The sequence below is a fragment of the Pituophis catenifer genome, unplaced genomic scaffold (assembly GCF_029215685.1).
Source record: "Pituophis catenifer annectens isolate HBS135680 unplaced genomic scaffold, rPitCat1.0.hap2 SCAF_2, whole genome shotgun sequence".
NCBI lineage: Eukaryota > Metazoa > Chordata > Lepidosauria > Squamata > Colubridae > Pituophis > Pituophis catenifer.
The window spans coordinates 289,217,439-289,289,527 of NW_027256882.1; the positions used below are offsets into that span (position 1 = coordinate 289,217,439).

General features: G+C 44.4%; 1 protein-coding gene across 1 annotated transcript; it reads left to right on the plus strand.

Moving 5' to 3' along the window:
• The first annotated feature begins 33,166 nt into the window (after positions 1–33,166).
• Positions 33,167–53,732, plus strand: SYT4 (synaptotagmin 4). Its single transcript, XM_070936006.1, has 4 exons — positions 33,167–33,200; positions 36,297–37,111; positions 49,341–49,461; positions 53,425–53,732. Exons 1-4 carry the CDS (start codon positions 33,167–33,169, stop codon positions 53,730–53,732), a joined length of 1,278 nt encoding a protein of 425 aa, XP_070792107.1.
• Positions 53,733–72,089: the final 18,357 nt, after the last annotated feature.

Sequence of the window (72,089 nt, forward strand, 5' to 3'; positions counted from 1 at the left end):
TGAGGACCCAGATTCTTGGGGGTAATAGGCTGACTCTGTAAACCGCTTAGAGAGGCCTGTAAAGCACTGTAAAGTGATCTATAAGTCTAAGTGCTATTGCTATTAAACATTGCCATCTTGTAGGATCTGAGACGTATGACTTCTTGGTTATTATCTCCACCGTATGGAACAGCATCTTCCCATCTCAGATAAGGATGGTGTCATTTCTCCTAGGCTTTTGGAAAGCTTTGAAAACCTGGTTTTGGTCCTGAGTTGGACGGCTCATACCTTTTCAGATTATTCTGGTGGGTGGGTGGGGGGTGTTAGTCTGTTGTTGTTTTTTAGTGTTCCTCTGTGCTCAACACCAATTGCAAGTAAAACATTGGGATATGTATAGTCTGATGAAAAGAAGGACTAGGAATGACATGGTAGTAGTGTTCCGATATCCCCAAAGAAGTGGGGGGGGGGTCAACCTATTTCCAAAACACCAGAAGGCCCTCCCCCTGGGGGTCACCAGCCTACATTGTTTGGCTGATGGCACCCCGAGGAGGCCCTCTCTGTGGGAGCGCACAGGTCGATGGGAGGTGGTCGGTAGCAGCAGGCTGTCTTGAAGATAACTAGGTCCTATGCCATGGTATAGGGCGATGATGCCGAACCTATGGCACCTCTCTGCGGGCACACAAGCCATCGCCCACCTCAGCTCCACTGTGCATGTGCATGCACCTTCTGCTGGCCAGCTGATTTTTGGGTCTCTGGGGCGGGGGCGGGGCGCATGTGGGAGACGTGTGCTCATGCATGGTGGTCTCGCATGCATGCGCAGGGGCAGGAGGGGGTCTCATGCGCATGCACAGGGGTGGGTGAGCATGGGGGAATGGTGCACCCCCCGCACCAAAATGGGCCATGGGGGGGTATGGCGCTCCCCCCGTCAGCCCATTTTTGTTCCCAGGAGGCTTCAGGGAGGCTTCCCAGGCCCAAAACGGGCCACAGGAGGTCACACGCGCATGCACGGGAGGGCGGGGGTCGCATAGGGCCTTGGTAGTACAGTGGTCTAAGGCACCCTGTTATTAAGCTGGTTATTAAGACCAGGTGCCTGCAATTACTGCAGGTTCGAATCTCGCCAAGGCTCAAGGTTGACTCAGCCTTCCATCCTTTCTAAGGTAGGTAAATTGAGGACCCAGTTTGTGGGGGCAATAAGCTAACTTTGTATAAATATACAAAAGGATGAAGGCTATTTCTTAGCACATTGTAAGCCGCCCTGAGTCTCTGGAGAAGGGCGGCATATAAATCAAATAAAAAAAAAATAGGGGGGTTGCATGGGGGGCATTGCATTATGGGTATGGGCACACATGTGCACGACCCCCCCTTTCCCCCCCCTTTTGGCACACAATGGCAAAAAGGATAGCCATCACTGGTATAGGGGCTCCTGCTTGGGCAAGGGGCTGAAGTAGAAGACCTCCAGATCCCTTACAACTCTGTTATTCTGTTATTCTCATGTATTTCCTTTCTATCAACTGTAAAGTCAAACTGTGTCAACTGTATGCCGATGACACGCAGTTGTACATTTCAACCCCAGGCCACCCCAATGATGCCCTTGACGTGATGTCCCGCTGCCTGGAGGCCATGCGGATCTGGATGGGGAGGAACAGGCTCAGACTCAACCCCTCCAAGACTGAGTGGCTGTGGCTCCCAACAACCCAATATAGCCAGCTAACACCATCGCTGGCTATTGGGGATGAGATCTTACCCCCTTCAGAGAGGGCTCGCAACTTGGGCATCCTCCTGGATTCACGGCTGTCCTTGGAGGATCATATGATGGCCGTGGCCAGGGGGGCCTTTTATCAGGTTCGCCTGATCTCCCAGTTGCATCCCTTTCTGGATCGGGATGCCCTGCGCACAGTCACTCACACCCTCATCACTTCCCGGCTGGACTATTGTAATGCTCTCTACACGGGGCTCCCCTTGAGGAGCACCCGGAGGCTCCAGCTGGTCTAGAATGCGGCCGTGCGAGTAATAATGGAGCGTCTCATCGCTCCCATGTAACATCCTTCTTGTACAAGGTGCACTGGCTCCCAGTGGTCTTCTGGGTGCGCGTCAAGGTGTTGGTTACCACCTTTAAAGCGCTCCATGGCTTAGGACCTGGTTATCTACAGGACTGCATTCTGCCACCGATTGCCTCCCACTGACCAATACGCTTCCACAGAAAGGGCCTCCTCAGGGTGCCGTCGGCCAAACAATGTAGGCTGGTGACCCCCAGGGGGAGAGCCTTCTCTGTGGGGGCCCCGGCCCTATGGAATGAACTGCCCCCGGACATACGAAGGATCCCCGACCTCCGCGCTTTCCATCGTGCTTTGAAGACCCTATTATTCCAGCAAGCTGGTCTGACGGGATAAAGGTTTTTAAATTGGGTTTTGATAGGGGTTTTAAAATGACTTTAGTTGGGTGTTTTAAATTCGGCCAATGATTGAATTATTTTAATTAAGTTTTTAAATTTTTGTCATATATTGTTTTTACCATGTACCAGTTCACCGGCCTGAGTCCTTCGGGAGAAGGGCAGTATATAAATATAATAAACTAAACTAAACTAAACTATGGGAAAAGACCAAATTTAGGCATGAAAACCTACTAGGTGAGTTTGGGCTAATCACCAGGATCCTGAGAATTCTAGTCCCATCTTAGTTATGAAAGCTAGCTGGGTGACTTTGGGCTAATCATCAGGAACCTGAGAGTTCTAGTTCCATCTTAGGTATGAAAGCTGGTTGGATGACTTTTGGCCAATCTCCAGGAGACCGTGAATTCTAGTTCCATCTTAGGTATGAAAGCTGGCTGGGTGACTTTGGGCTAATCACCAGGAACCTGAGAGTTCTAGTTCCATCTTAGGTATGAAAGCTGGTTGGATGACTTTAGGCCAATCTCCAGGAGACTGTGAGTTCTAGTTCCATCTTAGTTATGAAAGCTGGTTGGGTGAGTTTGGGCTAATCACCAGGAACCTGAGAGTTCTAGTTCCATCTTAGTTATGAAAGCTGGTTGGGTGAGTTTGGGCTAATCATCAGGAACCTGAGAGTTCTAGTTCCATCTTAGGTATGAAAGCTGGTTAGATGACTTTTGGCCAATCTCCAGGAGACTGTGAGTTCTAGTCCCATCTTAGGTATGAAAGGTTAGGTATGAAAGGTTTGATGACTTTGGGTCAATCTCCAGGAGACTGTGAATTCTAGTCCTCTCTTAGGCCTGAGAGTCAACTCGGTGACTTTGGGCCAATCACTTTCTCTCATCCCAATCTCTTCACAAGGCTGGAGGAAGGAATGTTAGGTATGTTCATCACTTTGAGTTACTTGTAACAATAAAAGTGGGATATAAATAACTCAATAATAAAATAACAAGAATTGCTTTTCAGGAAGGCTCATCCCCCCCATGAGCATTGTGGGATGTCACCACTCCTGGTTGCTCATAGGACTGAATAAAAAGAATAATAATCATAATCATTAAAAAAAAAAAACCCCATCCGTAACAGTCTTTCTCTTGTGGAGATTGGAAAAAAGCAGGTCATTTTTGCCGGAAGTCTCCGTTACACAGAGAATCTGTCGATTGCCAATATTAAAGTGCATTCCCATCTATCAGGCTGAGCGTCTTTCTCTCCCAGAAACTGATACTCATGCAAGCCGCTGAGAAGCAATGCTGAGTCACACCGCAAATCAAATTCAGCAGAAATCTCTCCCTTTCGCTTATCATTCCTCTTTCCCCTTCTTCTCCTGCCGAAAAAAGAAAGAAAGAAAGCAAAACAAGGAAAATCCAGGTCTAGGGGAAGGAGAGAGAGACAGAGACAGAGAGACAGAGACAGAGACAGAGACAGAGAGACAGGACAGAGAGATAGAGAAAGACAGAGAGAGAAAGAGAGAGAGAGAGACAGAGAGACAGAGAGACAGAGACATACAGAGAGACAGAGAGACAAGAGAGAGAGAGAGAGAGAGAGAGAGAGAGAGAGAGAGAACAGAGGCAGAGGCAGAGAAAGACAGAGAGAGACAAAGAGAGACAGAGACAGAGAGACAGAGAAAGACACACAGAGAGAGACAGAGAAAGAGACAGAGAAAGACAGAGAGAGAGAGAGAGAAACAGAGGCAGAGAAAGACACACACAGAGAGAGAGACAGAGAAAGAGACAGAGAAAGACAGAGAGAGAGAGAGAGAGAGAGAGAGAGAGAGAGAGAAAGACGCACACAGAGAGACAGGACAGAGAGATAGAGACAGACAGACAGAGACAGACAGAGAGACAGAGACAGAAAGAGAGACAGAGAAAGACACACACACACAGGACAGAGAGAGAGAGAGAGAAACACAGACACACACACAGAGAGAGACAGAGACAGAGAGACAGAGAGAGAGACAGAAAGACAAAGAGAGAGAGAGAGAGAGGAAAGCTTTTACGCACATTATCCAGCATGAGGTCCATCTGAGATGCACTCAGGTGCCTTTAGAAAAGGACAGGGAGAAAAAAGGTCTTACAGCAAACCTTCTTGTTTGTTTGTTCCTGAAGGTCACCTCTCCAGCTCCCCTTTTCGGACCCTAATTGTCCATTCTCATTACAGAGCCATCATTTCTGATTTCGAAACCGTGGGGGACCTTCAACCCCTTCATAAGATAAGTGTAAAGTAGGCGTCGGGTTTTTGAAGAACGTTTGATTCACTCTGATGGGGCCATTTGGAGTGTGAAGGCAACTGAGTTCCCATCAAGGGGACGTGCCTTGCTTCAACAAGCAACTTGGATCACCTTGTACTTCTGATTGGACTTTGCAATCACCAGAGGAGACTTCAATGTTGCATGTGTTGCAGTTTCTGACTGTTACAGAGATTGCTCAAGTCTATTGAAGAGGGCAGACTAAGTGGCTCAGTGGCTAAGTGAGCTCAGTGGCTCACTTAGGTGGCTCAGTGGTTAAGACTGAGACTAAGAGTCTCTAGCCACTAAGAGTCTGACTAAGACACTGAGCTTGTTGATTAGAAAGGTTGGCGGTTCGGCGGTTCGAATCCCTAATACAGGTCACCTGTGCCAACTCAGAAAGCTCAAACTGCCCAAGGAGCTGCTGATCCAGTTCTACAGAGGAATTATTGAGTCTGTCATCTGCACTTCCATAAGTGTCTGGTTTGGCTCTGCAACCCAACAAGACAGACACAGACTTCAGAGGATAATTAGAACTGCGGAAAAAACAATGGCTACCAACCTGCCTTCCATGGAGGACCTGTATATTGCACGAGTCAAAAAGAGGGCTGGGAAAATATTTACACATCCCTCGCATCCTGGACATAAATTGTTTCAACTCCTACCCTCAAAACGACGCTATAGAGCACTGTACACCAGAACATCTAGACACAAGAACAGTTTTTTACCGAATGCCATCACTCTGCTAAACAAATAATTCCCTCAACACTGTCAAACTATTCACTAAGTCTGCATTACTATTAATCTTCTCATCGTTCCCACCACCCATCTCCTCCCACTTATGACTGTATGACTGTAACTTTGTTGCTTGTATCCTTACGACTTATTATCCTTCCTCTTCCCCGCAGGCTGTTTCTTCTGGCTCCCCCCTGGGGCTTGCTCTCCCCTTCTCCCCAGGAATTCCAAAAGACTCACGGTTTCTTCTGCTTTCCTCTACATCACGGATAAGCTGCAAGGCTTGGTCTATCATGAGACGTTCCTTTTGTTCTTGCATCCACACTGCCTCCTTTTTTCGGGGTCTGGAAGTTGTCACTCCCTGGGGTTCCTCTCCCCAGTCCGGCAGTCTCCCAACTCCCTTCGACCATCTAGCCTCCTCCGTCTCCAAACGGAGTTTTTCCAACCATTCTGCAGTTTCCTTTTCCGACTGGAGGACGGTTGAACTGGCTGCCCCCATCTTCTGTTCTCCATCACTCCCTCGATCTGACATATTTTGGATTTACAGTCCCCTCGGTTTTGTCCAGGATGATTGGTTGTGACTTCCAGCTTAATGTCAGGTATGCTTCCTTCAGTATCCAGGAAAGAAAACCCCAAACTCAAGCATTTTGAAGAATTTAGTACTTTTACTGAATATGAAATGATAGCAACCCAGGTAAAGCTGGAAGTGAGCAAAACGCGCAAAATGCATCTACTAAGCTTCTCCCCCCCCCCTCGTGTTCATAAATCATCAGCCAATCCAAAGGTCTTCCAAAGGTCAGGTGGCAACACGTCTGGCAGCGTCATTCATCAGGAATGTAGGGCAGTTGGTCAGCCGTCCCCTTTTGAAGATCCACTTTCGTTTCTCATGAAGACACATCCTACAAGGAAAAAAAACACCTCTGCTTCTTCCCCCCCTTTGCTCCATAACTAATCCCTCCCCCGTTTCTTATGGCAGCTGAAGCAGGCAAAGCTGAGGCTGACACTTATATTGATATTGTTTTCTGATTGCTTATTTGTACCCTATGACTATCATGAAGTGTTGTACCTTATGATTCTTGACGAACATATCTTTTCTTTTATGTACACTGAGAGCATATGCACCAAAGACAAATTCCTTGTGTGTCCAATCACACTTGGCCAATAAAGAATTCTATTCTATTCTATTCTATTCTATTCTATTCTATTCTATTCTATTCTATTCTATTCTATTCTATTCACACCTAGCAAAGCATACTGTGAAGACTGAGCTGTTCATAACAATTATTATGGCTGCTGTTTATATTATGGCTATGATTTTGTTTTTGTGTTTTATTGAGGTTTTCATTTTTGTAAATTCTTATTTATTTATTAAATTTCTATACCGCCTTCTATACTGCCATAAATACCTCCATTCTCACTAATACAGAGACTCTGGGTGGCTTTCAGTAGAACACAAAGTTAAAAAGTGCTAAAATACAATTAGAATAAAAAGTTTAAAAAATAAAAACCAAAATGATGGGCAGCATGGAGGTGAGAATCTCCCCAGGCTCAAGGTCGACTCAGCCTTCCATCCTTTCTAAGGTAGGTGAAATGAGGACCCAGTTTGTGGGGGCAATAAGCTGACTTTGTATAACTATACAAAAGGATGAAGGCTATTGCTTAGCGCATTGTAAGCCGCCCTGAGTCTCCGGAGAAGGGCGGCATATAAATCAATTTTTTAAAAAAATAATTACTTATCCTATCAGTTACCCAGAACATAGCAGGACCCTATAGGACAGTGGTGGCAACCTTTTCCTCACCAAGTGCTGAACAGGTATGTGCTTCGCTAGTGCGCGTGCCATCCATGCTAATCAGGGGTGGGTTCTACTTACCTTTACTACCGGTTTGCAATGGGATCGCACATGCGCTTACTTCGCTCGTGTGCGCGCCTTGCAGATCGCTGATGATGACATCAGGGGTGGTGGACAGGGCCCACCAGTTTTACTACCGGTTCTTGCTAATTGGTCTGAACCGGGGACAACCCACCACTGGTGTTAATGCGCGACTCCTCCCCATGCGCTGCGCGTGCAACCACACCACCTGCGCATGTGCACAACTTTTGTGTGTGCCTCCCATGCACTGCGCGTACAATCGCACCATCTGCACATGCACACGGCTTTCACATGCGCCCCCTGTGCGCTGCATGTGCAATCGCACCATCTGCGCATGCATGCAGGTTTTGTGTGGCTCCCCTGTGCACTGTGCACACAATCGCACCATCTGCGCATCCATGTGGTTTTCACGTGTAGCAATGCACACACACAAATGCCATCTGCGCAGGCACGCGCTGCGTGCAAGTACTCTTGCGCACATGTGCAAACGCGCCTGCATGTGCAGGAGAGGTTCGAAGAACAGCAGGGTCCCCTGAATTTTTTATTTTTTTTATTTTTTTTAATTTGATTTATATGCCGCCCTTCTCCGGAGACTCAAGGCGGCTTACAATGTGCTAAGCAATAGCCTTCGTACTTTTGTATATTTACAAAAATTGTAAATTTTTGTAAATGTAAATATACAATATTTGTATGAATATACAAATATACTTTGTATATTTATACAAAGTCAGCTTATTGCCCCCACAACTGGGTCCTCAATTTACCTACCTTAGAAAGGAACACAGGGAACTTTCTACCATGCTTTGTGGCTTTGCCCGGTCATTAAGAAATACTGGAACAAGGTAAGGATATGGATAAGAGAAATTACAGATTGTGAAATTGAATTAGAACCTGAGATTTTCCTATTGGGCATGATCAAAAAGAACATCCGAAATGACATAAAATACCTAATACTTCATATAATCATGGCGGCAAGATTAGCACTAGCACAATTCTGGAAAAGCGATTGATTGCCAACAGATCAGGAATTAATACAAAAAATATATACATGCGCAGAGGTGGATAGACTAACTTTAGAGTTACAGGATAAGGAGGACTCTAAATATTATGAAACATGGAATAGATGGTACCAATGGATAAACCAGAGGAAAGGAAATGGGTAGAGATGAAATTTAGAAGAAATCAATATAACAAAAAACAGCACTGTCAGAGGTATAGAATATGGAATACTTTATTGTATGTTTGTATATATGTACATATAATACATATAATATATTTATATAGAATAATGGAAATTAGCTAATAGGTGACGTTTATGTACTGTATATGTAAATTTGTTTCTCAATTGTGAGAAACTTGTATGTTTTTAAATGTTTTTTCTTTTAAACAATAAAGTTTAATAAAAAAAAAAAAGAAAGGATGGAAGGCTGAGTCAACCTGAATGGCGTACATATGCAGTGGAGGCCCAAATACCAGCTGGGGCGCATGCACACGTGCAGCTGCAGGTGAGTTGGGCAACAGCTTGTGTGCCCGGAAAGATGGCTCACACTTGCCATAAGTTCTCCGTCACGGCTATCGGAGCTCCAGGTCAAACAGCAGAGCCAAATTTTTGGGTCTTATCATGGACATTCTATTATATTACTGGGTTTTTAATGTCATTCCTATTTCTCGTGAACTGCTGAGAATCTGATTGGATTGACGAGGCATAGATCAAATCAGTCAAAGAAATTGAATCAGGATATTGAAAAATCAATATCCCTTGCTGTTTGACAGCAGTTCCCTAGAGCGGAGAAAGTGACTTTTTCTGCTTATAAGAACCAAAGTTTTTTCTCCCCCCAACTTCACACTGGGGCCCATTCAACATTTGGAAAAGACCTCGTAGGCCTGCTCAAAACAAGTTGCTGATGGAGTCTTATTTATTCAGAGACAAATTGATAACGCTGTTGTGAAGAGGACAAAAAAAGAGCATTGTCGGTAGATGAAACAGATTTTGAAAATGACCCCTGGTATTCCGTTGGGAACTACAGACAATCTTGAAAATAAATATGTTTATAGAGAGTGGAATTCTGTTATGCTTTATGACAATGGCTCTTACTCAGAGGTAATATTCAGCAGGCTCTGACCAGTTCTGGAGAACCGGTAGTGGAAATTTTGAGTAGTTCGGAGAACCAGTAAATACCACCTCTGACTGGCCCTGCCCCCATCTATTCTGCCTTCCAAGTCCCAGCTGATTGGGAAGAAGTGAGGATTTTGCAGTATCCTTCTCCTTCTATGCCCCAAGCCACGCCCACAGAACTGGTAGTAAAATTTTTTGAATCCCACCAGATGTTCTGTCCCCCTTCCCCACACAGGCAAACACACAACCAGGCATGCCTGCCAAGATTTTATTAAGCAATCAGACTAGAAACCCTTGCAGATAAGAGTTTTGGCAGTAAACTGTGAAATGCCTGCCAAGTCAGTTTTCACTGACAGTCAGCAAGAGAGAGTTTATCCTCAGTCCGATTCAGTAGCAAAAAGTAATCCATGAAGCAACAATTCGCCAAGGGCCAATCCAAATATGCACAAGCCAGGTTTCAGGTAATGCGATGTGACTCTTAGGTTTTTAACTTTGACCGTCACAAAGCCTGAAGAGCAATCACACCCACTTTTATTCCTTGTGGGGTGTGGCTCAGTGACTCAGCTCAATCTCTGGCCCTCCCACGCCTCTTTCGTTGCTGCGCACGCTTCTCCCTCCGACGCTGCCTGGGATCAAGCCAGGATTCATCATCCTCGCTCCCTATCTGTTCTTGTTCTGATATGCTTTCCTCCTGGCATATCCCAGGCTGTTCCTCTTGGCCTTCGGATGGAACCTGAGGCATTGCCAGAGAGGAGGAGAGGGAGGCCTTATCAGTTCCTCCCCATCACCTTCTGAGTCCTCTTCCTCTGTTAGGACAGGCTCAGGAGTCGGGGTCACAACACCACTGCTCTTACTTCTTTCCATTTTTCCACACTGTGGGAAATGTTTGAGAGCATGCTGCTTGGGGACAGAATAACCAAAGAGTTGGAAGGGACCTTGGAGGCAGGGGTGGGCTCCAAAAATTTAGCAAGGGGTTCTCTGCCTGGGTGCTGGGTGGGTGTGACCATGGTGGGCATGGCCTAGTTGACCTCCTGCACCATGGGGGGGGCGTTTTTGCCCTCTCTGGCCTCCGGAGGCTTTCCTTGAGCTTCCTGGAGGGCGAAAAGAAGGTGAAAATCTGGGTGCGTCTTATACTCCGAATGTAGCCCCGCCCAGCTTCTCAAACGGAGGTTTCAGAGGCTGAAAAAAGCATCAGAAATGAAGCTTCAGAAAAGAAGCCCCCAAACAGAGCTTCAGAAAAAAAGCCTCCAACAGAGCTTCAGAAAAAAAGCCTCCAACAGAGCTTCAGAAAAAAAGCCCCCAAACAGAGCTTCAGAGGCTTTTTTTCTGAAGCTGTTTCGGAGGCTTTCAGAGGCAGAAAAAAAAAAGCAAAAAAAAAAAAAAAAAAGCAAGGCACAGAGTTCAAAACTAAGGAACCTGTTGCTAAAATTCACCTCTGGGAACAGCTGATTGGGGGTATTCCAGGAGTCCAATCAGCCAATCAGCTGCCAATCAGCTTTTTTTCTTATTTTCCTACCCCAAAACTAAGGTGCGTCTTATACTCCAAAAATTACAGTAGTTCTCCAGAATTGGTCAGAACCTGCTGAAACCCACCTCTGACGTGGGGACTCCTGGGAGAGGTGGGGAAGGGTGGGCGGCACCAGCCAGGAGTGGGATTTGGGAGTTCTCCGAACTGCACAGAATCTTAGCTTGAGGTTCTTCCGAACCCCTGCGAACCCCCAGCAGCCCACCCCCACTTTCAACTCTGTTCGGATTGATTGACTAAGATCAACCCAACACAAAACCCAACAGAAATAATTTGTGGGCTCCATTCTTCTCTATACAAAAGGAAATTTTTTTTAGTGTCAAATTAATGGGGTGGCCTTGCCCTTGTTACGGAGAAAACTGGACTAAAAGCAGAATCACCTCTCTCTGCCATTCTTTATTATTAGGAGACATACTTTGTTCAGAAGCTGTTACTTGGCAACCTGTTTGTATGCTTCAATTCTATTTAGGGTAGCTAAAATACCATTCCTTCTGGCTGCGTGCAAAGAAGAGGTGAGAGAAGATTTCTTTGCAGGCCAAGTGTGGTTCAAATGACATTAGATCATTAGACATTAATGGTGAAATCCAATTTTTTTTACTGTCGGTTCTGTGGGCATGGCTTGCTGGGTGTGGTGTGGCTTGGTGGGCGTGGCAGGGGAAGGATACTGCAAAATCCCCATTCCCTCCCCACTCCAGGGGAAGGATATTGCAAAATCTCCATTCCCATCCCACTCCAGGGGAAGGATACTACAAAATCCCCATTCCCTCCTGAGGGAAGGATATTGCAAAATCTCCATTCCCATCCCACTCCAGGGGAAGGATACTACAAAATCCCCATTCCCTCCTGGGGGAAGGATATTGCAAAATCTCCATTCCCACCCCACTCCAGGGGAAGGATACTACAAAATCCCCATTCCCTCCCCACTCCTGGGGGAAGGATATTGCAAAATCTCCATTCCCTCCCCACTCCAGGGGAAGGATATTGCAAAATCTCCATTCTCATCCCACTCCAGGGGAAGGATACTACAAGATCCCCATTCCCTCCTGGGGGAAGGATATTGCAAAATCTCCATTCCCATCCCACTCCAGGGGAAGGATACTACAAAATCCCCATTCCCTCCTGGGGGAAGGATATTGCAAAATCTCCATTCCCACCCCACTCCAGGGAAAGGATACTACAAAATCCCCATTCCCTCCCCACTCCTGGGGGAAGAATATTGCAAAATCTCCATTCCCTCCCCACTCCAAGGGAAGTGGGTAGTAGAGCCTTGGTAGTACAGGGGTTTAAGGCACCCTGTTATTAAGCTGGTTATTAAGACCAGCTGCCTGCAATTACTGCAGGGTTCGAATCTCGCCAAGGCTCAAGGTTGACTCAGCCTTCCATCCTTTCTAAGGTAGGTAAATTGAGGACCCAGTTTGTGGGGGCAATAAGCTGACTTTGTATAAATATACAAAAGGATGAAGGCTATTGCTGAGCACATTGTAAGCCGCCCTGAGTCTTCGGAGAAGGGCGGCATATAAATCAAATTAAAAAAAAAAAAAGGATACTACAAAATCCCCATTCCCTCCCCACTCCTGGGGGAAGGATATTGCAAAATCTCCATTTCCACCCCACTCTGGAGCCAGCCAGAGGTAGTATTTGCTGTTTCTCCGAACTGCTCACAATTTCCGCTACCAGTTCTCCAGAACCTGTCAGAACCTGCTGGATTTCACCCCTGCATTAGATTATTACAGTTGTTTACCTCTCTTGGAAAAATGGCACACAGTAGATACCTACAACAGCTTACACGTATTCTTTTTGATTGCATTGCATTAAATGAATCCAGAAAAGACCTGTGAAAACAGATTAATAAACAGTTTCACAGTAATGCAATCCCAGTCTTGATAAACATATTAATGGAAAAAGGGGAACAGAGCTTGGGGCATTGTGCTGCAAAGAAAAGAGTTCCCCAAATGTCAGTTATATAGCTCACAGGTTTTCTTTTTTTCCCTTTCACTATGTCAGAGGTTGAAAAACTTCATGTCATTCTAATCAGCTATTTGGGGAAATCAGATAAAGTCTTATAGGGCTTAATGATGAATCTTTTAGCTTGAAAAATGTCTGAAAATTCTGCAAGTCTTTGTATTGTTAATCATGACATAGTGGAATGTAGTCTGGATTCCCAGAAGGGAGGGGCTGCATTCTAGAGGACCAAGAGACAGCAAAGTTTAGATTGTTTGGTTGGGAGGAAGAGAGTTAAGAACTATCCCTAGTTCCGACAGATGCCCTAATTAAATCATGAGCCTTGAGCCAAGCTTCAAAAGAAATCCAGTCATTTATTAGGAGCTTCATGTCGGCACATTCCAAGTGAAGCCAACTCTGACCCCATGTAATTTATGACCCAATCTTGACCCTCTTTCCCCCTCCCCCCCAGGATGCGTCATCAGTCACATTCGCCAATGGAGCAATTTCGCGGGTTGTAGAGATCACTCCCCACCAGTCACTGTAGGTAACCCTGGGAGACAGCCTTGAGAGAGATATGTCTGGAATGTGCTTTTTTTTTTTTTTGGCCGATGTGCTGCTTCTCTGTTTTCCCATCCCCCTTGCCTATGGCAACTCAAGAGCAGGCCAGGGATGCTTTGCGAGATTTGGCTCCCCTCCTAGCACTACTCAGAGTCTGTCTTTAATATTGCAAGTAATTTGGCAAGATTTCTGTTTATAGGCGAGGAACAATAAAGGAAATTATATACATTCAATTTTGCAGCTACTAAGACTGTTGGCTGAGCAGGTACAAAAACAACCAGGGAAATAATTTTAGCCTGTGAAACGGGACACTTGTCAGTCAACAGAGGTGTAGATTTATCACTAGCTTATCAAGTACTGAGGAGCAGAAGGCTTGGCACGGTGGTGAAATCCAAATTTTTTTACAACTGGTTCTGTGGGTGTGGCTTGGTGGGCATGGTGTAGCTTGGTGGGCATGGCTTGGTAGGCGTGGCAGGGGAAGGATACTGTAAAATCTCCATTCCCACCCCACTCCAAGGGAAGGATACTGCAAAATCTCCATTCCCACCCCACTCTGGGACCAGCCAGAGGTTGTATTTGCTGGTTCTCTGAACTAAAAATTTCCACTACTGGTTCTCCAAACTGCTCAAAATTTCCGCTACCGGTTCTCCAGAACCTGTCAGAACCTGCTGGATTTCACCCCTGGCTTGGCAGCACAAGTAAACAACAGCCAATCGCCAGCCATCAGCACACCAATCAACCAATAGGAAGGCGCCACATAAATACAACTTATACAATAGTCCAAAGCACATCGTCCAGTAGAGAGAAGTTCCCTGAAGATGGGCCAAGGCAAGAGTCTGAAAGCTCGGAAGAGTAAACCTCTGGTCTCGGTGACCGACCCAGATCGGATCTTGCAATAAAGGAACTTGCTTAGAAGTAACTCCACATGTCGTTCTTGGGTTTTGAAGCCTGATGTCATGTATTAAATGCATAGGCTGCTCAACATGCAGAGATATAAAATGTTTATACCTTCATCAATGTCAAAGAGTCCAAGATCAACATCTGCATCCTTGATTTAGAACAATAGATTCACACTCAGACAAACAATTATTTTTGCCAATCTCCCAAAAAGCAACATTAATAACGCCTAACACCTGAGCATGCTTTTGTCTCATCGTAGTGATTTTAGGACGATCCCCATTTTCATTCCACCCCCCAGGTTCTGCCATTCCTTCTCCTACAGGCAGAGGTGAAAAAAAATATATATCAGAACCGGATATATGACTTGGATGTATAAGGATTTTAACTTTCGTTGTGTGCCTCGTTGCTTGGCTAGGTGGCTCAGTGGCTAAGACACTGAGCTTGTCGATCAGAAAGGTTGGCAGTTCAGTGGTTCAAATCCCTAGCACAGGTCTGTGTGAGCAGGGGGGTTGGATTAGATGACCTCCAAGGTCCCTTCCAACTGTGTTACTGTTACGAGATCCAAATTCACAATGGCAAAGGGTACACTTCTTCTCACAATAGGGGAATGGTCAGAAGTAGTTTGAATGTGCTTTCCAGATGTATTCTTACTCAAACACTAAGTGGCATCCATTGATACTTTATACCAGAGGTGTCAAACTCAAAGCCCATGATGTGGTTGGATCCGGCCCATGGGGCTTTCCTGGTCTATCAAATGCAATGAGGAAAGATTGGGCCAGCATGGTTTTGGTCCAGTTTACCCAATGCGAAGAGGAAAGATCAGGTCAATGTAGCTTCATCCCAGTCTACCCAATGCGAGGAGGCGATCAGTCCAGCATGGCTTCGGCCCAGTCTACCCAATGCGAAGAGGAAAGATCAGGTCAACGTAGCTTCATCCCAGTCTACCCAATGCGAAGAGGAGATCAGGCCAGCATGGCTTCGGCCCAGTCTACCCAATGCGAAGAGGAAAGTTCAGGTCAATGTAGCTTCATCCCAGTCTACCCAATGCGAAGAGGAGATCAGGCCAGCGTGGCCTCGGCTCAGTCTACCCAATGCAAAGAGGAAAGATCAGGTCAACGTAGCTTCATCCCAGTCTACCCAATGCGAAGAGGAGATCAGGCCAGCGTGGCTTCGGCCCAGTCTACCCAATGCGAAGAGGAAAGATCAGGTCAACGTAGCTTCATCCCAGTCTACCCAATGCGAAGAGGAGATCAGGCCAGCATGGCTTCGGCCCAGTCTACCCAATGCGAAGAGGAAAGTTCAGGTCAACGTAGCTTCATCCCAGTCTACCCAATGCGAAGAGGAGATCAGGCCAGCGTGGCCTCGGCTCAGTCTACCCAATGCAAAGAGGAAAGATCAGGTCAACGTAGCTTCATCCCAGTCTACCCAATGCGAAGAGGAGATCAGGCCAGCATGGCTTCGGTCCAGTCTACCCAATGCAAAGAGGAAAAATCAGGTCAACGTAGCTTCATCCCAGTCTACCCAATGTGAAGAGGAGATCAGGCCAGCATGGCTTCGGTCCAGTCTACCCAATGCAAAGAGGAAAGATCAGGTCAACGTAGCTTCATCCCAGTCTACCCAATGCGAAGAGGCGATCAGTCCAGCATGGCTTCGGCCCAGTCTACCCAATGTGAAGAGGAAAAATCAGGTCAACATAGCTTCATCCCAGTCTACCCAATGCAAAGAGGCGATCAGTCCAGCATGGCTTCGGCCCAGTCTACCCAATGTGAAGAGGAAAAATCAGGTCAACATAGCTTCATCCCAGTCTACCCAATGCGAAGAGGCGATCAGTCCAGCATGGCTTCGGCCCAGTCTACCCAATGTGAAGAGGAAAAATCAGGTCAACGTAGCTTCATCCCAGTCTACCCAATGTGAAGAGGAGATCAGTCCAGCATGGCTTCGGCCCAGTCTACCCAATGTGAAGAGGAAAAATCAGGTCAACATAGCTTCATCCCGGTCTACCCAATGTGAAGAGGAGATCAGGCCAGCATGGCTTCGGCTCAGTCTACCCAATGCAAAGAGGAAACATGCCAGCAGTTTGAGGAGTGGCATCAAGCTAGCCAGCCCATCTAGTTGACCACACCTACCCAGTTGACCATGCCCTCCAAGGTCAACCTCGGCCCTGATACAGCCCTCAATGAAATTGAGTTTGACACCTCTGCTTTATACCATCCTATTGATGGATTCCTGATTGATTGAAGATGGGTTCATGCTTGCTCTCTGGATGGATACTGGTCCTGCTGGATAGTCACATCGAGAATGGCTAGACTGTTTCGCAAGTAGCTAAATCGTAAGGAGCGTCATGTTCAAAATGAGTTCATTTTAGCCAGTAATGTCCTCAGAATTGTTTGTCTAAACTTTTGGGTCAGCCATATTGTTCTGTCCAAAGATGCTTGGCAGAAGGTTCATACTGCCTATTGTCATTACAGAGATCCAGTTTTAGACCAGGCATTCGAAAGCTTAGCTACATCACAAGACTAGTCTTATCTCTGTTGCTATAAAGACGTAATAAAGATCTCTGGCAGGCTACCATAAATCTTAGGACAGACGCTCAGCTGACAAACACATAACGCAGTGAGAAGCATATTGACCGCAACAATCTGGGTCCCTCCTTCCCTCTCTCTCTCTCCTTCCATTCCTCCCTCCCTCCCTGTCTTCCTTCCTTCCTCCCTCCCTCCTTCCCTCCCTCCCTCCCTCCCTCCCTCCCTTCCTTTCTTCCTTCCTTCTTTCTGTTGGAAGAAATATTCTTCTGGGTTCAGTTCCAAGTGGGAAAAAAGACACTGGATTCATGGAAGTTGCTTGGAAAAAAAGGTTTATTGATGAACAGGATGAACACTGGTGTGGACGTCCATATACTCAACCCCTCCAACAGTTCAGCAGAGTGACACCATTTTCAATATCCTATAAACCTCAAAGCAATCTGTAAACTTGGTGATTTCCCTCGCCTCCCTCCCCTAATAAGGACAAAGTCTGATTGGTGAGAATTTGGACCGGTTTGATGAAAAAAAAAACCAATTACCCTAAAAGCAAAGGGAGATTAACCCCTTTTGGGGAAGGATTTCAGAACCGGCCTACATTTAGATTCCAATTTCTACGTGGGGAAGAGAGAAGATTTAAACCAAACGAAAGAAAGGGGGAAAAATGTTGTTGTTGTTTTTAACAGAAATAATCATTGAGGTGTTGGCTACTTTGGGGAATGTATGAATCGTCACCTAGCAACCACAGGCCCCTACCCCTCCCTTTCATCTGTCTGGTGCTTCTGCCTAGAAACTTGATAAGCTGCTTCTAAGAGACACCCAGGCACTTAAAGGGGAGCCGTTGCTGGCTCGGTTGTTTTCTCATTTACTTTGAAAAATGTTGCTTTAAACTAAGAGGCAGCTTTTAAGCAAGCACTGCTCGACAAAAGGGGTTTTAATAAGGACCTCGGTGGGTAGAGGCCGAGTCTTTTCTCTCCCTCCTGGGTTATAGAGAAATAAGGAAAATGGTACGGGCAATTTACAATTTAAATGTTAAAGGGGAATCCAAGTAAATTTCTTTCTATTGAAGGTCAGTTCCTAGTCGCCCCATGACCATGTCCGTAGATTTTCCTTGGTAGGAATATGGAAATGGGTAGTAAATGATTTGCACTGGGAAGGAAGGAAGGAAGGAAGGAAGGAAGGAAGGAAGGAAGGAAGGAAGGAAGGAAGGAAGGAAGGAGGGAGGGAGGGAGTCAGGGAGGGAGGGAGGAGAAAACAACAACAACCCATCTTGTGTTCACTTTGTTAGAAATTTATGGCAATTTTGACAGTAATGAATAAATTTATTGTCTATATTGAGAGTAACAAAAGGAAGGAAGGAAGGAAGGAAGGAGGGAGGGAGGGAAAGAAAGAAAGAAGGAAAGAAGGAAGGAAGGAAGGAAGGAAAGAAAGAAAGAGGAAGGAAGGAAGGAAGGAAGGAAGGAAGGAAGAAAGAAAAAGAAGTAAAGGAAGGAAGGAAAGAAAGAAAGAAAAAGAAAGAAAAAGAAGTAAAGGAAGGAAGGAAAGAAAGAAGGAAGGAAGGAAGGAAGGAGGGAAGGAAGGAAGGAAGGAAATAAAGAAATAAAGAAAGAAAAGAAGCAAAGGAAGGAAGGAAGGAAGGAAGGAAGGAAGGAAGGAAGGAAGGAAAGGAGGAAGGAAAGGAGGGAGGGAGGAGAAAACAACAACAATCCATCTTGTGTTCACCTCATTGGACATTTATGGCAATGCTGATAGTAATGAATAAATTTATAATCTATATTGAGAGTAACAAAAGGAAGGAAGGAAGGAGGGAGGGAGGGAGGGAAAGAAAGAAAGAAGGAAAGAAGGAAGGAAAGAAAGAAAGAAAAAGAAAGAAAGAAAAAGAAAGAAAAAGAAAGGAAGGAAGGAAGGAAAGAAGGAAGGAAGGAGGGAAGGAAGGAAAGAAAGAAATAAAGAAAGAGAAAAGAAGCAAAGGAAGAAAGGAAAGGAGGAAGGGAGGGAGGAGAAAACAACAACAATCCATCTTGTGTTCACCTCGTTGGACATTTATGGCAATGTTGATAGTAATGAATAAATTTATAGTCTATATTGAGAGTAATAGCAGGAAGGAAGGGAGGGAGGGAGGGAGGGAGGGAGGGAGGGAGGAAGGAAGGAAGGAAGGAAGGAAGGAAGGAAGGAAGGAAGGAAGGAAGGAAAAAAAAGAATGGAGGGAGACAAATTTCAAGGACTAGTCCATGCAGAGACCAGGAGTCAGTACTGATTTGAAGGCATATTGTGTTCCTTTAACCAGGAATGGTCAACCTAAAATTCTATATATTTCCTTTTAACCCTTGTTGAGAACATTATCCAAGTGGAATTTTTTTTTCAAGCAGAAGCATAATATGCTGAGGAATGAACACACTTTTTTCCTTTAAAGTTCATATTTCTACATTTCATAGAGATGTCTTCCTTGGTAGACCAATTTCTGATTGAAATGTGCAAGTAGAATAGAATAGAATAACAGAGTTGGAAGGGACCTTGGAGGTCTTCTAGTCCAACCCCCTGCTTAGGCAGGAAACCCTACGCCATCTCAGACAAATGGTTATCCAATGTCTTCTTAAAAACTTCCAGTGTTGGAGCATTCACAACTTCTGGAGGCAAGTTGTTCCACTGATTAACTGTTCTAACTGTCATGAAATTTCTCCATAGTTCTAAATTGCTTCTCTCCTAGATTAGTATCCATTTCTCTTCTGGTGGATTCATGTGTGACCTTCAACCTTTCTTTTTGTATTTGCACATCTGTCCCAGGGGTGAAATTCAGCAGGTTCTGACATGTTCTGGAGAACTGGTAACGGAAATTTTGAGTAGTTCGGAGAACCGGCAAATACCACCTTTGGCTGGCCCCAGAGTGGGGTGGAAATGGAGATTTTGCAATATCCTTCCTCCAGGAGTGGGGAGGGAATGGGGATTTTGCAATATCCTTCCCCCAGGAGTTGGGAGGGAATGGACATTTTACAGTATCCTTCCCCTGCCACGCCCACCAAGCCACGCCCACAGAACCAGTAGTAAAAAAAATTTGAATCCCACCACTGATCTCTCCCCATAATTAGTTGAGATATTTTTCACACTAGATGGAACTTGCTCAATGCACCTGTCTCCGGTTTTTCACTACTCCTCTAGCCCCATGCTGGTACTTAATTGTATTTCATGACGCATTTAGAAGTTAACAAACTGCAAGGGAAGTTTAGAAGAGAGAATATTCTACTGCGAAATGCTGAAGATTGCCTTCTGAGTTGGCGTATATTGATTAGCTATTTATATCATGGCAGAAAGATTGTCGTGTTTAATGAGGATTTAAAATATTTTTGTAAATAAATCAATACAAACATGTTCCTAATTACCGGGAGGGAAATAATAAAGTGAATTTTGTTTAATATGGGTGCTTACGAACCATCACTAGTCAACCACTGCTAATAATGTCTTGGAAAGTGATGTCTTTTTAATTCTGTTTATTTATGTATTTGTCATATTTATATAGCTGTCATCTCATGTAGTGACCCCAGGTGCATATATAATAAAATCAAATACAAAAAGGTAAAATACATTTAAAAAAGGAAACAACAAAATCCAATTTAAATTAAAAATAAAAACAGTAAAAAGCCAAAATGTTGGTCATCGTACAGAGAGTGCACCAGGTCTATTCATTTAAATGGACAACCATTTAAATATGAACCAGCCATGTGTAGCAGCTGGCAAAAAACCCCACACAGTTCTAGGCTGCATAAACAGAGGGATAGAATCAAGATCACGTGAAGTGTTAATACCACTTTATAAGGTCTTGGTAAGGCCACACTTGGAATACGGCATTCAGTTTTGGCCGTCATGATGTAAAAAAGATGTTGAGACTCTGGAAAGAGTGCAGAGAAGAGCAACAAAGATGATTAAGGGACTGGAGGCTAAAACATATGAAGAACTGTTGCAGGAACTGGGTATGTCTAGTTTAATGAAAAGAAGGACTAGGGGAGACATGGTAGCAGTGTTCCAATATTTGAGGGGCTGCCCCAAAGAAGAGGGAGTCAAGCTATCCTCCAAAGCACCTGAGGGCAGGATAAGAAACAATGGATGGAAACTAATCAAGGAGAGAAGCAACTTTGAACTAAGGACAAATTTCCTGACAGTTAGAACAATTAACCAATGGAACAACTTGCTTCCAGAAGTTGTGAGTTCTCCAACACCGAATGTTTTTAAAAAGAGGTTGGATAACCATTTGTCTGAAATGGTATAGAGTTTCCTACCTAAGCAGGGGGTTGGACTAGAAGACCTCCAAGGTCCCTTCTAACTCTGTTATTCTATTCTGTTCTGTCCTGTCCTGTCCTGTTTTGTTCTGTTCTGTTCTATCCTATTGTTGTGACTCTGACCTCCAAGGCCGACTTATTGGAGGGAGAAGGCTCCGAACATGAAGGAGAGGAGTTGGCCAGGCCTTCCTCTCCAGGACCCTCCTCTCTGGCAATATCTCAGGTGTCTCCCGTAGAAGAAGAGATTGGCCAGGAGCCAGGTATCTCCTCACAGTCAGACAGTGACGGAGATAAGTCTTGGCTGGATCCACGCCAGCGTCGGAGAGACAAGCGCACGCAGCAGAAAAGGAGGCGTGCCAGAGATTAACCTGAGTCACTGGACCACACCCCACAGGGAATATAAGGGGGTGAGGTGGCCATCAGACTCTGTGACGGACAAAACTAACTACTAGCGAGTCACATTGCATCTTTGAAACAACGTTATTTGCCTTGGATTTAATACGGACTGGACTTGGCAATTCTTGAACTGTGTGTATCTTGTTTGGGTTTATCTGTTGGAGGAACAACCCCTCCCTTTATGAGTAAAGTTCTTGGTAAGCAGCTACTGGGTTGCTGCCAATCCTCTTATCGAAAGAATTTGTTGTCTGCCAGTTTTATTTAACCCCTGGATATCTGTTTGTGTGTGTGTGTGTGTGAGACAGGGACAGAACACCTGTCCTATCCTATCCTATCCTATCCTATCCTATCCTATCCTATCCTATCCTATCCTATCCTATCCTATCCTATCCTATCCTATCCTATCCTATCCCAGCCCAGCCCAGCCCATTCCATCCCATTCCATTCCTCAAGAACAACATAAAGCAACCCAGCCAAGGTCCAATTCTTTGCATGTAATCCTCAATTTACGACCATAACTGAGTCCAAAATTTCTATTGCTAAGTGAGACAGTTAAGTGAGCTTTGCCTCATTTTATGACCTTTCTTGACACAGTTGTTAAGTGAAGTGCTGCAGCTGTTCAGTTAGTCACATGGACACTGCAAATACGAATCAGTTGCCAGTCCTAGAGTAATATTCTAAGTGTGGTCTCACCCCTGCAGTGAGTTTTTACAATGTGCGTTCAAGCGCGGTCCACACAGTACTGACTATGGATGACGATGTTAGTCTGTTCAGGCAAGGCATTTTTCCCTTCCTGGGGTTTGCGCTCAACTCAATTGTCTTGTCACATTTTAAATTGTCTGTGTTGATGCTCATTCAAGCAACGCCCCCCGCTTGCTTTGACAGTGAGGCATTTTTGCAAGGTTGCCTGTCTCGTTGGAACTGACCCCCTGCAGAAACAGTCTTCCTTACCTCCCAAGAAACCCATAAGGAAAACCCCTTTGTCAGCCGCTAATTGACAGCTCCGTCTTCCTCCTTAACACTAATGGGCATCCCTGCTAGACTTCCTGTTCTCTGCCGCACACTTTGGTGAAATGCATCAATGGGTCAGAGGCAGCATCTATATTACGCTGCTGACTGTATGCCACTAACATAAAACTGATGCTCTTTGGATAGGCAGATCAATAAGCTCTGTGCAATTGGAGTAGGTATTACATATTGATGTTCCGGTTTCGTTGTGTTAACATTTAGCTACAGGTGTAACTAAATATACATTCACCATCCTGGTATTGTTTGGCTCAACTCTCATTTCTCCCTCCTCCCCGTTTCTCCTTAACTGTTGTTTTGATCATAGCTGGCTAATTGTGTTTGGTCTGATTGTGTAATGGTAGGTGCAAATTATCTTGGGAGATGCAGGCAAGGATAAGAGACAGCTTAGCTTGCAGCAGGAATGTGGCTGGGGCAAGCGGCTGAGAAGACACCCTCTCTAGTTTCCTGGGATGTAAAAGAGATGGGGGGAAAGATACTGTAGGACAGTGACGGGAGCACTCATCAGAGCCACGACCAGAATGAGGAGCTGCCCAGGGAGCATGCACATGCTGGATAAGGTACCTCCGGTTTCTGGCATGCACATGCGCACCGGCAAGCAAGTCTTCCGGTTACTGCCACGCATGCGCACATGCCAATCAGCTGGCTGGAACGCATGTTCATGCCGGAAAATGGAAGACCAGCTTTTCTGGTTTCCGGGACTGCCGGACGCACGAAGGCCAGCTGATCATCACATGCACATGTGCGCCAGAAACCCAGAAGAGGAATGGGTGATGCCGCGCGTGCTAGGTGACATGGTTCCGAGTGCCATTCGGGCACATGTGCCATAGGTTTGCCATCACAGCCATAGGAGATGATCATGCTGAACCTGAAGGAGGGTTCAAATGCATCATCAGTCATGAGTTCCTTCACACCCACAAGAGATCTAAGTCCAGACCAGCTTGAATTCCTGTGATTCTTATCTACCGCTAGTTTGCTTGGGCTGTTAGTAGTTCAGATTTTTGTAGAGAGCTTTGTACCAGGGGTGAAATCCAGCAGGTTCTGACAGGTTCTGGAGAACCGGTAGCGGAAATTTTGAGCAATTTGGAGAACCGGTAGCGGAAATTTTGAGTAGTTTGGAGAACGGAGGGAATGGAGATTTTGCAGTATCCTTCCCCCAGGAGTGGGAAGGGAATGGGGATTTTGCAGTATCCTTCCCCCAGGAGTGGGAAGGGAATGGGGATTTTGCAGTATCCTTCCCCCAGGAGTAGGGAGGGAATGGAGATTTTGCAGTATCCTTCCCCCAGGAGTGGGGTGGAAATGAAGATTTTGCAATATCCTTCACCCAGGAGTGAGGAGGGAATGGGGATTTTGCAGTATCCTTCCCCTGCCACGCCCACCAAGCCACACTATGCCCACCAAGCCATGCCCACAGAACCGGTAGTAAAAAAAATTGGATTTCACCACTGCTTTGTACCCATTTGAACTGATTTTCCTGGCGCTTGACAGATAGACTGCCAGTCTTGCAAGATGCTGTTTGCGTAACCTGACCATAAAGTAGAATTAGCTCATCTGGCTGTGTTTCCTGTCTGGTATACCTCACAAGGCTGACAGACCCAAGCTAAATGTAATTAGTCCACAGGAGCTGAAGAACATGGAGAACCATGATTTTCAGACATTGGTAGGAGCAGGGAGGAACTGCCAGATGGGATGGAGGGGAAATGCATTAACAAGAGCGAGGGAGGGCCGAATGAAAGAGGGGAGGGGCAGCAAAGTGGGATCCATCAAGGTAATGCCCTCTCTTCTCTTACACTGTTTATTTGCAAGCTCAAGTTACACAAATAACAGAGTTGGACGGGATCTTGGAGGTCTTCTAATCGAACGCCATGTTCAAGTAAGATACCCTATACCTGTGATGGCGAACTTATGGCATGTGTGCCACAGGTGGCAAGTGGAGCCATATCTGTGGGCACATGAGCGTTGCCCTAGCTCAGCTTCAGCACGCATGCGTGTGCCAGCCAGCTGATTTTTAGGCCTTCTGGGCCCACCGGAAGTCAGGAAAGGGGCCGTTTCCGGCCTCCAGAGGGCCTCCACGGGGGTGGGGAAGGCTGTTTTCATCCTCCCCAGAATCCTCGGCGAAAAACGGGCCTACTGGACCCACCGTGACATCGCGTGCCAAAAGTGGGGGTCACACGGGGGGGGGTCATGTGTGCATGTGCGGGTGGTGGGGCACATTGAATTATGGATGTGGGCATGTGTGAGTGCAACCCCCCTACGCTCCCCCCCCGCTTTTGGCACGTGACACCGCCCTATACCATTTCAGCTCTCTTCTTGAAAACCTCCAGCGATGGAGCACCCACAACTTCTGGTTAGCAAGCCAGTCTACCGATTGATGGTTTGCAACTTAGGAAATTGAAGTTAAAAAGGTGAAAGCTTTTCAGGTCTTCCTTTCTATGTTCAGGCTATGTCTATTTTTAACTACAGATCCATTGTTGTTGTTGTTAGTTGCAAAGTCGTGCCCGACCCATCGTGACCTCATGGACAATGTTCCTCCAGGCCTTCCTGTCTTCTACCATCCTCTGGAGTCCATTTAAGCTCACGCCGACTGCTTCAGTGACTCCATCCAGCCACCTCGTTCTCTGTCGTCCCCTTCTTCTTTTGCCCTCCATCGTTCCCAGCATTAGGCTCTTCTCCAGGGAGTCCTTCCTTCTCATTAGGTGGCCAAAGTATTTGAGTTTCATCTTCAGGATCTGGCCTTCTAAAGAGAAGTCAGGGTTGATCTCCTCTAGGAAAGACCAGTTTGATGGCCTTGCAGTCCAAGGGACTTGCAGGAGTCTTCTCCAGCACCAGAGTTCAAAGGCCTCAATTCTTTGGCGCTTTCACAGCCATCCATTGCAACTGGGAAAACCATCGCCTTGACTATATGCATTTTTGTTGGCAGGGTGATATCTCTGCTTTTTAGAATGCTGTCTAGATTTGCCATAGCTTTCCTCCCCAGGAGCAAGCGTCTTTTGATTTCTTGGACTATGACTATGGACTACAGATCCATAGGCAACATCAATTGTCCAAATGGCTCCCTTCCCCCCAAAAAACTGGGTAAGTTTGATCAGGAGTGAAATGAAGCTACCTTAGACCATCATACTCTCTCTCTATAAAGCTTTTTTTGGGGGGGGAGGAATTCTCACCCCAAACACCACCAGGACTACTTTTTGAATTATCAAAATAATATTTTTCCATGTTCTGTGAATGAAGTCAATCTGAAAGGAAGACCAAATGGGACAGCACAAATGGGAAATAGAACTATGGAGGAAAGTCAATACTGTACAGCTAGTGGAATGTGGGCTTTTGCCTAAAGAACAGGCTCCTCAATTTTTTTCAGAAAAGGAAGCCATGTAAAACTGGAAAGACTCTCTAGGAGTAGGCTATTTGTGGCACTTGTCCATAAATATATGACCTTCAGAGTCATGGAGGAATGTGCCTAGGCTTCCCACTGTGCAGTTTTACTGCCAATTGTGGGAAACATATGGCCGTTTCCAGCTGCCAGTGCCATTTTTTGCAGAATCCCAAAGAAATAACTAGATATGTATCCTACTTACTGCCATTAAAAGCTTCTGTCTTTATCTCAGTATGGAAACCTGTAGTTTTCTCTATTGGTTGAAAGGGTAGATTTGCTAGATCCGATGCTTACCTAAACATATGGGAGACATGACGTTTGGCCAGCGAGAAGTTGCAAGTTCAAAGTTTGGTGGTTTTCCAAAGACTGTTAAAATCTTCATCTTCATCTTCATCACTAGTTGGAAAAGAGTAGTTTGTTATTGTTCAGTCACTAAGTCATGTCTGACACTTTGCGACCCCATGGGCCCAGAGGTGGGTTCCAGCAGGTTCTGACCAGTTCTGGAGAACCGGAAGTGGAAATTTTGAGTAGTTCGGAGAACTGATAGTAAAAATTCTGACTGGCCCCTTCCCCATCTATTCTCTGCCTCCCAAGTCTCAGCTGATCGGGAGGAAATGGAGATTTTGCATTAACCTTCCCCTGGATTGGGTAGGGAATGGAGATTTTACAGTATCCTTTCCCTGGAGTGGGGTGGGAATGGAGATTTTACAGTATCCTTCCCCTGCCACACTCACCAAGCCATGCCATGCCATGCCCACCAAGCCACACCCATAGAACCGGTAGTAAAAAATTTTGAAACCCACCACTGCATGGGCCATAGCATGCCAAGTCTACCATGTCCTGCACTGTCTCCTGGAGCTTGCCAAATTCATATTCATTGCGTTGATGACCCTATCTAACCATCTCATCCTCTGCCGTCCCCTACTCCTTTTAGCCTTCAATCTTTCCCAACATCGAGGTCTTTTCTAATAAGTCCTCTCTGTTGTGGCCTGTCGGCTGCCGGCCACTCCAACAACAGAATCAGATGAGGAGGAGGTGTGGGAGTCAGGGTCAGCATTAAGGCAACCTGAGAGCTTCGAGGGGGAAGAGGGAATGGAGTTGGCAGAGAGAGAGACAGAGGCGGAGCCTGGGCCATCCGTCAGCCCTCAGATGGACAGTCAACAGCCTCCAGGTCTGGAGGTGGCTGATGAGGAATAGGGGGAACGGCTGGGTCCAGTGCCTGATGCGCGGATGCACAGAAGGCAGAGGAGAGGAGAGCAGTGGAAATCAATGGGCCGGTCCTTGGGACGGAAGAGCCACCGCTGCTAACAAAACCCCACTCTAGTTCTGGGGATAAAAGGCAGGGGGTAGAGATGAATAGATGTGGCAGACAAGTATTCATCTCCCTGCCGGACAGACTTGTTAGCCTATGGTGAGAGAGGAACGTTTTGCTGGGGCTGCTGGCACTCCTAATAAAGGAATCTTTGAGTTAACTTCAGAGGATTTCTCGTGTTTGGGGAGCTGGGTCAGGACGCTCTCTTCTCATTAGGTGGCCAAAGAATTTGAGCATCAGAGTCAGCATCTGTCCTTCCAAGAAACAATCAGGATTGATCTTTTTTTTTTTTAAGAATTGAGTCCCAGTCCAAGGGACTCACAAGAATCTTCTGCAACACCAAAGGAGTGATACAGAAGTGGTAGGAATGAATGAATGGATGCGTGAATGAATTGCATCAGAGTACAGAGATATTCAATATTTTTTCGACATATTCTACTTTGAGGGAAAATTCAAATACAGCTAGTCCTTGACTTATGACCAGAATGGAACCAGCTATTTCTGTTGCTAAGCGGGACAGTTATTAAGTGAATTTTGCCCCAATTTGTGACCTTTCTTGCCTCGGTTGTTAAATGAATTGCTGCCGTTGATAAGTTAGTAACACAGTTGCTAAGTAATCTGGCTTCCCCATTGACATTGCTGGTCAGAAGGTCGCCAAAGAGGATCACCGTCATAACTGTGAGTCTGTTGCCAAGCTTCCGAATTTTGATCGTGGGGATGCTGCAACAGTCGTTAAGTGTGAAAAATGGTCACTCAATGAACTGTGGTACGTGGAAGACTATCTGTACAGGTAACTGGAGATCACATTTTGTTTAAACAATTTGCTTAAACAATTTCCATGTTTGGTGGGGCAAAAATATGTAGGGGTTGGTCAGAGGAAGAACTCTTTCAAAAGTCCGTCACTTCTCTTGTTGCAAAATGTTAAGATATTACATTTAGTAGCTGGGACAGTTAAGTGTACGATGGGCCAGGGAATACAGTTGTGGCTGATGGATGGGTTGGAGAATGCTGGGTCCTGCGTGAGGCAATCTGCGCTGTGATTGGTTGCCATGGATGAAAAGGGGAGTGTCCCTTTGTTTTCCCGCCGTTTTCTTCTGCATGTTCTGTCGATTGTTCAATTTTACCTCACGATGTTCCTGCACTCCTGACTAGCATATATAAATGTTAAAAATATTTATTCATATAAAACTACTAATTTGTGTCAGTTTCTCCCGCTTCATTTGGACAGCAGCTACGTAATTCCTTTTCTTTATCGCTTTTCTTTATCTCCGAAAATTTCTTTTCTTTATCTCTGCAGATTGAATAGAGAAATCTATAGAAATTTTGCTTTTCTCCCTACCTAAAGGCCCCTTGGGTTCTTTATATATTTAATGCATTTATATCACTGCCCATCTCATATATAGGACTCTGGGTGGGCTAACAATTAAAACAAAGTAAAAACAGAGTAAAAAACAGAACCAATAATTAAAAACATAAATAACATAGTAGCATAAAAAGCAACCAAGAACAATCACAACATCTCTGTTGGGCACAAGCAACCTGAACCAGTGGGGAATAGGCCAAAGTCAATATTTTATTGTTGATCACCTATATTAGTAACAGTAATGGAGCTGGAAGGGACTTTGGAGGTCATCTAGTCCAACCCGCTGTTCTCACAGGAGATCTATACTATTTCTGATAGATGGATGTCCAGGCTCTTCTTAAAAGCCTCCAGTGTTGGGGGCACCCACAATTTCCAAAGGCAACTTGTTCCACTGGTTAATTATTACAAGAATGTTACCAGATATAACATTAAGCTGATTAATTGATAAGCCATTTGGGAAAGCAAAGGGAAATCATCAAAGCCATTAAAAAGTGAAAGTTAGAATATTTTGGACATGTGATGCAACACCCAGAAAAATATTAAGGATTCACTTAATCCTCCAGGGAAAGATTGAAGGTAAACGAAGTCCAGGCAGAAGAAGAACATCATAGCTTCAAAACCTAAGGGACTGATTTGGGCAAAACTCAGCAGCACTTTTTCATGCGGCTGTTGACAAAAATAGGATTTCCAACATGATTGCCAACATCCGATGATGGATATGGTAGAAGAAGAAGAAGAAGAAGAAGGAGAAGGAGAAGGAGAAGGAGAAGGAGAAGGAGAAGGAGAAGGAGAAGGAGAAGGAGAAGAAGGAGAAGGAGAAGAAGGAGAAGAAGTTGTTACCAGATATTTTTATATTACATGAATGTTGCCAGACTGTTCTGTGTTCTAAATTGGAGCACAACTCATCAAAGAACAGTATTTTGGACAAAATTGTTCTAAAGGCAGGTTCTCTTCAGGATCCTGCTAACAATGTGCTAAACCAGTGTTTCTCATTATTTATTTTGCGCTATGTTTAACTACCTGCGTGAATGTTTTTATTCTAGTTGTGAATTCAGAATTTCAAGAGATATTAAAATGTTGGTCTGATACCAACCAGCAGCTTTCTAAAATGCAGGGCAGTGAGACTCAATTTAGCTTTTACATTGATTTATATAAGGTAACAGAAAGTGCCAGCTGTGGGACAGGTTTCAACCAGCTGAAAACCACGAGTAATATATATATATATATATATTTTTAAAAAAGATAGAAAACATTATTCCCAGGCAAGACTTCATGGAAATTACAGATCAGGAATGGAGTATCTACATGGAGCATAGAAAGTTATAAAGGCAGTTCTTGTGTTACAAGGTAAAAGTGGGGAATGGAGGAGGAGGAGGAGGAGGAGGAGGAGAAAAAGGAGGAGAAAAAGGAGGAGAAAAAGGAGGAGAAAAAGGAGGAGCAGCAGCAGCCCAGATCTCCCCGTCCCATGCTTCTAGAGAAATATATTTTCAGCCCAATTCTAGACATATCTACATAGCAATAGCAATAGCACTTAGACTTACAGTATATACCACTTCACAGTGCTTTACAGCCCTCTCTAAGCAATTTGCAGAATTGGCATATTGCCCCCAACAACCTGTGTCCTCATTTTACCCACCTCAGAAGGATAGAAGGCTGAGTCAACCTTGAGCCTGGTGAGATTCGATCTGCCGAACTGCTGGCAGCCGATAATCAGCAGAAGTAACCTGCAGTACTTCACTCTAACCACTGTGCCACCATGACATGGAAAGCAATCCCATGGAGTTCAATGTAGTATCTTTCACAGAACTCTACTTTCATTCTAGAAGAAGCTACTGAGCCAATATTATTTTTTTTTAAAAAAAAAAGAATCTTAGAGGGGAAATTCACTTGAAAATTATAATTAAAGAAAACTAACTTGAAACCAAAAGGAACCTATGTTTGCAGTGATTCTGAGAGAGATGGGCAGTTCAAAAATGTGAAAAATAAGTAAATACATTTTTTTAAAAAAATCCTCTGTCTCCCTTCTCCACTTATTTGCCCATCAACAATTATCTAGATTGCATTTTTTGTTGCTTCTGATTTTGTTGTGTGGCTTCTCTCTTTGGTGTGCTTTTAGCAGAATAACAGGGATGGAAGGGACCTCGGAGGTCTTCTAGTCCAACCCCCTGCTCAAGCAGGAAATCCTATACCAGTCCAGACAAATGGCTGTGCAATTCCTTCTTGAAAACCTCCAGTGTTGGAGCACCCAACTTCGAGAGGCAAGCCATTACGTTGCTTGTCTTCACTGTCAAGAAATTTGTCCTTAGTTCTAGGTTGGTTCTCTCCTTGATTAGTTTCCACCCATTGCTTCTCTTCCTGCCTTCAGGTGGTTTGGAAAATAGCTCATACATTTTATAATATGAGTCTCTTTTAGGCTAAATTTTCCTCCTAGTGACTGCATAGCAATATCTATGCACCTTTCCAGGAAATAATAGAAAAGTGGTTGGCCATTGTTTCCTTCTATTTTTAAACCTCCCGTTCTTTCTTCCAGATTTCCAGATGGTTCTTCATCCCGTTTCATCCCAACCTAGCCCAAGGCTGCAGACCTTTTTCAAGATCAGCCAAGACCCATCCACCAGGGATGTCCATTTATGATGGAGAACTTGTTAATAATGCATGGTATCACAAGGACAGATTTCAAAAGTAAAAATGCGAGAAAAAAAAAGTGGGTGTGAAGTAAGTGTCAGAGAGAAAAAGAGGGAGGAAGAGGTATCAGGTAGGTCCAAAAAGCCACAATCTGTTTAGAAGCTACATCTAACAAGCTACAATCTGTTTAGAATGGAGCTCTGACAAGCTATAATCTGTTTACGCCTATTCCAGTCAGTCTGGGAATCCGTGTTCAAGGTTCCCCCTAGCGAGCACTCCAGATATCTGGCAAATCACACTAAAGAAGCATTTCCAGAGGAAAAAGAAATTGCGTCTGGGACATTCCCTACCTCCCACTTCACTTCCTACATCTGCGAACACCCCCCTCTCCCCCTCCCCCCTCTCTTTTTCTCCTCTCTCTCTTCTCTCTCTCTTTAAACAAGTCTCTCTTTTTCTCTCTTCCTGTCATATCTTTCTTTCTCACTCTCCCCCTTTCTTTCTCTCTCTGTCTCCCTCCCTCCCTCCTTCTCTCTCTTCTCTTTCTTTCCTCTCTCCTCTCTCTTGTCTTTTTCTCTCTGTGTCATATCTCTCTCTTTCTCACTCTCTCCCTTTTTTCTCTCTTTCCCTTCCTCCCTTCCTCCTTCCCCCTCTCTCTCCTCTCTCTCTCCTCTCTCTCTCCCTCTCCCATCATATCTCTCCCTTTCTCTTTCTCTCTCTCTTTCTCTTCCTCCCTCCCTCCCTCTTTCTCCTCTTTCTCTCCTCTCTCCCTCTCCCCCTCCCTCTGTCATATCTCTCTCTTTCTCCCTCTCTCCCTCTCACTCCCTCTCCCTCTCTTCCTTCCTCCCTCTCTCTCCTCTTTCTCTTCCCCCTCTCTCCCCCTCTCCCCTTCCCCCCTCTCTGTCATCTCTTTCTCACTCTCTCCCTCTGCCTCTCTTCCTCCTTCCCTCTCTCCTCTCTCTTTCTCTTCCCCCCTCTCTCCCCCTCCCCTCTCTCTGTCATATCTCTCTCTTTCTCACTCTCTCCCTCTCCCTCTCTTCCTCCTTCCCTCTCTCCTCTCTTTCTCTTTCCCCTCTCTCCCCCTCTCCTCTCTGTCATATCTCTCTTTTTCTCACTCCCTCTCTTCCTCCTTCCCTCTCTCCTCTCTCTTTCTCTTCCCCCTCTCTCTCCCTCTCCCCCTCTCCTCTCTCTGTCATCTCTCTCTCTTTCTCCCTCTCTCCCTCTCCCTCCCTCTCCCTCTCTTCCTCCTTCCCTGTCTCTCATCTCTCTTTCTCTCCCCCCCTCCCTCTCTCCCCCCTCTCTCTTTCTCCCTCTCTCCTCAGCCCCGTCTTCCAGGTTTAAGACTGCCAGACTGGTGGCAGCAAAAAAAACAAAACAAAACAAAACAAAAAAACAAAAAAACGCGAGCCAGGGTTGGCCCTAGAAATTAGCATTGCTATCTACGCCCGGCTGAGAATGTGAGCTAATCTCCTGCAGCAGAGCCGTTAAAATAATTGATGAATGTGGGCTGGTGTGTCTCAGGAGTGGAGGAGTGTGGGGGGGGGGAGGGAGGGAGGGAAGGAAGGAAGGGGCGGGGGAGGAGGTACTGATTTCACTCCGGTAGCGTCAGAATTGCGTCAATTTGGGTTTCAACCACGTCTTCGGGCTCCGAGCTCGGTGAGTCAGAAGACCCGAACCAGCGGACAAGGGCTCACGAATCGCTGTGACGGAGGGGAGGACCCGATCAGGCCTGCCCTCTCTCTCTCTCTCTCTCTCTCTCTCTCTCTCTCTCTCCCCCCCTCCCACCCGCGTTTCCTCTCTCTCTCTACCTCCTCCTCCTCCTCCTCCTCCTCCTCTTTCCCAAACCTTCCCGGATCTTTCGGGCTGGTGTCGGCATCGCGTCGGGAAAGAAGTCTCCCCTGTTTTGGTTGGTGGGCTTGCGCGCGTCTTTCCTTTTGCGCCGGGATCCGCCGGAGGGAAAGAGAAGGGAAAAGAAACCTTCAGCACCTTGGACAGCGCACGCGAGCAAACAACATGGCTCCGATTACAGCCAGCAGAGAAGAATTTGGTAAGAAAGATATATATATATATATATATTATTTAAAAAATATTTTTTTAAAGAGAGAAATGACAAAAATGCGAATCCAGGTGGGTTTCATTCCTGTCCCCCCCCCCCTCCCCACTTCTCAAGCAAAGTAGATGACTCTGCCATTTTGGGCTCCTTGGGGACTTTCGACCCTTGGAAGCGTCAGGCGTGTTTCCACTTTGAGCTTGGAAGATGGCTTGTCTTCGCCTCCCTTTCCAAGCATCTATGGGAAGATGGGTGGATTGGGCAAAAGTTTGCGCTTCCTCCTCCTCCTCTTTCTCTTCTGCTGCTTTTAGACTGTTCAGATTATTCCTTCTTCATCCTTCGGTCTTCCTTCTCCCGATGTTGCGAACAGAATATAAGGACCGGGGAGGAAGGTAAGGGGGGTTTGAGGACAGAGAAAAGATGGATTTGCCTCGATCTTTGTTAGAAGGAAGCCGTGATCGAGACGAGGATGAGTCATTTCAAACCTCTACTCTACATGCTCTCGGAAAAATGGTCATAATCGCTTCTGTTCGTACAAGGGTAGCTACCAGACACTTAAAAAAAGATTAGTCATCCATCTCAACATTCATATCGCTGTGCCTTTCTACCTCTCCTCTAAGCAGATGTCTGTTTGCCTCTTGTCATAAGTGTTGTTTCTTGGATAATAATGCCCATAAAGTGTTACCTCATGCTTTTAACTCAGTGCAAGATTTCAGAAAGAAACTTAAAGTGGCTGCTTTGGCTCTGAAAACCTGAAAATCAGAACAAAATCATTGGTATTTCTCCTCTGCTGGAATGCTGAATAAATAACCTTTTTTTTTTTTTTTTGACCAAGAGAAAAATGCATACCTACATAGGTTTCTTTTTTCAGATATTTAAGTGTGGGGTAGATGAGTGAGTGAACATTGTCTCATTGATTGTCTTTGCCATGAAATGCTCTCGGGGTACCACCTATAACACATAGTATTGTGTTATAAACTCCTGATGGCCTCATTTTAAACTCCTGATGGCTTCTTTTGGGACAATGGGATCATTCCTAAGCAACATATGTTATTGCTTCCATCCCTGGGTCAAGTCATTCTTTTGGCTTTCCATGAAAATAAATCAGTTCAATGTTGACTTTGGTTTGCATGCAGAGAATGTGGAAGGGGGTCTTTTCACATTGACACTCTTGAAATCTGCCTTGCTCTTTTTTCCTGATAGCTCGTAGAATCTCAAGTCAGCATCTCGTTCTCACGCAGATGTTAGAATACCTAGGTGATCCTAGGAAAACAGCATCACAGCAGATGGTGTTCCCACTGGCGGTTAGGAGACAGCACGATGAGTTGGGATTTCTTCTTGGTCCATCCCCTCATAGATGCTTCTAATTTCATTTGCGACAGCTTGCTCACCTCGTAATTGACTTTGGGAAGATAATTAATACCTGTAACTTTCTCCCAGGAACAATCCGCTGGGTGCCGGCTTCTAAACAGTACTTGCAAACACATTGGTTGACAATTAAAACCCGTTCAAGGGAGGTAATACCCACCTGAACTTCCTTGTAAGCATTTTATGGAGATGCCATTCCCTCACTGCTGATAAGTTGTCCCTCAACTGGAAGAGATGTTAAAAAGGGGGCGTGTGAAGGGAGTTAGTGACATAGAAAGAGGCTACAATGGAACTGACCCAGCGTCTTATCCCAAAGCAACATTTCCTGCAGACTAACGTACAACCATGAGTTGTCTTCTCATTGATCAACCCTAATCAAAAATGGGAAAGTCCTCTCCTCAAAAGACCAGAAAACCCTCATGCCAGAAGGGGATGCTTCCAAAAAATGACAATGGTTCATGCTCAACCCTTTTAATGCTTGCTTAGTAGGTCCATTCATTGTCTCATAATTTTAACAGAGGGGTGAGTCTGTTACTCTTCCCCCACTCAAAAGCGGAGTCCTTCTCTCCAATAAGAATCGTCAAGGACAGCATCCACTTCTCCTTTCCAGAAAATCCCCTGGCCAGAAAGAATACAGCACACGTTTTCTTGCATACCTGTCCCCACGCATGAAAGACGCACTTCTTTTCTGCATCAATATTTCATGCATTCCCATTTTGCTAGGAGAAGGTAGACTTTCGTTCAGATTGCTGTTGCCAGTGCCTGGCACTTAAACTTGCTCGGAAATGTTACTTATGGGCAGAATTGGATTTCCAATTAGTGGCATTCATTTGGCCCTGTGCTGCTTACTCATGAAATGCTAATGATCTCCTCGGTGTCCCACTTTTATCCGTACTCCAGATGTCATTGCAGCTTCCATGCTGTTTTCCCTATTGCTGTCTAGAATGTGGGCTGTTTTCTCTGAGTAATGGAGAAGGGGAAAAAAATCATAGTTACTGTGCTTGTAGAAATAGAGACTAAATCCTTGTTCTTTAGGCACCTACGTTGCCGGAGACTTCTGAAAAGTCTCATCGGTTTCTCCTTCAATTAGAAAAGAAAATATAAACCATGCATATAAAAGATAATGAAATAACGGTGGAAAAATAATTATATATTATCTATATTAACACTCAGCTTCATATCAGTATGCCAGACTGGTGGAAAAGCTCATAAAAGTTAACATTTTCGTGCTGTATTGTAATCTCTTCTATAAAAGGTTTGTATAAAGATGAAGCTCCTTGAACATAAGGGACAAAGCAAAGACTGGTGTGAAAGTGAACATTATAGGAATAATATATTTCAAATCTTTTTTTTTTTTAATCGGCCAGATGACAAGGCAAATGTGAAGGATGTTAGAGGGAATCAAACGCCTTTGTATACTTAGTGAATCCATAACTTCATCTAGGAAACCCACAAAATTTAATTGCTCCAGGCTGTTTGTTGCAATCATGATAGCTAAACTCTATTTCTTTCCATCATGCATGCATCTGGAGAAAAATCTCCAGACGGAATTTTTTTTCATAGATACCTGCAGGGGGCACAAAATGAATATGCTTTCTCTTAGTATATTGTACAGTCGAATTGCTTCACTCTATCATTTTGCCGGGTTCTTGCTAAGTTAACTATCACTTGTGAGCTCTGAAGTCCACCGTTCATATGTTTGTTGACATTTGCTTTGATTTGCAGATGAAATCCCAACCGTGGTTGGGATCTTCAGCGCCTTTGGGCTGGTCTTCACTGTCTCGCTCTTTGCTTGGATCTGCTGCCAACGCAAATCTTCAAAAGCCAACAAGACTCCTCCTTATAAATTTGTCCATGTGCTGAAGGGGGTTGATATTTATCCGGAGAACCTCAACAGCAAGAAGAAGTTTGGCGCAGAGGACAAAGGGGAAGCCAAAAACAAGCCTATCATGACAAAGACGTCTCTGCATCTTGACCTGGAGAAACAAGATCTGAATGGCAACTTCCCAAAAACGATCCCTAAAGTACCAACTTCTTCAGATGTTGAGGGCTTTACTCCAAAACTCTTTCCTGAGAGGGAAAAAGATTCGGTATCTCCTGACAGCTTGAAGTCTACCACCTCAATATCTTCTGAAGAAAAGCAAGATAAATTAGGGACTCTCTTCTTCTCCCTAGAGTACAACTTCGAAAAGAAAGCTTTCATGGTGAACATCAAAGAAGCAAGGGGCTTACCAGCCATGGATGAACAATCCATGACTTCTGATCCATACATCAAAATGACAATACTGCCAGAGAAGAAGCACAAGGTGAAAACTCGAGTGCTGAGGAAAACCTTAGATCCAGCTTTTGATGAAACTTTCACCTTTTATGGAATCCCTTATACTCAAATTCAAGATCTGAGTCTCCATTTTATGATTCTGAGTTTTGACCGGTTCTCCCGCGATGATGTCATTGGAGAAGTCCTGTTTCCCTTATCAGGAATCGAGTTGTCTGAAGGAAGGATGCTGATGAACAAGGAAATCATCAAGAAAAATGTTAGGGTAATTTATCTTACTTATTCTTTCTTTTCCCCTGCCCCTCCTTAAGAAGTATTTTGAAGAGGTGAGTTGTACAAATAGTAATATCATATTGATATTTTGAAGAAATGAATGAACTAAACATTCTAAACAGGTTAAAAGTATTTGTAAATCAATATTCTGTCTATGGAGATTCTCTATCAACCAGGTTAAGATAGCCCTAAGTGGCTAAGATGCTGAGCTTGTCGATTGAAAGGTCAGCAGTTCAGCGGTTCGAATCCCTAATGCCACGTAACAGGGTGAGCTCCTGTTACTTGTCCCAGCTTCTGCTAACCTAGCAGTTTGAAAGCACGTCAAAAATGCAAGTAGAAAAATAGGGACCACCTTTGGTAGGAAGGTAACAGCGTTCCGTGAGCCTTTGGCGTTTAGTCATGATGGCCACATGACCACAGAGACGTCTTCGGACAGCGCTGGCTCTTCGCCTTCGAAATAGAGATGAGCACCACCCCCTAGAGTCAGGAACGACTAGCACATATGTGCGAGGGGAAACTTTACCTTTTTAAAGGTGCTTTACCAAAAGACAACTGGACTTTTTCGGGGGGGGGGGGGTTTCATTGAAAATGTTTCAAGGAAAATGTCCAGTTTTGCAGATGAGAAGTGAAACGTTTTCAAGGGCAAAAAACAAAAAAACAAGACTGTCCAATTTTGGAAAAGCACTTTTGGAGTAAACCAATATTCTCTTTTCACTTATATCAGGCCAGGCAAGAAAGGAAACGATTTATAATACAATAACTCTTGACTGAATCTAAGTCTCACTTTCCCGATTCCTGCTTAGAATTGAGCGCACGTGTTTGGGCATTTAAGATAACAAACCCACTTTCAGAGTTGTGTACAACATAGTGGGATAAGCCATGTCTTCGAATATTACAAGGTGTTTTAAATGAGCCAGACCACAGGTCGATGTCAATGGCAGCAGCTCTTCAAGGGATTGTAGGGATCCAACCTGTAGTTAATGATTCATCCTCCCTGTAGTTAAAACTTAGTTTGATGACCCTCTGTGCTGACTAACAGGAATAGACCCTGCAACGAGCCAAATTCAGTATAGGAACTTGCATCAGCACAAAAGAAAAAAAAACCCCACAGGACATATTTTGTGTTATCAGCATCAAGGCATCGAACTCAACTCATCACAATAGAGCAGCTCTCTTATGCTCTGATTGATTAGAGTACGGCGGCCATAATGCTGAACTGTTTAATAGCGCTAAGAGTGGGCTCACAGATTTGGCAGGATCAGCAATAATTCGGACATAACTCACGCTGGTGACAGGATAAAGGAAATAATCTACCGGCTGAGTTTTACGAGCCTCCTTTGTAAGACAAACTCATTTCACAGGCGGCGAACTGGGAGAAACCTTGGTTCCTTCTCAAGCATAGTGTAGCAATCAAAGCCCAAAGACATAAGTCAATAGTTTACGAGCCTTGACAGGAACAAGAAATTAGACAACAATCCGCAGGACAGCTGTGGACTGTTGATTAAACTCTATCAAGAGGTAATCAGATCAACTGCTTTCTTCCACTGACACAGTGGAATGTTCATATTTTATTTGTGATTAAAAATATTGGAAGGAAAAAAAAAAACCTAATTATAGACACCGTCCAGGGAATGGGCTAGATCAGTGATGGCGAACCTATGGCACGTGTTCCAGAGGTGGCACACAGAGCCAGCTGCTCTTCTGGTTTCTGGTGTGCCAGCTGGTCTTCATGGTGAAAACGCCCTGAAAATGCCCCAAAAGGAGTCTGAGAACGGCCCGAAAATGGCCTGAAAACAGCCCAGAAAACAGCCCGGAAAATGGCCTGAAATGGCCTGAAAACAGCCTGAAAAATGCCAAATAATAGGCATGTGTGTGCTGGTCAGCTGGTCTTCAGGTTTCTGGTGCTCTGGTGCGCACACATGCCCACACATGCACGCACGTTGTGGTTTGGGCACTCGGTGCTGAAAAGGTTCGACATCACTGGTCTAGGTACATCTCTTATCAAACAATAAAGCATGATAACAGAATAAGCACTCATGCCCTCGTCACTTCCCGCCTGGACTACTGCAATGCTCTCTACATGGGGCTCCCCTTGAGGAGCACCTGGAGGCTCCAACTGGTCCAGAATGCAGCCGCGCGGGTACTTATGGGGGCGATATGGCGCTCCCATGTAACACCTCTCCTGCGCGAGCTGCATTGGCTTCCAGTGGTCTTCTGGGTGCGCTTCAAGGTACTGGCTCTCATCTTCAAAGCGCTCCATGGCTTAGGGTCCGGTTATTTACGAGACCACCTTCTGCCACTGATAACCTCCCACTGGCCAACACGCTCCCACAGAGAGGGCCTCCTCAGGGTGCCGTCGGTCAGGCAATATCGACTGGTGACCTCCCTGGGGAAGAGCCCTCTGGAATGAGCTACCCCCAGGGATACAACTGATCCCGGACCTCCGAACCTTTCACCGGGCTCTGAAAACGCTTCTATTTCAGCAAGCTTAAAATTTTTATTGGTGAATTTTATGGGTAAGGGGTTTTAAATTGGGGAAAGCCATTAGGGATTTAATTTTGTTTTAAATGTATTTTAATGTTTATATTGTATGTTTTTTAATCTTGGCTGTTCACCGCCCCGAGTCCTTCGGGAGAGGGGGCGGTATAAAAATTTTAAAAATAAATAAATAAATAAATAAATAAATAAATAAATAAATAAATAAATAAATAAATAAATAAATGAGTGAGTTGGAAGGGACTTGGAGGACTTCTAGTCCAAGCCCCTGCTTAGGCAGGAAACCCTGCACCATTTCAGACAAATGGTTGTCCACTTTCTTCTTAAAAACCTCCAGTGATGGAGCACCCACGACTCCTGGAGACAAGTTGTTCCACTGATTCATTGTTTTAACTGTCAGGAAATTTCTCCTTCGTTCTAGGTTTCTTCTCTCCTTGATTCGTTTCCATCCATTGCTTCTTCTGGTGCTTTGGAGAATAGTTTGCCTCCCTCTTCTTTATGCCAACCCTTTAGATGTTGGAACACTGCTATCATGTCACCCCTTCTTTTCATTAAACTAGACATACCCAATTTCAGCAACCATTCTTTATATGCTTTATCCTCCAGTCCCTTAATCATCTTTGTTGCCCTTCTCTGCACTCTTTCTAGAATCTCCACATCTTTTTTACATCGTGGTGACCAAAACTGAATGCAGGATTCCAAGTGTGGCCTTACCAAGACATAATAAAGAGATATTAACACTTCACGTGATCTTGATTCTATCCCTCTGTTGATGCAGCCTAGAAGTGTGTTGGCCTTTTTGGCAGCTGCAGCACACGGCTGGCTCATATTTAAATGGTTGTCCACTAGGACTCTAAGATCCCTCTCACAGTTATTACTATTGAGCGAGGTATCAGCTATCCTATACCTGTTTTTTTCTTGCCTAAATGTAGAACTTTAATTTTTTTCACCGTTAAATTTCAATGTTCAATTCTTCTGTATCTTACGCCTATCTTCTGCAGTGTTGGCTATTCCTGCCAATTTGGTGTCATCTGCAAATTTGATAAGTTCCTCATCCATCCCCTTGTCCAAATTATTGATGAAGAGATTGAAGAGTACTGGGCCTAAGACAGAGCCTTGTGCTACCCCATTGCATGCTTCCCTCCATGTAGATGCAGTTCCATTGAGTACTACATGTTGTCACCTACACATTAGAAATTACAGAATACTCTATGAATTGTAATAATGAGTATCACCACCCATGCAAATGCCACACAAATCTTAAACACATTCAGGACAGGATGAGGAATCAAAACTCAGCATACTTTACCCTCTTTTCCCTTCCTGAGTATCAAAGGAATATTTGCTAAACAAACTCCCCCGCTAAATTCTAGATCTATAACGAGAACATCTATAAGCGTTCAAAATGAAAACGGTATAAGGTATAGCCTTTTCTTTTTAAAGTCTTATAGATGTTCTCATTATAGATCTAGGCAAGGGTGGGCTTCAAAAATTTTAGCAAGAGGTTCTCTGCCCGGTTGCTGGGTGGGCATGGCCAATGTGGGCGTGGCTTGTTGGCCTCCTGCACTATAGCAGGGGGGACATTTTTGCCCTCCCCAGGCTCCGGAGGTTTTTCTCGAGCCTCTGGGAGGGCGAAAATGGCCTCACAGGCTCTGGAGGCCCCTCTGTAGGCTGGAAACCGGCCCGTTTCTGGCCTTCCCAAACTTCCGGTAGGCCCATTTTTCACCCTCCCCGAGCCTCCGCGCATACCCTGCACTTACCTGCATCCAAAACGGGCCGCATGGGGACTCCTGGGAGGGGAGGGGCGGGGTGGGCGGGTCCAGCCAGGAGTGGGATTTGGGAGTTCTCCAAACCACACAGAATCTTAGTTAGAGGTTCTCCCGAACCCCTGCAAACTCCCAACAGCCCACCCTTGGATCTAGGATTTAGTGTGTGAGTTTGCTTACCAAATATAAAATATAGAAAGTAAGGGAGATGATCTTAAAGGAATTATTCAGGAACCTAGACAAAAAAACAGTCCAGAGTAATGAGATCATATTTCCAAGTGAGTCAGACAGATGCTTCCCTAATTAACTGAAATATCAGAAGGGGGAGGGAATATACCACATGCAGAATACAGAATGACAAGAGTTGGAAGAAACCTTGGAGGTCTTCCTTTACTTGAGCAGGAGATCCCATACTTCAGACTCCATTTTTGTAGTCTATCTCACTTAATTGTTGTTTCAGTCTTCCTGGGCACTCGATTTCCTGGTCCGGTCTACCTACTGGGGCTCAAGACAGGTCATTCTGCAATAAAAAACTAAGAGTATTATTAGTTTGGAAAGCATAGTTTAATAAAATAAAAATAAATAAATAAATATCTGGTTTTTAAAATAGATTTTAACTAATCTCAACGGGTGACAGTACATGGCTTATTTTGTTGGAGCTGAGCTTGATAAGAGACCTCTATTAAATACCAACATTATATGCTTGAGTGAGATGTTGAAATTATATTTTGAGGAAGGCAATGTTAAACCACTTTAATGCTTTTGGGAAACCATTTCAGAATAACAGAATAAAAGAGTTAGAAGGGATTTTGGATGTCTTCTCATCCAATACCCTCCTTAAGCAAGAAACCCTATACCACCACCCTCTTATCTCCCTCTCTTCTTCTCTCCCTCCCTCCCTCCTTCCCTCTATCACACTCACACATACACACATACCCACCCACCCACCTATCCATCCATGCATCCATCCATCATCTATCTATCTATCTATCTATCTATCTATCTATCTATCTATCTATCTATGACAGGAGTCCAGGCAATTCAAATGAATATAGGTTGATTGCATGCTAATGCTCTCTACAAGAATCTGAACTACTAAAGGAAATTGGCAGTAGATAAAAGTCAATGGGTGGGCTGGACTTAGATCTCTTATGGGTGTGAAGGGACTTGAGACTGATGATGTGTTTGACCCCTCCCTTGGGCTCAGCCTGGTCATCTCCTACAATCTATCTTCTCCCTCCTTCCCTCCCTCCCTCTCCCTCTCCCTCTCATCTATCTCTATCTATCTATCTATCTATCTATCTATCTATCTATCTATCTATCTATCTATCTATCTAATCGCTATCTCTATCTCTATCTCTATCTACCTATCTATCTTTCTATCTTTCTATCTATCTTTCTATCCATCCATCCATCCATCCATCCATCCATCCATCCATCCATCCATCTTATCTAATCTCTATCTCTATCTCTATCTCTATCTCTATCTCTATCTCTATCTCTATCTCTATCTCTATCTCTATCTATCCCTTTCTATCTCTATCTCTATCTCTATCTCTATCTCTATCTCTATCTCTATCTCTATCTCTATCTCTATCTCTATCTCTATCTCTATCTCTATCTCTATCTCTATCTCTATCTATCTTTCTATCTATCTTTCTATCTATCTTTCTATCCATCCATGCATGCATCCATCCATGCATCCATGCATCCATGCATCCATCCATGCATCCATCCATCCATCCATCCATCCATCCATCCATCTATCATCTATCTATCTATCTATCTATCTATCTATCTATCTATCTATCTAATCGCTATCTCTATCTCTATCTCTATCTACCTATCTTTCTATCTATCTTTCCATCCATCCATCCATCCATCCATCCATCCATCCATCCATCTTATCTAATCTCTATCTCTATCTCTATCTCTATCTCTCTCTCTATCTCTATCTCTATCTCTATCTCTATCTCTATCTCTCTCTCTATCTCTATCTCTATCTCTATCTCTATCTATCTATCTATCTTTCTATCTATCTATCTTTCTATCTATCTTTCTATCCATCCATGCATCCATGCATCCATGCATCCATGCATCCATCCATGCATCCATCCATCCATCCATCCATCCATCCATCATCTATCTATCTATCTATCTATCTATCTATCTATCTATCTATCTATCTATCTATCCATCCATCCATCCATCTATTTCTCTGACTGTCATCTCAGCTATGCATGTTGACAAAGAGATGATATTTCCATAGACTATAGGACTAAACTCAAATTCTGGGTCATTTGAGCCAGATGGCATCATCCATTTACTGATGGAATTTTACGGAAAACTCAATACTACCTTCTAAAGAATAGCCCAATATTAAAAGGATTGCCAAAGCTGAGTTGGCTGTTGGAGTGGGTTTAGAAGGAGAAAAGAGCAAAGCATTCTGGGTAGGGTCTTGATATCGAGAAAAGGATAGAATTTGCTGGGGACCCGAACACCTCATCTATTAGAACATGACTTTATCATATGCTAAATTTGTACTGAGCACTTCTGCCTGATATTATCTGTGGGTGTGGCCAAAGGAGTGTCAGAGTGACAATAGCATCATCGTAGCATTGCCATATAAGCCCCGCCTCTTTTTGATGGGCATCATGACATTGCATGCATGCTCCAAAGTTGCAGTGAGATGCAACGATGTATTGCTGTAGCGTTAAAGATGCATGAAAAGTCACATCCAGTACATCTTCAACTTGCCATGGTGCCTCCCTTAGGATTTTATCTTGACTTATTTTCCTTCTTCCTAAATTGGTACGTGGCAAAGTAAGAAAAATAGGCTTGTAAATTGCAATTGTAGTCAGTCACCTAGGCAGATCAATACACATCTGTTGTAGCAGCCTTGTTTATGCACCATATTTTCATCCTTTAATCGTTCCATCCTAACTTTAAGGTATGAATTTCACCCTCGGAGAAGCACGGTATTTAAGATGAGGCTGATCAAAGCGAAAGGAGTATCTCTAACGATTAATGAACGTTGGGTGATTATCAGTTGATTCTGCTGTGCCTGATGATTAGTGGATATTCCTGCTTGAACATGCATATGAGAACACAGAATATTAGTTTAACTGTGTTGATCTAAATGATTAATGGGTTTTGCTAAATCATTAACTACCCAATGTTGCATTCTTGAGAATTCTCAGCCAATGTTGGGAAAACTACTACCTGTCTGGGCAGAAATATTTCAAAATATACTGCTACTGGAGTTGCTGAAGTTTATTTTCTGCTAAATCATCATTTATACTAGCCAAAATGTTATGAATTGAGTTAATTGAGATTAGGGGTGGGCTTCAAAAATTTTAGCAAGGGGTTCTCTGCCTGGTTGCTGAGTGGGCGTGGCCATGGTGGGCATGGCCTAGTTGACCTCCTGCACCATGGTGGGGGGGGTTCTCCCTCCCCGGGCTCTGGAGGCTTTTTTTGAGCCTCCAGGAGTGCAAAAATGGCTTCCCTAGGCTCCGGAGGCCTCCTGAACTTCCAGTAGGCCCATTTTTCACCCTCCCCGAGCCTCTGCATGCACCCTGCACTTACCTGCATCCAAAATGGGCTATGTGGGGACTCCCGGGAGGGGCGAGTTGGGCAGGGCGGGGACATCCAGGAGTGGGATTTGGGGGTTCTCTGAACTGCACAGAATCTTAGCTAGAGGTTCTCCCGAACCCCTGCGAACCCCCAGCAGCCTACCCCTGTTTGGCATGCCAAAATCGTCCTCAGACAAAAATTAGTATCAATACATTGTCTTCATCAATAGTGGAATATATAAACTAATATATAAATGAGAGCAAACACCACTCCCTTCTAGCACTGATGATGTTACCTAGATGGGTAATGAAATGTCTGGAAAAAAACAACCTAGCTCAGTGAACACCAAGTATCCTGCAGGTCAACCCTGAGCTACAAATATTGTCATAAATCATCAATCAATCGATCAATCAATCAATCAATACAGTATATTCTGCCTTCCAGTAAATCCAATGACAAAAACTTTGATTGTAATGGCTTTGAATATTGCCTATTATTGCCATGGATACAATCGATAGAATCTGCTAATTCTCTAGCACAAATTCCCAGTAGTCCATTAAACTTCAGTTGGCCAATCAAAAGAAGCAGCATCCTAAAAGATGCAGGCATCGGTTTTATTATTATCATCAGGAGTTCTGGCTCCAATTCTAAATATTTTCTTTGCCCCACTGAATTGCACATGGTTTATGACCAGATCAATATCTTTGATATCAAGGTTGCAAATCAGCTTGGAAATATCTTCAGCTTTAAGTGGCAGCCCATTTCCTATTAAAATCCCAAATCTAATACATGTTTCAAAGCTCAGGCAACCAATATCCCGACTTGAGGACCTGCCAGTATATTGACTTTGGGATAATTGCTTTCAAAAGATCAAGCATCAAATCAAATTGCTTCGATGTGTAGCAAACAATATTCCCATCTAGAGTGTTTTATGGCTTTTAATCCATTTCTGACCTGAAGAGATGAAGCTTGCTTGGCTTACATTTCCCGGCTTATATATTTTGTTCCCACAAGGTGACCATATTATTTTCTGTAAAATCTGATTTGTAGCTGATATTTTCTTGGGTCCATTGACATGTTAATTCATCGCCTATTATTTGCGACGACATTTGGAGAGATTGGTTCCGATGTTTTGTTCTGTAATGGAGGGTTGGAAGTTATCATTTCATTTTCTCAAGACAACAGAACAGCAGAATAAGACAGGAGGAAGAGACCCTGGAATTCTTCTAGTCCAACCCAGGGGTGCTATTCAGCAGGTTCTGACAGGTTCTGGAGAACCGGTAGCGGAAATTTTGAGTAGTTCAGAGAACCGGCAAATACCACCTTTGGCTGGCTCCAGAGTGGGGGTGGGAATGGAGATTTTGCAATATCCTTCCCCCAAGAGTGGGGTGGGAATGGAGATTTAGCAGTATCCTTCCCCTGCCATGCCCACAAAGCCACGCCCACCAAGTCACACCACACCCACCAAGCCACGCCCATAGAACCAGTAGGAAAAAAATTTGAATTCCACCAAGCAGGAGACCTTGGCCTATACCATTTCAGACAAACACACACAATTTCTGGAGGTAAGCTGTTCCACTTATTAATCGTTCTCTCTGTCAGGAACTAAGTTCTAGATTGCTTCCCTCCCTGTTTAGTTTCCGTCCATTGCTTCTTGTCCTTCCTTCTGGTATTTTGGAGAATAGATTGACCCCCCTCTTTTTTGTAGCAGCCCCTCAAATATTGGAACACTGCTATCATGTCTCCCCTTGTCCTTCTTTTCACTAGAGTAGGCATATCCAATTCCTCCAGCCCCCTAATCATTATTATTGCTCTTCTCTGCACTCTTTACAGAGTCTCAACCAGGGGTGAAATGCTCCCGGTTCGGACCGGATCGCCTGATCCGGTAGCGATGGAGGTGGGTGGTTCGGAGAACCAGTAGCAAAAATCCCTGCCCCCCCCATGCCCAGCTGAGCCGTGCGATCATCAGAGGCTTTTTTTCTTTTAAACGGCTCTGACAATCCCAGCTGAGTTGCCTTGATCGGCAGAGGGTTTTTAACCCTCTGCTGAACAAGGCAACTCAGCTGGGATCATCAGAATCATTTTTTTAAATGCCTCTGACGATCCAAGCTCTGATGATCCCAGCTGAGTTGCTTGATCGGCAGAGGGTGACGATCAGTCAACTCAGCTGGGATCGTCAGAGACATTTGAAAGCATTTTTTTACAACCTCTTCACCAAAGAGGTTGTAGAAAAAATGGTTTTAAAAGTTAAAAAAAATTGGCCACACCCACCCAGTCACATTACCCCCCCCCACCAAGCCACACCCACAGAACCGGTAGTAACAAATTTTAGATTTCACCCCTGGTCTCAACATCTTTTGAACAACATCTGGATGCAGTATTCCTGGTGTGGTCTTACTAAGGCTTTATAAAGCAGCATTAATGCTTCATCTGATTTTGGTTCTACAGTATCCCTCTATTAATGCGGCCTAGGATGGTATTGGCTCACTCACCGAGTGATATTGTCAATGTTTTGAAATATGAGTTTCAGGTAACAGTTTTCTGTCTGATTTAGGGAGTTTCAGAATTATATCGCAGTTAAGTGAGTGAAAGGAGTTAAAGGTGGCTCAAATATATAAAATATGAGTGAGTATTCAAAGTTAAATGATGCATCATAGCCATCTGGTGAAATCTAAAGGTCTGAACAGGTAGTTTTCAAGTTACAACCATTTGCTTCATGATCGTTCAAAATTCGATAAGGATTTATAGAATTGTGGCTGCACAATGATTCCAAATTGATGATGCACTTAACCCCACCTTCTTGCTCAGTCTGCTCGTCTCCTACATGCACACTATTATAGAAAGGTTCCCTCCATACACACACACACACACACACACACACACACACACACACACACACACACACACACACAGAGCAGTGGTGGGTTCCTCCCGGTTCAGTCCGGTTCGGCCGAGCCGATAGCGGTGACGATATGACGTCACCGAACCGGTTCTCCCCCCCCGCCCCCCACCCTCCCACCCACGTTATTCTTACCTTTTATTTGGTCCCACCCCCAATCTATTGCTGCTATCCTGAGTCCCAGCTGATGACTAGAGGGAAAAAAACTGTTTAAACTCTTGCCGCACGGCTTCAAAGGGCCGCCCTACAGCTGATCAGTGTTAAAAGCAAACAAATGAGTTGGGTCGTAAGTGCGAGGACCTTCCAGAAATGACTCTGACCAGCTAGCCACGCCCACCTAGTCACATGACCTCCAAGCCACACCCACAAAATAAGCCACGCCCACAGAACCGGTAGTAAAAAAATTTAGAACCCACCCCTGACACAGAGCTACTTCAGCTGTCATCCAACTGAGGAGGGCCTGGTTTGCTTCAAACATCTCTCTCAAATAAAACATGGCTTAAATATGACTTGGCAAGTTCTCTAAAGCCAGCTACGGTCGTTCAAAAATGTTGAATTACAAAATTATGACATTGCATACTATGTGAACCCAATCGTGGTAGCTTATTCAACAAATTGTGATTAAAATAAAAGCAGTATCAGGAAGAAAGGACTGATTGGCCCAATCCATGGTTTGAAATAAATTCCAGATTGGTCATGGTTTCTCAAGTGTTCATGTGTTGTGTCTAGTAATCAAAAAAGGGAGATAGAGATACATTAACTTAATTGGGCCAGATTTACTAGAACTAGCTTGTTCCTTTGGTTTCAGTTGTAGATTAACACATCTTGGTTTCTAGAGGATCAGACCCATGATTATCACTTTGGGTTGTTTGTAAAAATAATAAAGGTGGGATACAAACAAACAAACAAAAATAGGAAGAGATAGAGATAGAGACAGACAGACAGACAGACAGACAGACAGAGACATAGATAGATAGATAGATAGATAGATAGATAGATAGATAGATAGATAGATAGATAGATAGATAGATAGATGATGGATGGATGATGGATGGATGGATAGATAGAGATGGATGGATGGATGGATGGATGGATAGACAGACAGACAGACACATAGATAGATGGATAGATAGATGGATGGATGGATGAATGAATAGATGGATAGATAGATAGATAGATAGATAGATAGATAGATAGATAGATGATAGATAGATAGATAGATAGATAAATAGATAGATAGATAGATAGGGCTAGATAGATGGATGGATGGATGGACAGACAGACAGACAGACAGACAGGCAGGCTCAGAGACACAGAGAGACAAACAGATGGAGATTCATCCATCCATCCATTCTCCAAACTAGAAATATTTTGTTGCTAATGACAAAGTCAGTTTACAAATCGGAATATTGCAAATCTGTCAATCTCTGGATTTGAAGTAGCTCTAAGCATTACAACTTAACGAACGTATCTTTTTAATTCTGCAGAAATCTTCTGGACGTGGTGAATTGCTGATCTCACTTTGTTATCAGTCTACAACAAATACGCTGACGGTGGTTGTTTTAAAGGCAAGGCATCTACCTAAGGCTGATGTTTCGGGATTATCAGGTAATTTGAAAAGGAGACCACATGCAATGACATTGACGGATTCTCAGCTGGTGAGGACAGGGGCAGGTTGAACCTAGAAATTTACAAATAACAGAGAAGCAAATGATTTTCTGTAGATAGGAACTATCCTTGTTTTCTTGTGTTTTTTTTTTTTTGTTAAAAAAAAGAGCTGTTTTCGAAAAGGGCAGATTTATGAATTTATTTTGGGTGGCGTTATACTGTAAGCCTACTCTAATTCCCAGAGTGATAAATTCACACTAAAACCAGGTTAAGTGTGAACAGAACAATATTTTATGCCTGTGTGGGAGAAGCTAAAATGTGACATGAATTATGAAAGCCACATCCACATGCATTATTGTTCTATGTTGGCTTTGCCTATATGCTCTCATTTCCAGACCAGGGGTGGGTTCTTACTTATCTTTACTACCAGTTTGCTTCGCGTAGGCGCATGCGCAGAAGCTTCTGCACGTGTGCAGACTACCTATGATGACGTCCGGGTCAGTGGGTGGAGTCTCCCGCCAGTTTTACTAACGGTTCTTGCGAACCGGTCCAAACCGAGGGCAACCCACCACTGATTCAGACCCAGAAAATATGGGGGCTGCCAAACACCCTTAGAGATGTTGTAGGGAGGGGTGGGCTTCAACAATTTTAGCAAGGGGATCTCTGCCCGGTTGCTGGGTGGGTGTGGCCTAGTCAGCCTACTGCACCACAGCCAAGGGAAGTGTTTTTGCCCTCACCGGGCTTCAGAGGCTTTCTTTGAGCCTCTGGGAGGGCGAAAACAGCCTCCCCAGGCTCCAGAGGCCCTTGACCTTCCCAATTTTCCAGTAGGCCCATTTTTTGCCCTCCCTGACCCTCTGAACGCACCCTGCACTTACCTACATCCAAAACAGGCTGCGTGGGGACTCCTGGGAGGGGAGGGGAGGGGAGGGGTGGGCGGGGCGGGGCGGGGCCCACCAGGAGTGGGATTTGGGGGGGTTCTCCAAACTGCACAGAATCTGTTCTGTCCCTGTTCCACTCACGCACCCCCACAGACGGCCCGGAGTTAATAAGACACACGACAAAATTCTTTGAAAATAAATCTGGCAGCAACCCAGTGGCTAGCTGCCAATTCAGACTTTACTCACACAAAACAAAGATTAGACTGCCAGCATTCCGATAAAACAGGAAGAGTTTTCAACAATACAAGGATTAATCCAAATGCAGTCCGATAAAGCAGGAAAAGTCCAGTAACGCAGAGATCATGGATTATTTCTAGTTTTTGCTCATCACAAACTGAACCGGCCACCACACCCACATTTATATCCTGTGGGGTGTGGTTCAGTGACTCAGCTAATCTCTGGCACGCCTTCCCCTCTGCTGCGCACGCTTCTCCCTGCGCCTCTGGAGAGGGTCCAGCCAGCACTTATCTCCTTTGTCGCTGTCCACCTGTGGCTGCGGGGACGTGCTTGGCTCTGGCCCTATCTTTTGGCCTTCGGTGTCCTCCGGAGGCATTGCCAGAGAGGAGGGTCCTGGAGAGGGAGGCCTTGCCAACTCCTCTTCCTCACTCTCAGAGTCTGCATCTGTCGATAGCCCAGGCTCAGGCAACAGAGCCACAACAGAATCTTAGCTAGAGGTTCTCCCGAACCCCTGTGAACCGCCAGCACCCCACCCCTGGTTGTAGAGTCTGCTCTACCACAGGGGTCCCCAATCCCCAGGCCATGGCCTATTTGGAATCGGGCCATGTGAGAGGTGGGTTGACATGCATGCATGTATTCTGAGCTGCCACTCATGCGAGTGAAGCTATGTGTGCATTGTCCTGCCGCTTGTGTGGTCCAGTTCCCCTCTGCCCCCTCCCAACTGGGCCAGTTGGGGACCACTTCTCTACTATACAAAATACAATCTATTGCAGCCTCTCTCATTTGAGGTTCTGTGGAAACTTAGGGATTCATGAAAGATTGCCATGGGTTCTGCAAGAGATTAGGATTTGCCAAATCATCATCATCATCATCATCATCATCATCATCATCATCATCATCATCATCGATTTTGAACTTTGAATGCCATATAATGCTAGTTAACAGAATAACAGAATAACAGAGTTGGAAGAGATCATGGAGATCTTTTAATCCAGCCCCCTACTCAAGCAGGAGACCCTATATCATTTCAGACAAATGGTTGTCCAGTCTCTTCTTGAAAGCCTCCAATGTTGGAGCACCCACAACTTCTGGAGGCAAGCTGTTCCACTGGTTAATTTTTCTAACTCTCGGGAAATTTCTCCTTAACTCTCAGTTGATTCTCTCCTTAGTTTCCATCCATTGTTTCTTGCTCTGATGGGAATTTTTATGTGCCATGACTCAATTGCAGATATAATAACTTTAATGCATGGATTTCCAAGACCTGAACATTATTTCAAGGGTTCCTCCATGGTAAAAGGGTTCAGAAAGGCTGCTCTGTAGAATAACAATGCATATTTTTCCTTGGGTTTAGAATTTGCCTCCAGAAGTTGTGATGGGCTCCAACACTGGAGGCTTTTAAGAAGAGTTTGTACAACCATTTGTCTGAAATGGTATAAGGTTGGACTAAAAGACCTCCAAGCAGTGGTGGGCTGCGGCTGGTTCAGACCGGTTCGGGCAAACCGGTAGTTGCAACCTGCAGATGGCCCCGCCCACCAGTGCACAATCCCGTCCTATATCGTTATTGCGGAAGGCACGCATGAGCGAATTGCCATGTTGTTTGACCAGCACACATGCGCCGTACGCATTGTTGTGACTCCAACCCCGGAGCCCATCTTATCGGAGGGAGAAAACTCTGAAGGTGAAGGAGAGGAGTTGGCCAGGCCTCCCTCTCCAGGACCCTCCTCTCTGGCAATGCCTCAGGTGTCTCCCGAGGGAGAAGAGATTGGCCAGGAGCCATGTATCTCCAAACAGTCACAGTCAGACAGTGACAGAGATAAGTCTTGGCTGGATCCACGCCAGCGTCGGAGAGACAAGCGGACGCAGCAGAAAAGGAGGCGTGCCAGAAATTAAGCTGAGTCACTGGACCACACCCCACAGGGGATAAAAGGGGGTATGGTGGCAATCAGGCTCTGTGACGGACAAAACTAAACAACTAGCGAGTCGCATTGTATCTCTGAAACTATGTTATCTGCCTGCCTTGGATTTAATACGGACTGGACTTGACAATTCTTTGACAAGGTATTTGTTTTGGTTAATCGGACGGAGGAGGAACACCTCCCTCTGTGAGTAAAGTTCTTGGCAAGCAGCTACTGGGTTGCTGCCAATCCTGTTATCGGAGGAATTTATTGTCTGCAAGTTTTATTTAACCCCTGGCTGACTGTTTGTGTGCGTGTGTGAGATGGGGACAGAACACTCATGCACTCATTATCGGTGCTGGACGAACCGGTTGTTACAGTAAGTGATGCCCACTTCTGCCTCCAAGGTCCCTTCCAACTCTGTTATGCTGTTAACTGTTACCTGTTGATAAAGACTTTGAGTCCTGTATGGAAGAGGCTATGGAAGAGAAGACACATGAATGTTCCAATCCCTGAACTGACCTTATTTTTGGCAGTCTAAGTCAGGGATGTCAAACTCGATTTCTTTGAGGGCCGTATCAGGTTTGTGTTTGACCTCGGTGGGTGTGGGTGTGTCCAGGGTGGGCATGGCCAGCATGATGTCACTCATGTCGGGGTGTGCTTGTGGTGGCCCTAGTGCTCTGCCAGTGAAAACGGGCTCCTCAGCTCTGTTTTTGGCTGCAACAGCCTCCTGCAACCCTCTGCCAGTGGAAACGGAGCTCGGGGGGGGGGGCATGTGTGACCCTCCCGAGCTCCGTTTTCACTGGGAGAGTCACCACAGAGCAGTCCTTTGGTGTTTCTAGGGCAGCCCCGTGCACCAGATCTAAGGACCCCATGGGCTGGATCCGGCCCCTGGGCCTTGAGTTTGACCCCCCCCGGTCCGAGTCAACCGTTGAATGTTACTTGTCTTTCAGACCCGTATGTCAAAGTCAACCTTTACCATGCCAAGAAACGGATCTCCAAAAAGAAGACGCACGTCAAGAAGTGTACCCCCAACGCGGTGTTCAACGAACTCTTTGTCTTTGATATTCCCTGCGAGGGTCTCGAGGAGATCAGCATCGAATTCTTAGTACTGGATTCAGATAGGGGCTCCCGGAACGACATCATCGGCCGGTTAACCTTGGGGGCTTCAGCGGAAGGCACGGCGGGAGAGCATTGGAAGGAGATCTGCGAATATCCCAGGAGACAAATTGCGAAATGGCACATGCTGTGCGACGGCTAACCAAGGAAGGAGAGGGAGAAGTTGGACCTTTTCAAAGAGAAATCCCATAGGCAAGGATTCGTTTTCTTTCTTTGCAATGTATAATCACAGGCTTGTGCTCTTGGTGGGGAGGGATGGGGAAAATCTTTATTGTTATCGTTATTGTTAAGACCGGATCGAACTATCCCAACAGAAGGCAACTGACATTTTGGTTGAGGTTCTCCTCTTCCTCCTCCTCCTCCTCTTCTTCTTCTTTCTTTTTTCTTTTTTTTTTTTTTTTGCAAAAATCAAACCATCATCTTGTATCACAGGTTCCTCTTCTGCAAGAGAACACACCACTTTAGAGACACATCCAGTACTATAACCACAAATTGAAACTGGTTTCTTTCTCTATATTTTTTTTTTTAAACGAATGGATTAGGAATCTTAGATCATCGTTGTCACCTAGATGATACGACAGCCTTGTTTTGATACATGCTCGGTAGAGAAACACCTGTGTTCTTTGTAAAGTCGAAAACCATGAAGCGAATTAACGGAAAAGGACTAAAAAAAAAAAAATGATGCGCAAACGGGAAGGAAGTTCATCCTTCGATTTGATTTTTTTTCCCCACCCGCTTATGAAACCGTAAGGGTTCATTCATACTTTAATACAAAGAGTTGGGATTATTTTTGAACATTTCATATTATTACCAGCCTAACCTGTTCCTTTTCCAACTAGGAGGTGACATCTTTTAGACTTTACACAAAGGAGTAAAGATAAAGTAAAGGAGAATGCATTTTTGAGATACATGCATTCAGCAATTATACTACTATATCCTTGGTAGGGTTCACTTTGTTTAATCAAGGGCTTAGAAGGGAACATAGGTGGTGTAAATTTTACTAGGAGGTTAGGGCGGTTTGTGCTTTTACATATAGCCTATGGTGATGTTTTTTTAAAAAAAAATGCATTTATTTTATCCTCTCCTCCCCCCACTCCCCGCTTCCAGCATAATACACATTTTCCCCCCCAGATCTAACCAGGTGAATATACTGTAGAAAGTTATATAAGATATTGCTCTTTTTTTACCTGGTATATTTTGAAACAGCTCTGGATCAAACTGAAACTTGTTTCTATTTGTTTTATTATGCTAGACCTAAAAACAAAAAGCAAAGAAAAAACAAAAAAATTAAAAAATTCTAAAAAGAAAAAAAAAACCAACGAAAAAAGTTAGGATATACATACCAAGCACTGATTCTTTTTAAAAACGATGCCATTATCACTGGGTAAATATGGGATTTTAGCAGAATCGGGCTCGCGGTGAGCTTTTACACCTCGTGCTAACTCACATTGTAGATAAGCTGTTTTGCTGTAGCAATTCAAGTAGCTCCATGCAGGTACTCCTCGACTTACGACCACAATTGAGCCCCAAATTTCTATTGCTGGGTGAGATGTTTGTTTTGCTCCATTTTATGACTGTTCTTGTCACCGTGGTTAAGTAATTCACTGCAGGTGTTAAACTAGGAAGATGGTTGTTAAGTGAATCTCCCTTCCCCATTGTCAGAAGTTTGCAAAAGGCGATCATGTGACTCTGGGACATTCCTAAATATGAGCCACTTGCCAAGTGTCTAAATTTTGACCACGTGACCATGGGATGCTGTTCTGACCTAGGCTTCCTTAGAAAGCATGAAGCAAAGTCTTAAATTTGGCCAAACCTCTTTTATTTAAATGACTGTGAATTACTGTCATTCACAGTCAACAAGGCTTTGGCAAACAGTCTTTCAGAGGAAAGTTTATCAACACCCACCGTATCTCACTTGGAATGCTGCCAGAGAACCAATTTCCAAACGCAGGGCAAGGCCAAACTTGGAACAGAGTCTATTTGAGTCACGAACAGAACTTTCCAATCTTGAATCGAACAAATGAACTAATTGCTTCCTGCAAAAGCCCACGTCCCGTTCACTCCTCTTTTATGTCCTATGAGAGGGGCCAATTATCTCCAAGGTGTGGCCTTACTCCCGAATCGACCCTGCTTTCTTAATTGGTCTTTTCTTCTGACAGCTCGGCGCATGCGCACACGGGGAATGGGCTCCAGCTGTTCCTCTGCCTTGCTGCTGTCTAACTCCCTCTCTGCCTCCAACGCAGAGCCCTCATCTGAGCTTTCCTTAGCCCCCAGGACTGGCCCAAGTTCCTCCCCAACCTCCTCACTGTCCGATTCTGCTGCCAACTCTGCTGGCTGGCGGCGGGCCACAACAGAAATGCTGAAATGGGCGTAAGTGTGAAAAACGGCCATAAGTCACTTTTTTGGTGCCGTTGTAACTTTAAACGGTCACTAAATGAACTGTCATAAGTCGAGGACTACCTATATCATTTGTGCCATTGGGTGACTGTTGAAAATCAGAGGGGTGTAGTAGATGGACAGTGTCAGAGCTATCCTGTCAATGCAAGATATATGCATCATACGATCATTATTATTTTTTTACAGGTATGAGTGGGTGGTATGGAATTAAGTTTAGGAACCTACCTTCCATCCAGTCATGTCAGCTCAAGGATGTGTACTTTCCTCCTACTTCCCTTAGGAATCTTCCTGACTAACTATTTTTAGACAGAGAAACCCAGATTGCGTGAGCTCCTGGTGGGCCACTTTCCATATCTGATGGGTTGGACATCATGTGGTGGGTACCAGAATGCACTGGCCAATGCAACTTACTATATTCTTCGGAGTATAAGATGCACTTTTTCTCCCCAAAAAAGAAGGTGAGAATCTGGGTGCGTCTTATACTCCGAATGTAGTCCCGCCCAGCTTCTCAAATGGAGGTTTCAGAGGCTGAAAAAAGGATAAGAAACAAAGCTTCCAAACAGAAGCCGCCAAACAGAGCTTCAGAAAAGAAGCCGCCAAACAGAGCTTCGGAGGCTTTTTTTCTGAAGCTGTTTCGGAGGCTTTCAGAGGCAGAAAACAACGTTTTTTCTGAAACGGAGTTCCAGAAGTTTCAGAGGCAGGGAAAAAAAGCAAAAAAAAGCGAGGCACAGAGCTCACAACCAAGGAACCTGTTCCTAAAATTCACCTCTGGGAACAGCTGATTGGGGGGATTCCGGGAGGCCGATCCACCTGCCAATCAGCTTTTTTCTTATTTTCCTCCCCAAAAACTAAGGTGCGTCTTATTCTCCGGTGCGTCTTATACTCCGAAAAATATGATTTGTGCAAAAAATGTACCCAGCTTGTTCACCCATGAAACTTACTTATATGTTTACATAGAAACTCTTTTAAAAAAATGAGAGATCAGCACAATTGCAGTAGTCCAGTGCCCAATCCTATTCCTTGCAGGTCCAGTGAAATTTAGCATATCCTCCAAAATCACCTTTGGAGGCAGATATGGTCTAGTGCTAGGCAAAACATGTGGAATATTGCATGGGGCGAACACAATGACCCATATTTTGAGGGGATCAGTCATATAGGTAGAAATCAATGGTATATACAGTAATTGTTCTGATTATGGGATCCTTCACACTGGAATATAATACTCTGTGGAAGGAATTCTCAACAAACTGTACAGTAGTGGCCAAAATTGTGGAACTTTTTTGGGAAAAGTGTATTTTCTAAAACTAGCTAATCACACCACTATTTTTTGGAGTAGTACCATAAAATTATATATCAATGGAAAGATAATTGAATCAGGAATGTAATGCAATCACTTTTATGAAGGATTTGCTATTAGAATAGCAGTTACAGTATTAAAGAAGAAAAGTGAAACACGTAGAAAAACTGAGATATACAAAAATGATGACCATAGGAAAAAAGGAGATATACAAAAATGATCCCCATGTCAGTTAATACTTAGTTGGGTAACCTTTAGCATGAATGGCGGCCTTACAACGTCTTCCCATGGAGCGAACCAAGTCTTTGAGTTCTGCAGCTGTTATCATGTGAAACCAAGATTGAAGGATGGCTTCTATTAACTGGGTTTTATTGCTTCTGACTAACAAGTTTCTTTAGTCGGCTCCATAGATTTTCAATTGGGTTAAGGTCTGGGCTCTTCCCAGGCCATTCCAGCAGTGGAAGATGATTATCTTGAAACTCCACCCCCAAAAAAGTGGCGTTATTAGCCATCAAACCTGAAAAATACACTTTACCCAAAAGGTTTCCACAATTTTGGCCACTACTGTAGTGGAAACAACAAAGCTGGAAATTTAGATACCCAGAGTTCCATGTTGCAAAATGGACCATTCTACAAGAGGTATGTCTAGTGAATGATTTGGAGAAGACAGTTGTGAAAGCAGTATGAATAATGGAATGGTGGGATCCCTAGAGATATGCATGGAAAAAATAATAATAAAATTATCTTGACCTAGTTTCCATTGGCCTGTATTTGGAGTTTAAGACAACCTTAGTACAAGAACATAAACCTTGTTCCTTAGATAAAAGTGTTGCTAAAATGAGGGCATGTTCATTCAGGGATAGACAATATTTTGGTGGCAAGGACTACCCAATTTTTAGGGAAGCCCAAGGCCCACGAAATGTTGGCGACCTTTTCACATACGGGGATGGGTCTTTGCTTTTAAGGGTCAGATGTCTACTTTTGGTCTTGCAATGCAATTTTTAATCCGTTTCCCAACTGCAAATGGCAGGAGGCTGTACGGTCATTTTTTTCAACAGTCATGGTCATAAGACCAGGAAAAGAAGATTTGGAGACCATGTGTGGTCTTGAGGGTGCAGGTTGATCACCCTTGATCTACGTCTTCTTGGCCTCACAACCTTTATGTGAAATTTTAGGCGCTGAGATGTTACTTTAGCCTTTCAAGCAAAAAAAAAAAAAATGACAAAAATGACAAAAATGATTTGTGCGATTAGAGTCCCATACCCATGGATTTCAAGGAGACACAATGTCAATTCGCAAAGCATCCCTGGCCTTTTCTCGAGTTGCCATAGGCCAGGGTGAATGGGAAACTGGCAAAAAGGCAGCCAAAGACAGATGCACATTCCATGCTTATCTCTTTCAAGGCTGTATCCCAGGGTTACCTACAGCAGCCGGAGGGGAGTGACCTCTACAACCCACGAAATAGCTCCGTTGGAATGTGATTGATGAGACACCCTGGGGGGGAGGGGGGAAACAGGGTCATAATTGGGATGTGAATTACATAGGGTCAGAGCTGGCTTCACTTGGGAACGTGCGGACATGAAGCTCTTAATAAATAACTGGATTTCTTTTGAAGCTTGGCTCGAGGCTCATGATTTAATGAGGGCATCCATCGGAACTCTGACAGCAAGCCAACTCTTGAACCCTGACACACAGCTGACCAAAACCCATATTTTAATTGACCAGAGAGCCAAAGTACTCCAAAACTTAAGGAACCAAGAATGGATTAGCCCCATCAAGCATGAACCATAAAATGGGGATTCTGGTGAAGAATTAGAAATGGCTGTTACTAGATTCATCATTGGCCAGAGCAGAATCAGAAGAGACTGGAATATGAAATATGCAACAAATATTACTGAAAGAATTCCACTTGGAGCCTTTCAGGGTGTTCTTCTTTTTTTCGATGGTGATTTATCCAGGTTTTTGAATGATGTGTTTGCTATAATGGTGTTTGTATAAATTCTAAGGCATTTTCAGACATGCTTTTTATTAAAATGCTCTATGTAAAGGTAACTTGTAATGCAACTTGTGTGTATGAAGGGTTCAAATCAATTTTTTGTTCCATTTTAGAAGATTTGTAGGCCAACATCTGTCCAGGCTTGAAATCCTCAGACTGCTTACTCCAGGGTGGTCCTACTAGAGTAAAGATGAATGTGGGTCTAAGTCCCGTAAATTCTACAAAGATGACTTAGAAAGCTTCAAATAAGCTTTCGGAGGAAACACAAAAAGGGTTAATTCATGAGTAGCTGAGAAGGTGGTCCTTTTCTTGGGGTGGGGTGGGCCGGTGGGGAGGAGGTTAAATGTCAAGAAGACAGCCACAGTCATGTGATCAAAGCTCCGCCCATTTTTAAATGTCTATTCCAGACATAATAATAAGGGCAGGAATTTATGTGGCCCTTAACTATCATTGTGACTTTCCTCCCTCATTATCTGAGCTGAATAGTTAAAGTAACTGAGCTAAATAGTTTAAATCAAAATATTGACAGGGCCGGTAGAACTCCTAAGCAGCCTTTACAGAAATAATCTCCAATCCACTCTTAATGAAAAGATGGATTTTAAATATCGGCATCCTTAACCCTAGAAATAATGGAACACCGCTATCAAGGCCGCACGCCAAGAACTCCACATAAATTGGGATTATTTTCATTGGAGTTCAAGAAATGGTTGCGTTAAGATTAATATCGGTGTGACCTAGCGAGTTTTGAATGGCATTCAGGGGTTCCTTACTCCTCATTGATAAGATAAATTATGGAGAATAAGCCTCTTTGAATGCTGGCTACTACTAACTGTTTTGACCACATTTAAAGCTTGGTTTAGACTTGTCTGCAACTGCACATAAATGTTGACGCCTCTGAGAAGGGGTTGATAGGTAAGTGTGGATTGCAGATGGGTTGACGCCCAGATTCTCCCAAATCTTAACTACACATGGTGTGGAGATGCACATCCTTAGTACAGATGGGTTCATCTGATTTCCCGTTAAGATTTTTTTTTTAAGCACGGGGGAGGGGGGTCTCCAAACTTGGAGACTTTAAGAACGGTGGACTTCATGGCTGGTTGAGGAATTCTGGGAGATGAAGTCCACCATTCTTCAAATTTCCAAATTTGGAGACCCCGCCCCCTCCATTTAAGCACCAGAACATTAACCTTTGCAGAAGTGTATAAATGCAACAGCTATGCAACTGTCTCTGAATGACAGACACATACATTCCCTGGTGTGCAGTGAGGCAGAAGTCTTAAGAGGGCCTTCAAAGTCCTTGACTAACAATGTTCAGATGGCCCAAAACTTTGAAGGGCCACCCATGGAAATAGAGCAGAGGTCTTCAAACTTGGCAGCTTTAAGACGTGTGGACTTCAACTCCCAGAATTCTGGAATTGAAGTCCACACGTCTTAAAGCTGCCAAGTTTGAAAACCTCTGAAATAGAGCGAAGAGCTTTCTTCAGAAATCTTGAGAACGTGCAGAGGTCCACACAGGAGGTCTCCACAGCTAGACAGTTTGGAAATGTCTATCTTGACACTAAACTACCCTGTTTCCCCCAAAATAAGACATCCCCTGATAATAAGCCCAATCGGGCTTTTGAGCACACGGCAATAAGGCCAAGCGCTTATTTCAGGGTTAAAAAAAATATATAAGACAGGGTCTTATTTTCGGGAAAACACGGTAGCATCTCCTAGTACCAAATCTCCTTGTACTGTCTCTTGATAGTTTTAGCCACGAGTTCCTTCTGGACTCAAAAAAATTAAAAAAAAAATCACTTCAGAACTGTTTGTTATCTCTTCGTTTCCTTTTTTAAAAATAATAATAATAATAATATAGGGTTGTGATAATTTGTCATTTTGCCTCCCAGTGGGTAATAACTGGATATCCGACTTCTTTTGGTAGTTTGAAAGTAGTGTTTTATTTTTTTTTCCCCCCCTGCAAGGGTGTTGACAGCTGTCAGCGTGGGAAGGAACACTACTTTTAATGTTAGGCTACTTGTAAATAAGTTTCTATTCTTTTTTTCATTTTATCCTTAAAAACAACAACAACACACAAATAAGCATTTGTCTCAGTGGTGGTATTTAGCCAGTTCTATCTGGTTCGGGCAAACTGGTAGCGGCGGATGAGGGTGGCTCCACCCACCCGCCTGGATGTAATCACATCCTAATTATCCATGTTTTTGATGCTCTACGCATGCGCCGAAGGCCCTGTTCATGCATGGAAGGCCCTGTGCATGCGCAGAAGGCCCTGTGCATGCGCAGAAGGCCCTGTGCATGTGCAGAAGTGACGTGTGCGAGTGGTTTACGAAGCGGTAGCAAAGGGAAGGGAATACCACCCCTGATTTGTCTTGCAATGTACCAGTTGTTGACCCACTGAGAACTCAATGGGACTTAAAACAAATATACTCATGCCTTTAAGAAATAAGAGGGGGCGGGTGGGAAATAATATTGCTGTTTTATAAAGTACTTGGTCCTTCATGTGAATATCTTGAAATTTGTTAAGGATACTGTCCTGTATTAAACATGTAAAATAATATTTGTCTAAGTAGAGATTGAAAAAAAACTTAAAAAAAAAAACCACAAGTAAGGAGCTTATTCATGTCTGAAGATCTGTTGTATCTCAATAGCCAATTTGTTAATGATGTTGTACATTCAATAGAAGTTTTTGGGGAGAAGGCATGGTGTCAGAGGATTTGTATGTCTTTTGTGGTTGGCTCTGTATGTTGTCCCATGTGTGTAAGATCAGAATAAACTGCTTCTTTCATTCATTCCATTCCCCTCTGAGATGGTTTTTTTTTAACCGATATTCATCAGGTGGACCTTTGATTGAATACTGCATCCAGTTCTGATCACCACACTATAAAAAAGATGTTGAGATTCTAGAAAAAGTGCAGAGAAGAGCAACCAGGATGATTAGGGGACTGGAGGCTAAAACATACGGTGAACAGTTGCAGGAACTGGGCATGGCTAGTCTAGTGAAGAGAAGGACCAGGGGAGACATGATAGCATCTTCCAATATTTAAGGGGCTGCCACAGAGAGGAGGGGGTCAAGCTCTTTTCCAGCTTCAGGTGGCCTTCCAACTGAAGGCCAGACAAGGAATAATGGATGGAAACTGACCAAAGAGAGATTCAACCTGGAAATAAGGAGAAATTTTCTGACAGTGAGAACAATCAACCCATGGAACAGAAGTTGCCTTCGGAAGTTGTAAGAGCTTCATCACTGGAAGCTTTCAAGAAGAGACTAGGCTGCCATCTGTCAGAAATGGTGGGCCTGGTGGCTCAGCAGACTGAAAGCATTGTGATTAACACCAGCTGTCTGCAATTACTGTAAGTTCGAATCTCACCAGGCTCAAGGTTGACTCAGCCTTCCATCCTTTCTAAGGTAGGTGAAATGAGGATCCAGATTGTGGGGGCAATAAGCTGACTTTGTATAAATATACAAAAGTATGAAGGCTATTACTTAACGCATTGTAAGCCGCCCTGAGTCTCCGGAGAAGGGTGGCATATAAATCAAATTAAAAAAAAAAAGCTATTTTCCAAGGCATCCGAAGGCCAGATAAGGAATAATGGATGGAAGCTGAACAAGGAGAGATTCAACCTGGAAATGAGGAAAAATTTCCTGACAGTGAGAACAATCAACCCATGGAACAGAAATTGCCTTCAGAAGTTGTAAGAGCTTCATCACTGGAGGCTCTCAAGAAGAGACTGGACTGCCATCTGTCAGAAATGGTGTACGGTCTCCTGCTTGGGCGGGGGGGTTGAATTAGATAACCCACAAGGCAGGGGTGAAATTCACTTACCTTCCCTACTGGTTCGCAAATGTGCGTGCACCACATCATCCGCGCATGCGCAAAGCCTTCTGCACATGCACAGAGGCTTAAAATCATCGCAAAAAAAGTGACATCATGACATCTGCATGGATGGGTGGAGCCTCCTGCAGCCGCCGCTACCAGTTTGCCCGAGCCGCATAGAACCGGCTGAATTTCACCCCTGCAAAAGATCCCTTCCAACTGTGTTCATCTGTAATCTGTAATGATTCTTCAAGCGTGGAATCCCTCTCCCTAAAACTTTTCTATGACACTAATATCAGTCTCCTGTATCAATCCTATACTATACGCATGGTGCTTTTAGAAGTTGAGATGGACTCGATAAACACGATTCATTTTATTTATTTATTTATTTATTTCGATTCATTTTATTTATTTATTTTTCACATTTCTGAACCACCCGTCTCCCTCAAAGAGGGACCCTCGGTGGTGTACAATAAAATATTAGAACATAGAATCATAGGCCTGGTAAGGACCTCGGGGTAAGGACCCTTGAAATCCAGCAGGTTCTGACAGGTTCTGGAGAACCGGTAGCGGAAATTTTGAGCAGTTCGGAGAACCGGCAAATACCACCTTTGGCTGGCCCTAGAGTGGGGTGGGAATGGAGATTTTTCAGTATCCTTCTCCTAGAGTGGGGTGGGAATGGAGATTTTGCAGTACCCTTCTCCTAGAGTGGGTGGAAATGGAGATTTTGCAGTATCCTTCTCCTAGAGTGGGGTGGGAATGGAGATTTTGCAGTATCCTTCCCCCAGGAGTAGGGTGGGGATGGAGATTTTGCAGTATTCTTCCCCTGGAGTGGGGTGGAAATGGAGATTTTGCAGTATCTTTCCTCTGCCACACCCACCAAGCCACACCACGCCCACCAAGCCATGCCCATGGAACCGGTAGTAAAAAAAAATTGGATTTCACCACTGCCTCGGAGGTGTTCTATTCCGACTCCCTTCCTAGGACAGAAGACCTTAAATTATCCCTGTCAAATGGTTCTCCAGCCTCTTCTTGAAAACCTCCAGTGATGGAGCATCCAAAATTCCGGAAGGCAAACTATTCCGTGGATTAATTTTTTGCACTGTCAGACAAGTTCTCCTTCCTTCTAAGTTGGATCTCTCTTTAACCATCTTCCACCCATTGCTTCTCAGGTGCTTTGGAGAATAGGTTGACCCCCCCACCCCTCTTCTCTGTGACAGTTGCTCAAGTAGTTGGAAGACAGTTGTGTGAAAATATAAAGTACAACGTACAACATAAAAGCTTAAAAAATAGGAAAAGGCAGGAGAGATTCAATATTATTAAAGTTAGTTAAAAGAGAAGGGGAGGACCTTCAAAAGACTAATCAGCCTCACAGTTCTGTACTCCTCTGGGCTTCCAATCAGAGGTGGTATTCAGCTGGTTCAGACCAGTTCTGGCGAACCGGTAGTAGAAATTTTGAGTAGTTCGGAGAACTGGCAAATATCACCTCTGGCTGGCCCCGCCCCCTGCCCCTTCCAGGAGTCACCATGCACCCTGTTTTGGCTCCCAGGTAAGTGCAGGGAGGCCCTCTAGGTCCAAAACAGGGCTTGGGGGGTGTGGTATGCCCCCCCCAACAGCTCATTTTTGCTCCCAGGGGGCTGCAGGGAGGCCTAGCCTTTAAGGCTGGGGCATCCAATTGATCTATTCACTGCCGCCCAGCTGATCAGCATGGTCTTTGTTGCCCTGCACAGGAGGATGGAGCTGGAAAGCAGGTTAGTGGGGTGGGGAGGGAATGGGGATTTTGCAGTATCGTTCCCCTGCCACGCCCACCAAGCCACACCCACAGAATCAGTAGTAAAAAAAAATTGAATCCCACTGCTGCTTCCCATGTTTTAGCTCCTTTTCAAAGGCCAGGAGGACGGGGGCTTGCCTCATCTCCATGGGGAGAGTGTTCCAAAGGGTGGGGGCAATGTCACAGAAGGTTCTCTTCTTGGACCCTGCCCATTGGAATTCTTTAACTGATGGGGTACGCAACATACAAGAGGAGGTTTAGGGGAGACGTGATAGCCATCTCCCAGTACATGTGTTCTGCCCCAGCTACGGACCCCAAAGAACGCAACACACACAAAGTCCATACAAACCTTAGTTTACTAATTAAGGACTACTAATGAGCTTTCTTAGTAGTTGTTCAAACACAAGTACAGTTTAAATCAGTCTTTTCTGAACAAGGGCTATTAATTTAACTTCATTAACAGCCATTAAAAGAATCCAAAGAATAATAACTCAGTTCTGAGGCACAGTATTTCAGATCACCGTAATCTTACTGTGGTTGGCAGAATGCCCAGAAGCAATTTGCAGGAAAATTGTCAAGAGAGAAACAAGAACCGAATCAAACGTTTCTGGAATCAAGACGCGAAGGAATATGAACGAAGTTGTTTCCTGCAAATTGCATCAGTCGTTGTCCTTCCTTAAATAGGCTAGGGGAGTGGCCAATTAGCCCCAAGCCTTACTCTCGAGGAGACCTCCTCCTGAGGAGCCACTCCTGCCTTTTAACAGCTCTGCACGCTTGTGCATCGAGAAGTGGCTCCTCCTCTTCTTCCTCTTCACTTATGGGAGCTTCTGGAGGTTCGGAAGGCCCTGGCTGAATCCCCGCCTCTGGCACCACATCTTCTCCAGCCTCCTCATTGTCTGACTTGAGCGCCAACTGCACAGGCTGCTGGTGCAGCACACACCAACCTCCTCACTGTCGGAATCAGCTACTAACTGCACAGGCCACTAATGGGCCACAACAACTTGAAGGGCTGTTGGTTTGTTGGGTTATTCTTCAAAGCATCTAAGGACAGGGCAACAAGCAATGGGTGGAAGCTCCTCCGAGGGGGTCCCAACCTAGAAATAAGGAGGAATTTCCTGACAGTAATCAATATAACAACTTGTCTCCTGGAGTTGTGGGTGCTCCATTACTGGAGGTTTTCAAGAAAAGATTAGACAATCATTTGTTTGGGATGGGATATTAATAAGGTCTGGAGACTAAAACATTGGAAGAACGGTTGCAAGATTTGGGCTTGGCTAGCCTGCTTAAGTACAGGCAGTCCTTGTTCTGCCCCAGCTACGGATCCCAAAGAATGCAGCACACACAAACTTCGAACAAAACTCAGTTTACTTCAAAACACAGTTTTTTGCAAATGCAGGCTGTTAATAAAACGTTCTTAACAACCTGCCAGAAATTCCACAGATAAGATAGAGTCTTACTAGAGTTGGCAGAAAGCCCAGAAGCTAGGTTTGCAGAGAAAATTCAAATTCAATGATCAGCAAACGAACGGACGAACACACGTTGTTTCCTGCAGCTTTTTACAAGCTGTGTGCAAACTTAAATAGGCTAAGGGAGTGGCCAATTGGCCCCAAGCCTTACTCTCGAGGAGACCTCCTCCTGAGTAACCACTCCTGCCTTTTGGCAGCTCTGCATGCTCGAGCATTGAGAAGAGGCTCCTCCACTTTGTCCTCTTCACTTAAAGGAGCCTCTGGAGGTTCTGAAGGCCCTGGCTGTATCCCTGCCTCTGGCACCACATCTTCTTCAGCCTCCTCGCTGTCCGACTCGAGCGCCGGTTGCATAGACTGCTGGTGCAACGCCACACCAACTTCCTCGTCATCTGGATCAGCAACAATCCGCGCAGGCCACTGGCGGGCCACAACAGTCCTCAACTTACAACACTTAGTGACCATTTGAAGTTACAACTGCACTGAAAAAAAAGTGACTTATGGCCATTTTTTCCACTCTTATGACCATTGCAGCATCCCCATTAGTCACGGGATTTACATTCGGGTGCTTGACAACTGACTCACATTTATGATGATTGCAGTAACCCCCAGGGTCACGTAACCCCCTTTTACGACCTTCTGACAAGCCAAGTCAACGGGGAAAGCCAGATTCACTTAACGACTTAATTTGACAACGGCAGAGACTCACTTAACAAACGTGGAAAGAAAAGTCATAAAATGGGGCAAAACGCACTTAATAACTCTCACTTAGCAACATCAATTTTGGGCTCAGTTGTAAGTTGAGGACTACCTGTACAGGTAGAGATCTCAGATCTGGGGCTCGGAGCATCTGATGAAAGCTCTTGTTTAAAGATAAGCATTTTGGGGTACATGTTCATGTGTTCCAGTGGGAAACATGTGAACTGCATATAACTACCCTGACTATCAAGTTTGAAGAACATCATACGAATGTAATCTTGGCTGATTGGGAAAAAAAATGCCTTTAATAAGCAGATTCTAATACTTTCTGTCTTACCTTTTCAAGGAGAAAATAGATAACATCTTAAGTATTTGTATTTGTATTTATTGAATTTGTATACCGCCCTACTCCCGAAGGACTCAGGGCGGTGAACAGCCATAAAAATAAAACATGGAAATACAAAATTTAAAATAGAGATAAAACAAATTAAATAAATTTGGCTGAAGTGCAGTGTAAGATAACATATGAAGAATGGTTGCAGGAATTGGGTATGTCTAGTTTGATGAAAAGAAGGACTAGGGGAGACATGATAGCAGTCTTCCAATATCTCAGGGATTAACACAATGAAGAGGGAGTCAAGCTATTCTCCAAAGCACCTGAGGGCAGGACAAGAAGCAATGGGTGGAAACTAATCAAGGAGAGAAGCAACCTAGAACTAAGTAGAAATTTCCTGACAGTGAGAACAATTAACCAGTGGAACAACTTGCCTCCAGAAGCTGTGAATGCTCCAACACTGGAAGTGTTTAAGAAGAGATTGGATAACCATTTGTCTGAAGTGGTGTAGGGTTTCTTGCCTAAGCAGGGGGTTGGACTAGAAGACCTTCAAGGTCCCTTCCAACTTTGTTATTCTATTCTATTCTATTCTATTCTATTCTATTCTATTCTATTCTATTCTATTCTATTCTATTCAGATCAAAAGTGTTGGATGGAAATAGGGAAAATAGACTTGTCTAGTGTGTTTTGAGAAAACCAGGTGTCAGGGTTCTAAGTAACACCCCCAACGAAAGAAGACTAGAAGTTCCTCAAAGTTCCACTTTATTAGAGATGTCATATTGGCACATCGGGGAAAACCTGAATCTGAGAGCTTCCAGGTTTTCCCCACCCAACAGAAAGTCCAAGTCTCTGCCCAGCACCCACAAGTCCATCACATGTTCCAATCACAGCGCCATCCCAACTGGAAAGGCCTCCCAGTTCCAGCCCTCCAGGTGCATGGCAAAATGTCCTTGACTCTCTGAGAAAAGAATGTTATTTTGACTACTATGTATCACCACTGCTCCATACAATCCCCCCTCCCAATTTCCCACAGTAGGAAATGTGGCAGGCCTGAAGGCCCAATGCAAAAGATGGCTTCCAGGCCTTGACACCAGGATCCATAACCTGAAGAGTTAACAACTGTTTTTTTTAAAAAAAACAAAACAAAAAACAATATAATGCCTTTAATAAACAGATTCTAATACTTTCTGACTTACCTTTTAAAGGAGAAAATAGATAACATCTTAAGTACAGTGTGAAATCAAAACTGTTTGCTGGAAATAAGGAAAATGAACTTGTTTCATCGTGCGTTTTGAGAAAAATCAGGATCCATAGCCTGAAGAGTTAACAACATTTTTTTTAACAATATCAAGCTGATACCCAAATGTTGTTTCAAAATATTCTCAAATCTTTCTCGTGAAAACTGTCTGAGGAAGCTTTCAATTCAGCCTTGATATTTGTCTGCAGTTAGCCAGGCTTTCCCTCATACATTATTTTAATCAAGCCAACAGTCTTTGCAAGAGAAACATATAGATGATGGTGAAGGATTTCTATGTCATGTTATATTCATCGCTGTTAGAAACACATTCATAATTGACCTTGAATTTAACCCCGCTGGTTACCATTCCTTTATTGTCAGTTGAGAAAACTTGACATAAATGCAAGCAACGGATCTGTGCAATATGTAAATATTGCAGCGGTTGTGTCAAAACGAAAAAAAAAAGCAATATTTTCCAAAGCTTAAAATATTACATCCAAAGATCTGGCTTGTTATTTTGAAATGTGATGAGTTTCAGCCTCATTTTGCCACATACTTTCTGGAACTTCTTTTAATCTTTAAGACCACTGTGGAATTTTCCCCAGACTATTTTCCCCTTCCTTCTTCTTTCTTGTTGACTTCTAGATGGTTTAATTTCTGGTTTTAGACGGAATACAAATTTTTTTTTCCTAAATATCTTTCAACATTTCTAGGAGATGCCCAACTTTGGCAACTTTAAGATTTGTGGACTTCAACTCCCAGAATTCCCCAGTCAGGCTGGCTGGGGAATTCTGGGAGTTGAGGTCCACATGTCTTAAAGTCACCAAGATTGGTCACCCCTGGTTAGAGCTGTAGCTGGGAGTTGTCCAGCAATTTCAATATTTGTGGGATTGCCACAGAGAGGAAGGGGTCAAGCCAGTGGTGGAATTCAGCCGGTTCGCACCTATTCGGGAGAACCGGTTGTTAAAAGAAATCTTATTTTGGTTTTTTTTTCCACTTTACAGGGCTAATCCTGTAAGGAAGGCAGGAAGGAAACATTCTGGTGTTGTTTCTAGCCTAATCTTTATTGCCCTGCTTACAGAAACTGCCTCTATGTTTAACCCTTATTACATTGTAACAGCTAAGGCGAAGCGCCCATCGACGTGAATGATATTGAGTTGGCCACGCCCACACAGTCACATGACCACTGAGCCACACCTACCCAGCTGGTCATTAGGGCAGAGAACCGGTTGTTAAATTATTTGAATCTCACCACTGGGTCAAGCTATTTTCCAAAACACCCGAAGGCCAGACAAGGAATAATGGATGGAAACTGAACAAGGAGAGATTCAACCTAGAAATGAGGAGAAATTTTCTGACAGTGAGAACAAGAGACCAATGGAACAGCTTCAGGGGTGGTATTCACTTACCTTCGCTACCAGTTCACAAATGTGAGCCCGCGCACTCCAACACCTACCTTGCAGGCCCATTTCTTCTGTGGCTGCTTGCCGCCGTTCGTGCAGGCGCATCAACCCCGGCCTCAGTTTTGCCATCAGAGGCCTTCAGGAAAGGCCTCTGCAGCCAAGAAATGGGCTCTAGATTGATGTGCGTGGCACCCCACCGGCCTCCATTTCGCTGTCAGAGGCCTTTCCGGAAACTGAAGGAGAGGTAAGCACAGCATGAAACAGGATGACCCAGAATCTTTTTATTTAGGAATGAGACCAACAGGGAACAGCTGGGGAACAGCTGGAGTACCAAGCTGTTGTGTTGGTCACATTGCTCTTTTGTTCACTTAATCAGGACTCCTAAGCTTTCTCACAGAGCACTGTTGTGGCTCCGTTACCTGAGCCTGTGTTATCGGCAGGAGAGGACTCCGAGAGTGAAGGCCTCCCTCTCCAGGACCCTCCTCTCTGGCAATGCCTTCGGTGTCTGCCGAAGGTCAAGAGATAGGCCCGGGGCCAAGCATGTCCACGCAGCCACAGGTGGAGAGTAATGAGGGAGATGAGTCTTGGCTGGATCCCCGGCAGCATCACAGAGATAAGCACGCACAGCAGAAGAAGAGGCGTGCCAGGGATTAGGCTGAGTCATTGGACCACATCCCACAGGGTATAAAAGAGGGTGTGGTGGCCGGTTCAGCTCTGTGACAAGCAAAAAACGGATATCGGACGACCTTCTTTGTATTTACTGGACTTTGTTGATTATTGTGTATTGGCTTTGTTCCCGGACGAAGGGAGAAACTCCCCCCTCGTGAGTAAAGAATACCTGGCAGCCAGCCACTGGGTTGCTGCCAATTCTGATACCGGATAAACTGTTTGTCGGTTGAGTTCTTTAACTGTTGCTGTCTGTGGGGGTCCATGTGTGAGACGGGGACAGAACAAGCACTACCTCCCCTCCCCAGAACAGATATTTAACAATTGAAGTAAACGAGTGAGTGTAACATGTAGCCTGGCCAATAAATTTTTATAAATAAATAAAATTCAGCCCAACATTGCAAGAAACTAAAGGAGAGGTAACCACAGCATGAAGCAGGATGAATTCAAATTCTTTATATCTAGGGATGGGAACAGCTGGGGTACCAAGTAGAAGGTGTTGTGTTGGTGATGTTCCTCTTTTGTTTTGTAGCCAGTCTACATGATACACTCACTACTTTGCTACAAGTGCAATTATTAAATGCCTGTTCCTTGGGGGATCACGCTCTGTGTGTGTTCTGCCCCAGCTACGGACCCCAAAGAACGCAGCACACACAAACTCTATATAAAGCTTATTTACTCAAAATAACTTAGTCTTTATCATTCAAAGGCTGTTAATGACTTAACAGCCTACCAGAATTCTACGATAAAGTAATCACAGTCTTACTAGAATTGGCAGAAAGCCCAGAAGCAATTTTGCAGACACGAAAGAGAGTGAACTAAAGTTGTTCTCTACAGCTTGTTACAAGCGGCGTTCCTTCTTAAATAGATTAAGGGAGTAGCCAATTAGCCCCAAGCCTTACTCTCGAGGAGACCTCCTCCTCAGGAGCCACTCCTGTCTTTTGGCAGCTCTGTGCACCCGTGCATCGAGAAGAGGCTCCTCCTCTTCATCCTCTTCACTTAAAGGAGCTTCTGGAGGTTCTGAAGGCCCTGGCTGAATCCCCGCCTCTGGCACCACATCTTCTCCAGCCTCCTCACTGTCCAACTCGAGCGCCAGCTGCACAGGCTGCTGGCGCAGCACCACACCAGCTTCCTTGCTGTCAGAATCAGCTACAATCTGCACAGGCAGCTGATGGGCCACAACAGTGTGAAAGCTTAGGAATCCTGATTATTCCTAAACTTTCACATAGAGCGCTACCCCGCACGGAACAGGCATTTAATAATTGCAGCAAAGGAGTGAGTGTAACATGTAGCCCGGCCAATAAATTTTATAAATAAATAAAATTCAGCCCAACATTGCAAGAAAAGAGTCTTGATGGTACAGTGGTCTAAGCACCCTGTTATTAACACAGCTGCCTGCAATTTCTGCTGGTTCGAATCTCTCC

What these genes read in the sequence shown, in the direction of transcription:
- SYT4 (XM_070936006.1), top strand. Translation starts at nt 33,167, where the DNA reads ATGGCTCCGATTACAGCCAGCAGAGAAGAATTTG. An exon ending in AGCCAGCAGAGAAGAATTTG is followed by an intron (nt 33,201 to 36,296) that starts GTAAGAAAGATA and finishes TTTGATTTGCAG; the next exon opens with ATGAAATCCCAACCGTGGTT. An exon ending in TCATCAAGAAAAATGTTAGG is followed by an intron (nt 37,112 to 49,340) that starts GTAATTTATCTT and finishes TTAATTCTGCAG; the next exon opens with AAATCTTCTGGACGTGGTGA.